At 42.5% G+C, this 60948-nt stretch overlaps 1 protein-coding gene across 2 annotated transcripts; it reads left to right on the forward strand.

Moving 5' to 3' along the window:
- Window positions 1-21382: 21382 nt before the first annotated feature.
- On the forward strand, window positions 21383-38394 carry LOC115111306 (noelin). 2 transcript variants are annotated; one of them, XM_029637223.2, is made up of 6 exons: window positions 21383-21769; window positions 26587-26736; window positions 27542-27697; window positions 28875-29094; window positions 35513-35619; window positions 36174-38394. In XM_029637223.2, exons 1-6 carry the CDS (start codon window positions 21704-21706, stop codon window positions 36849-36851), a joined length of 1377 nt encoding a protein of 458 aa, XP_029493083.1. In that variant the 5' UTR covers window positions 21383-21703; the 3' UTR covers window positions 36852-38394. The 2 variants fall into 2 exon arrangements, with proteins under 2 accessions (XP_029493083.1, XP_029493082.1); XM_029637222.2 differs by lacking the exon at window positions 21383-21769 and adding an exon at window positions 23919-24282.
- The last annotated feature ends 22554 nt before the right edge of the window (window positions 38395-60948 follow it).

A 60948-nucleotide genomic window follows, 5' to 3' on the forward strand; every position in this document is an offset into this window, starting at 1 on the left:
TCTACTTTCCGGCTTCTAACTTCAGTTAGTGCTAAATACGGCTGCTAGAATCCTGACTAGAACCAAAAAATGTGATCATATTACTCCAGTGCTAGCCTCTCTACACTGGCTTCCTGTCAAAGTAAGGGCTGATTTCAAGGTTTTACTGCTAACCTACAAAGCATTACATGGGCTTGCTCCGACCTATCTCTCTGATTTGGTCCTGCCGTACATACCTACACGTACGCTACGGTCACAAGACGCAGGCCTCCTAATTGTCCCTAGAATTTCTAAGCAAACAGCTGGAGGCAGGACTTTCTCCTATAGAGCTCCATTTTTATGGAACGGTCTGCCTACCCATGTCAGAGACACAAACTCGGTCTCAACCTTTAAGTCTTTACTGAAGACTCATCTCTTCAGTGGGTCATATGATTGAGTGTAGTCTGGCCCAGGAGTGGGAAGGTGAACGGAAAGGCTCTGGAGCAACGAACCGCCCTTGCTGTCTCTGCCTGGCCGGTTCCCCTCTTTCCACTGGGATTCTCTGCCTCTAACCCTATTACAGGGGCTGAGTCACTGGCTTACTGGGGCTCTCTCATGCCGTCCCTGGAGGGGGTGCGTCACCTGAGTGGGTTGATTCACTGTTGTGGTCATCCTGTCTGGGTTGGCACCCCCCCCCCCCCTTGGGTTGTGCCGTGGCGGAGATCTTTGTGGGCTATACTCAGCCTTGTCTCAGGATGGTAAGTTGGTGGTTGAAGATATCCCTCTAGTGGTGTGGGGGCTGTGCTTTGGCAAAGTGGGTGGGGTTATATCCTTCCTGTTTGGCCCTGTCCGGGGGTGTCCTCGGATGGGGCCACAGTGTCTCCTGACCCCTCCTGTCTCAGCCTCCAGTATTTATGCTGCAGTAGTTTATGTGTCGGGGGCTAGGGTCAGTTTGTTATATCTGGAGTACTTCTCCTGTCCTATTCGGTGTCCTGTGTGAATCTAAGTGTGCGTTCTCTAATTCTCTCCTTCTCTCTTTCTTTCTCTCTCTCGGAGGACCTGAGCCCTAGGACCATGCCCCAGGACTACCTGACATGATGACTCCTTGCTGTCCCCAGTCCACCTGGCCATGCTGCTGCTCCAGTTTCAATTGACCTGAGCCCTAGGACCATGTCCCAGGCCTACCTGACATGATGACTCCTTGCTGTCCCCAGTCCACCTGGCCATGCTGCTGCTCCAGTTTCAACTGTTCTGCCTTACTATTATTCGACCATGCTGGTCATTTATGAACATTTGAACATCTTGGCCATGTTCTGTTATAATCTCCACCCGGCACAGCCAGAAGAGGACTGGCCACCCCACATAGCCTGGTTCCTCTCTAGGTTTCTTCCTAGTGTGTAGACATTGCCATTGCTTTTCCTTTCTAGGGAGTTTTTCCTAGCCACCGTAAATTTGATTTGATTTGATTTGTTATTGAAAAGCAAACAGAGGACTAGATTGTGATGGAAGGGATCATTCTCTTGTTTTTCGTTTAATCAGCCTCAGTTCCAGATGCAAAGCTGTTTCTTTTCGTTCTGCTGTTCTAGTAGAAGGGAAGGGACTGAAGCAAAGTAGATGGAAATTGCTGTATATTAGAACAATCAGATTTGTTCTGAAGGAGTAGATTAGACTCTAAAGAATACTATGTATCTCTTGAGTGTAGACATTGCCATTGCTTTTTAGTTTGGTGTAGTTATCACTAATAATCTTGCTACTTCAAAGTAAAAGTAATTGTGTTGTTAGGGACCACCTCTACAGACGTTTGATTGAGGTCCTGCTCTTGCCTAAGGGATGTCAATGAATTCTCAAGCCTTTCTGTCTATACTCTGATAACAATCTTATCTCTCTCTCTCAATAATTATTCACACCATTAAAGATTAGAGCAGAGCAGTACATCCCATATAGTGCTTGACCTTTGAAAGGAAAAACATCCTCTGCTGCCAAGGTCCATGTAAAAAGGAATCAATGGCAGTTTAGAGAAGTCCATCTCTCCTGCCGTTTTGGCACACTGCCGCAGTGGATCCGAGCCAATTAAATCCTCATCCCTTTCAGGCCTAAAAGAGGGGGTCGGTAAGAAAATCCAACGACAGGTGCGACCAAGGCCGCTGTGGAACGGGTAAGGGGTGTAGCCTCCCTCTGGGCAGGTGCCTAGGAGCCTTACACTGAGCGCACACCGAGCAGGAGGAAACATAAACCCTCATGTCCTTGGCCAAGGTAAGCCACCAGGACTTCCCAACCAAACAGCACACCGACCGACTGATCCCAGGATGACCAGAGGAGGGTGACGTGTGGGCCCAATAGATCAACCGGTCACAGACAGCAGACGGAACGTACAGACACCCAGCAGGACACTGGAGGGGAGCGGGCTCTGCATGTAACGCCTGCTCAATGTCCACATCCAGCTCCCACACTACCGGCCGCCACCAGGCAGGAGGCCGGGAGTATGGGAGTGGGATCCATGGGCCGCTCCTCTGTGTCATACAGTCGGGACAGTGCGTCTGCCTTCACGTTTTAGGAACCTGGTCTGTAGGAAAAGGAAAAAACTAAACGAGTTAAAAACATGGCCCACCTTGTCTGGCGACAGTTCAGTCTCCTCGCTGCCCGGATGTACTCCAGATTGCGGTGGTCAGTCCAGATGAGAGAAGGATGTTTAGCCCCCTCAAGCCAATATCTTCACGCCTTCAGAGCCTTGACGACAGCCAACAGCTCCCGGTCCCCCACGTCATAGTTTCGCTCTGCAGGGCTGAGCCTCTTCGAGAAGAAGGCACAGGGGCGGAGCTTCGGTGGCGTACCCGAGCGCTGAGAGAGCACGGCTCCTATCCCAGCCTCAGACGTGTCCACCTCCACTATGAACGCCAAAGAGGGATCCGGATGGGCCAGCACGGGAGCCGAGGTAAACAGAGCCCTCAGGTGACCAAAAGCCCTGTCTGCCTCAGCCGACCACTGCAAACATACCGGGCCCCCCTTCAGCAGTGAGGTAATGGGAGCCGCTACCTGACAAAAACCCCGGATAAACCTCCTGTAGTAATTGGCAAACCCTCCTTTACCGTGGTGGGAGTCGGCCAATTACGCACGGCTGAAATTCGGTCACTCTCCATCTCCACCCCCCAGGTGGAAATGCTGTACCCTAGGAAGGAGACGGACTGCTGGAAGAACAGGCATTTCTTAGCCTTGACGTACAGGTCATGCTCCAACAGGCGACCAAGCACCCTGCGTACCAGGGACACATGCTTGGCGCGTGTAGTGGAGTATATCAGAATGTCATCAATATACACCACTACACCCTGCCCGTGCAGGTCCCTGAAAATGTTGTCTACAAAGGCTTGGAAAACTGCATTCATCAACCCGTACGGCATGACGAGGTACTCATAATGCCCTGAGGTCGTACTGAACGCAGTCTTCCACTCGTCTCCCTCCCGGATATGCACCAGGTTGTAAGCACTTCTGAGATCTAGTTTGGTGAAGAAGTGTGGCCCATGCATTGACTCGATCGCCGTGTCGATTAGAGGTAGCGGGTAACTGTATCTCACCATGATCTGATTTAGGCCTCGGTAGTCAATACATGGGCGCAGGCCTCCCTCCATCTTCTTCACAAAAAATAAACTCGAGGAGGCAGGTGAAGTGGAGGACCGAATGTACCCTGACGCAGGAATTCAGAGACATATGTTTCCATAGCCGCCTTCTCCGCCTGTGAGAGGGGATACACGTGACTTGGGGGAGGGCAGCGTCTACCAGGAGATTTGTCGCACAATCGCCCCGTCGATGGGGTGGTCGCCTTCTTTTTGGAGAAGGCGAGAGCCAAATCGGCATATTCAGGGGGAATGCGCACGGTGGAGACCTGGTCTGGACTTTCCACCATAGTAGCACCAACGGAAACCCCTAAACACCTCCCTCGATCCCCAGAGGAACCAACCCGGCACCGACCGGCAGTGTGACCGGCCACAGATGGTGCACGAACTGAATTCTCTTCCAATATCCCTATGCACAGCACCTCCCAGCTCCATGGGCACCGTTCATGGAGCGGCGGTGCTGGGGGGTGGAACCGACAGAACCCGATCTGGACTTCCGCGGGTACTTTCTGTACTTTACTATTTATATTGTTGGCAACATTTAATTTTACTTCACTACATTACCTGAAGAAAAGAACGTACCTTTTACATTTTCCATGACACCCAAAAGTACTTGTTACATTTTGACAGGAAAATGGTCCAATTCACACACTTATCAAGAGAACATCCCTGGTCATCCCTACTCCCTCTGATCTGGCGGACTCACTAAACACAAATGCTTTGTTTGTAAATTATGTCTAAGTGTTGGAGTGTGACCCTGGCTATCCATCAATAAAAACAAACTAGAAAATGGTGTTGCCTGGTTTGCTTCATAAAGGAACTTGATATGATTTATACTTTTGATACTTAAGTATATTTACTTTTACTTGAGTGTGACAATTGAATACTTTTTCCACCACTGGTGGAGATTCAGCACTTCCAGACACATTAAACAAGTGGATGTGGGCTCTGGTTAAATGTAATTCTCTACATAGGGGATAGGGTGCCTTTTCAGATGCAAAACCAATTGTTTCCCATTCAGTCTCCACAATGTGTTTGTACACTACCGTTCAAAAGTTTGAAGTCACTTAGAAAGTTCCTTGTTTTTGAAAGAAAAGCACATATTTTTGCCCATAAAAATAACATCAAATTGATCAGAAATACAGTGTAGACATTGTTAATTTAGCCTGTTTACAGGAAACCTTATAAAGGCCAAGTGCAGTCTAAAACCGGATTTTCCTGTGTTTTTATAAACAGTTGAAGTTGAAAGTTTACATACACCTTAGCCAAATACATTTAAACTCAGTTTTTCACAATTCCTGACATTGAACAATAGTAACAATTTCCTGTCTTAGGCCAATTAGAATCACCACTTTATTTTAAGAATGTGAAATGTTTGAATAATAGCAGAGTGAATGATTTATTTCAGCTTTTATTTATTTCATCACATTCCCAGTGGGTCAGAAGTTTAATACACTCAATTAGTATTTGGTAGCATTGCCTTTAAAATGTTTAACTTGGGTCAAACGTTTCGGGTAGCCTTCCACAAGCGTCCCACAATAAGTTGGGTGAATTCTGACCCATTCCTCCTGACAGAGCTGGTGTAACTGAGTCACGTTTGTCGGCCTCGCTTTTTCAGTTCTACCCACAAATTTCCTATAGGATTGAGGTCAGGGCTTTGTGATGGCCACTCTTGACTTTGTTGTCCTTAAGCCATTTTGCCACAACTTTGGAAGTATGCTTGGGGTAATTGTCCATTTGGAAAACACATTTGCAACCAAGCTTTAACTTCCTGACCGATGTCTTGAGATGTTGCTTCAATATATCTACATCATTTTCGATCCTCATAATGCCATGTATTTTGTGAAGTGCACCAGTGTTCTTTGGCTTGCAAGCCTCCCCCTTTTTCCTCCAAACATAACGATGGTCATTATGGCCAAACAGTTCTATTTTTGTTTCTGTTTCATCAGACCAGAGGACATTTCTCCATAAAGTGTGATCTTTGTCCCCATATGCAGTTGCAAAGCGTAGTCAGGCTTTTTATGGCGGTTTTGGAGCAGTGGCTTCTTTCTTGCTGAGCGGCTTTTCAGGTTATGTCGATATAGGACTCGTTTTACTGTGGTTATAGATACTTTGTACCTGTTTCCTCCAGCATCTTCACATGGCCCTTTGCTGTTGTTCTGGGATTGATTTGCACTTTTCGCACCAAAGTACGTTCATCTCTAGGAGACAGGACGCGTCTCCTTCCTGAGCGGTATGATGGCTGCGTGGTCCCATGGTGTTTATACTTACGTATTATTGTTTGTACAGATGAAAGTGGTACCTTCAGGATGAACCAGACTTGTGGAGGTCTACAATTTTCTGAGGTCTTGGCTGATTTCTTTTGATTTTCCCATGATGTCAAGCAAAGAGGCACTGAGTTTGAAGGTAGGCCTTGAAATACATCCACAGGTACACCTCCAATTGACTCAAATTATGTCAATTAGCATATCAGAAGCTTCTAAAGCCATGGTATAATTTTCTGGAATTTTCCAAGCTGTTTAAAGGCACAGTCAACTTAGTGTATGTAAACTTCTGACCCACTGGAATTGTGATAATGTGAATTATAAGTGAAATAATCTGTCTGTAAACAATTGTTGGAAAAATGACTTGTGTCATACACAAAGTAGATGTCCTAACCGACTTGCTAAAACTATAGTTTGTTAACAAGAAATTTGTGGAGTGGTTGAAAAACTAGTTTTAATGACTCCAACCTAAGTGTATGTAAACTTCCGACTTCAACTGTATATTTCCACACTAGGAGGTTGGAATCATTTGAAGAGGCATGCGAGGAGGATGGTCCATGTGATCTGCATAACATACCAATACCAATTGGCATACCTTTGTACCTTGGCATAGGTTTGGAACATTGTGTTAGCTAATCCAAATGTTTAATTTTAAAAGGCTAATTGATCATTAAAAAAACATTTTGCAATTGTGTTAGCACAGCTGAAAACTGTTGTGCTCATTAAATAAGCAAATAAATTGGCATTCTTTAGACTAGTTGAGTATCTGAAGCATCAGCATTTGCTGGTTCGATTATAGGCTCAAAATGGCCAGAAACAAAGAACTTTCTTCTGAAACTCATCAGTCTATTCTTGTTCTGAGTATTTAAGGCTATTCCATGCAAGAAATTGCCAAGAAACTGAAGATCTTGTACAACGCTGTGTACTCTTTTCACAGAACAGTGCAAACAGGCTCTAACCAGAATAGAAAGAGGAGTGAGAAGTGCCCATCAAGCCAATCCAACTTGTGAGAAGTGCTTCAGGAAGCATGGGGTGAAGTCTCCTCAGATTACCTCAACAAATTGACAACTAGAAGGCAAAGGTCTGCAAGGCTGTAATTGCTGCAAATGGAGGATTCTTTGACGAAAGCAACGTTTTTTAAGAACACAATTATTATTTCAATCAATAATCATTATTTAATACCTTGTCAACGTCTTAACTATATTTCCTATTCATTTTGCAATCATTTCATGTATGTTTTCATGGAAAACAAGGACATTTCTAAGTGACCCCCAAACTTTGGAACGGTAGTGTATGTCAAGGGGATGTTGTCACCACCCGGGTCTTGTCTGCATCCTGCTTTTGGTCTCAACCAAAATCTTAGATTTGTTAGGCTTTTAAAAAATGTGACCTTTATTTAACTAGGCATGTTGGTTAAGAACAAATTCTTATTTACAATGATGGCCTAGGAACAGTGGGTTAACTGCCTTGTTCAGGGTTTTACATTGTCAGCTCGAGGATTCGATCCACCAACCTTTCCATTTCTGGCCCAACGCTCTAAGCACTAGGCTACCTGCCGGCTTGATCCAACTGTCATTAGTCTGTTAATACTGATACTTTGTAAAGATATTATGTGTTGAAAGTAACATATTATGTTTTGAGAAATTAGTGTGCGGTCAGTGCGCAAACTAAACTCATAAGATGTTAGAGCACCAATGACGGACGTTGCGAAACAATAGTTCCGAGGTAAAAAAAATATCCTTTATTATATTACTACCCCCAAGCCATATCACGGTGAGCAAATTTATTCAGGAAAAGTCAGCAGAGGCCCTTGAATAAATGATACGTTTTCCTGATTTAGTACCTGTGTGTAGTTCTGCGCTATCACCAAGGAAATGGGTTAATTTAACACCTCAGGTTCAAAGAGCAGGCTTGCCAAGCCGAAGGCCAGACTAGAATGAATAGTGTCATGCTTTGTTGATTTCAGTATAATAATTTAACTGTAAAGCATCTTGGTTCCCTCTGCTTCCCATTTTCAATGGACAATGCCGTTTGATTCATTATGCAGCTCACCACTTCTGGGCGGAGATATTGACAAGGCTCGACAAAAGCAAATGGTATCTTTTTCAGAAAGAGGAAATTGGTGCATTCATCCAAGTGCTCATTGCAATTGTGGCCAGTACATTATTAGAACATGATTCGGTCTTTTGAAATGGGGACACAGCTACAGTGACCCCATTTAGTTCAGAATACTGTTCAGAATGTCTTCGGGAATCCAGTCTCTCGGTTGGATAATGTACGGGCGATTACTTTAAGTGAAACTGCAAATCGTCTTCAAACGAGTGGTGAGCTCTGCCGGAGGAAGCATAGTTGATTTAAATGGCCATCTCTTCCACTGAAACACATGTCATAGAGACCTATAGTGCAAATAATTCAAGTAATATTTAATCCTATGAAGTCCAGGAAAGTCTTTGTTTAACAAAGGTAGGCTGATAAATATTTCGCTCAACAACCTCTAAGTTTTTAACCAATCGATTTCTTTCATTTTGGGGGATTTTCTCAAAATACATTTTGAAAACTTCTTATTGAACAATCTAATCTGTAAAGTATTACCATAACGCTAAAAATAGCAGTACTGTAGCAGAGCTCAAATTACCATTACTCTAATCAGTGTTTTCTCTGCTATCAGGCAGGATATGGAGCTTGATAAAAACAACTCCAAGGCCAGAAATGTCCAAATAAACCACGGATGGAGAAATTGCTCGACACGTTCACTGAGTCCGTCTGAACGTATTCCATTGTGTTTCTGCCAATCATACTCAGTATGGGTCAGAACACAGCCTACTCAGCTCATCTGGAAACATCAACACTACTGAGCAGATCCACATCAAATGAAATCATTCCACTTCGCTTCAAAACTCAAAGACATTTGAGCATTGGACATATCAAACATTTACACATTGCATTTGAAACCATTTCAAGCCAAAGGCTTTGAAGAGCACTCCTGGTCAAATATGCTGTGTTGCACATTTAGTTGAAGATTACAATAAAACACAAAATATGCATGCTTTTCCTGGAGAACATTCTGTTGAAGCGTAATTTGAACGGAAAGCTTAATGTTATACAGTACAAACTTCATGTTGTACAGTACAAGCTATACAGAGTACTATCCTTTCTGTTAGAACCACAGTTACCGGAGATAAATACCCTTGTAAATGAATTTGTAGCATGCAAAATACATCTTCTCCATTGACTGATTGGCTTTATCCTGTCATATGACACAGGATGTCGAGGCCACCAGGAAATAATAGCGAAGATTGATTGGATGACAGGCAGCCGGTCAAAAAGATCTGCGGTGGGCCAAATGAGGCTATAACAGCTGGGAAGCAACACCATGGCAGAATGATCACCCAGATGTGAAAACTGCCGAGCTGGTTTAAAATGACTCAGCAAAAAATAAAAGCCAATTTCAGCTTTGATACCCAAAAGTGCTGTATAATTTATTGATTTTAAGATGTGTTTGGCCTCTCAGTCACCTTTTCCACCTGCAATTAAATGGGGGAAATGTATGTGTGAGAATTGACTGGCATGAGGATCCTCATAGCAGCACAATCCCCATTAATTGACATCTAAAATGGCACAGCTGAGGTTTTAATAGATGTTTCTCATCGGAGATGACCTGCTACACATTTTGGTGGGAAAATGAAAAGTAAGCTGTTACTTGGAAGTAACTTCTCACAACAACACGCATTGGCCGAAGGAGAGGGAAAGCTATTTCAGATGTGCCCCAAAATACAGTGTGCATGCTTAGAATATAAATAAGATACAGTTTGAACTATACATAGGTGTTCTCTTATGATGCTGGTACACTGGCAATCTCTACTGTGGCTACCATTATCTGAAAGCTGAGCTAAGTCAGTGTAGAAAAGAAAGAGACAACGAACATAAAGAGAGGGAGAAAAAATGTGAATGTGTAGAAGTGAACCATGGAGACAAATGGAATTCAAAAAGGCATGTACACAAATCACAACCATCAAAATGGTGTTTAAAGCAGGGTATTGGGGAGGGTGAGTGAAATAGGAGGTGCAAGCACAGAGGGGTATTGTATTTGATGTTCCTATGGTAGGCTGTTTTAAGCAGGCTCATACTTCAAAGACAACGCTGCACACCTCACTGTTCTGACTCTAGTCAAGCTGTCCTAAATTCACCCAGCGGAAACGCACAAGAGAACAAATGTATGGCTCGGCACCAGCTACCACCACTTAACAATTCTGTTAATTACCACCTGTGTTTAAACAGCAACACAGCTTTCAGTTTTTCTGACACTCACAAGGCAAAGGCAAAATTATGGTGAACAAGATAAATTATGTAATAGTCATTTATAGCTATGTATATTACAGGAATACAAGAAAAGGACGTATGAATTCAGTTGCGAGAGAGAGAGAGATAGAGAGAATATCTCATCCTGGAATATACAAGACCTGAGGTCATCTGTCTTTGGCCTAAAGAGAAGGAACCAAGACTTCATCAAAGAAATTGGAAATACAGACATTGTCATCCTACAAGAAACATGGTATAGAGGAGACGGACCCACTGGTTTCCCTCTAGGTTACAGAGAGCTGGTAGCACCATCCACCAAACTACCAGGTGTGAAACAGGGAAGAGACTCAGGGGGTATGCTAATTTGGTATAGAGCAGACCTAACCCACTCTATTAAATTAGTCAAAACAGGAACATTTTACATGTCGCTAGAAATTAAAAGGAAAATGATCTCAACAGTGAAAAATGTCCTCATGTGTGCTACCTATATCCCCCCAATAGAATCCCCATAGTTTAACTATGACAGCTTCTCCATCCTAGAGGGAGAGATTACCATTTCCAGGCACAGGGACATGTACTAGTGGATGGTGACCTAAATGCCAGAACTGGACAAGAACCTGACACTCTCAGCACACAGAGGGACAAACACATACCTGGAGGTGACAGTATTCCCTCCCAAATATGACTCCTTAGACACAACTATGACAAAATAACTAACAAAAATGGGTCACAATTCCTGCAGCTCTGTCGCACTGTGGGTCTGTACATAACCAATGGTAGGCTTCGAGAAGACTCCTATGGTAGGTAAACCTACAGCTCATCCCTTGGCAGTAGTACTTTATCCCTGACCTCAACCCAGAGCCTCTCAGAGCCCACTAACACCCTTATCAGATAACAGCAAAATAACAGTCTAACTAAACAGAGGAATACTCAATCGTGACGCATCAAAGCCAAAGGAACTGCACAATTTTAAGAAATGCTATAGATGGAATGAAAGTATTGTAGAAACCTACCAAAAAACAATTAGGCAACAACAAATTCAATCCCTTTTAGACAAAAAATTTCATTGTAATAGTGAAGGTGTAAACTTGGCAGTAGAATGCCTAAACAGTATATTTGACCTTTCAGCTTCCCTATCAAATCAACAAAAATTCAAGCAGACAACCTAAGAAAATGAATAACAATGACAAATGGTTTGATGAAGAATGCCAAAACCTAACAAAGAAATTGAGAAACCTATTCAAACAAAAACATAGAGACCCAGAAACAAAGATGTGCAGATAAACCACTTCTCCACTCTTTTTGGCTCCATTACAAAGAAAAAACAGCAAAAACATATACATGATCAATTACAAATCTTAGAATCAGCTATTAAAGTCTACCAGAACCCACTGGATTCTCCAATTACATTGAATGAACTACAGGACAAAATACAAACCCCCCAACCCAAAAAGGCCTGTGGTGCTGATGGTATCCTACATGAAATGATAAAATATACAGACCACAAATTCCAGTTGGCTATTCTTAAACTCTTTAACATCATCCTCAGCTCTGGCATCTTCCCCAATATTTGGAACCAAAGACTGATAACCCCAATCCACAAAAATGGAGACAAATTTGACCCCAATAACTACTGTGGGATATGCGTCAACAGCAACCTTGAGAAAATCCTCTGCTTTATCATTAACAGCACAGCTGTATATTTCCTCAGTGAAAACAATGTACTGAGCAAATGTCAAATTTGCTTTTTACTAAATTATCATAAGACAGACCACATATTCACCCTGCACACCCTAATTGACAAATAAACAAAACAAAACAAATGCAAAGTCTTGGCATGCTTTGTTGACTTCAAGATAGCTTTTGACTCAATTTGGCAATGGAAAGTGGTGTTGGGGGTAAAACATATGACGTTATAAAATCCATGTACACAAACAACAAGTGTGCGGTTAAAATTGGCAAAAAACACACACATTTCTTTCCACAGGGCCATGGGAATGACAGGGATGCAGCTTAAGCCCCACCCTCTTCAACATGTATTTTAACAAATTGGCAAGGGCAATAGAACAGTCTGCAGCACCCGACTTACCCTAATAGAATCTGAAGTCAAATTTCTACTGTTTGCTGATGGTCTGGTGCTGATGATCTCGTGCTTCTGTCCCCAACCAAGGAGGGCCTACAGCAGCACCTAGATCTTCTGCACAGATTCTGTCAGACCTGGGCCCTGACAGTAAATCTTGCCAGGACCACAAACAAATTCCATCTAGACACCGTTGCCCTAGAGCACACAAAAAGCTATACATACCTCAGCCTAAACATCAGCGCAACAGGTAACTTCCACAAAGCTGTGAATGATCTGAGAGACAAGGCAAGAAGGGCCTCCTATGCCATCCAAAGGAACATAAAAGTTGACAGAGCAATTAGGATCTGGCTAAAAATACTTGAATCGGTTATAGAACCCATTGCCCTTTATTGTTGTGAGGTCTGGGGTCCGCTCACCAAACAAGAATTCACAAAATGGCAAAAACACCATTTTGAGACTCTGCATGCAGAAACCTGCAAAATATATATATTATGTGTACAACGTAAAACACCAAATAATGCATGCAGAGCCGATTACCGCTAATTATCAAAATCCAGAAAAGAGACGTTCAATTCTACAACCACCTAAAAGGAAGCAAATCCCAAACCTTCCATAACAAAGCCATCACCTACAGAGAGATGAACCTGGAGAAGAGTCCCCTAAGCAATCTGATCCTGGGGCTCTGTTCACAAACACAAACAGACCCCACAGAGCCCGAGGACAGCAAAACAATTAGACCCAACCAAATCATGAGAAAACAAAAAGATAATTACATGACATATTAGAAAGTTTTAACAAATAAACAGAGCAGACTAGAATGTTATTTAGCCCTAAACAGAGAGTACACAGTGGCAGAATACCTGACCACTGTGACTGACCCAAAATGAAGGAAAGCTTTGACTATGAACAGACTCAGTGAGCCCATGAAATTTACAAAAATGAATGGCTACTTATTGGCATTGGGCGAACCATATGCACAATCGCAAATACCACTCAAATGGACGGCAGTTCATCAAAAACATATTGCAAGCGGAACATTGCAAATGCCAAGTGTCATAAACCAAAAATCCCGTAGGGGCGAACACGCTCCACCGTAGGATTTCATATGGGAAATGGTCACAATGTCAGGTCTCCAGGGTGACATTTTAAAACCTCATACAAAGTGCTATTTGGATGTTTTCTAAATGTTTGTCAATTACACATCTGTAGTAACCATATGGACATACATTTGTGTTATTTTATTGAGTTTGTCCATAAGGCCTATGTTTGGCCATTTGCCATATATGATCATAGGAAGTCGGCTTCTGAACCCTAAAGTCAGTGAACCATTTCCAAATGGCATAAGAAATGTCCAAATGGCATATATCAGTATTGAAGGTACCAAATAAGGATGTTATGTCCATTTGCCATATATGATCATAGGAAGTCGGCTTCCAAACCCAAAAGTCATTGAACCATGTCCAAATGGTATACGAAATGTCCCAATGGCATATATAAGTATTGAAAGTACCAAATCAGGATGTTACGTAAACATCTATATAACGTCCCACAGTTGAGAATGGATATCAGAGCAAAAACCAAGCCATGAGGTCGAAGGAATTGTCCGTAGAGCTCAGAGACAGGATTGTATTGAGGCACAGATCTGGGGAAGGGTATGAAATCAATTCTGCAGTATTGAAGGTCTCCAATAACATAGTAGCCTTCATCATTCTTAAATGGAATAAGTTTGTAACCCCCAAGACTCTTCCTAGAGTTGCCCACCTTGCCAAACTGAGCAATCTGGGGAGAAGGGGCCTTGGTCAGGGAGGTGACCATGAACCCGATGGTCACTCTGACAGAGCTCCAGAGTTCCTCTGTGGAGTTGGGAGAACCTTCCAGAAAGACAACCATCTCTGCAGCACTCCACTAATCAGGCCTTTATGGTAGAGTGGCCAGACGGAAGCCACTCCTGCTTGGAGTTTGCCAAAGGCACCTAAAGGACTCTTAGGCCATGAGAAACAAGATTATCTGGTCTGATGAAACCAAGATCGAACTCTTTGGCCTGAATGCCAGGCGTCAAGTCAAGAGGAAAACTGGCACAATCCCTACGGTGAAGCATGGTGGTGGCAGCATCATGCTGTGGGGATGTTTTTCAGCAGCCGGGACTGGAAGACTAGTCAGGATTGAGGGAAAGATGAACGGAGTACAGAGAGATCCTTGAAGAAAAACTGCTCCAGAGCGCTCAGAACCTCAGACTGGGGGCGAAGGTTCACCTTCCAAAAGGACAACGACCCTAAGCACACAGCCAAGACAACGCAGGAGTGGCTTCGGGACAAGTCTCTGAATGTCCTTGAGTGGACCAGCCAGAGCCAGGACTTGAACCCGATCGAATATCTCTGGAGAGACCTGAAAATAGCTGTGAGGCGATGCTCCCCATCCAACCTGATAGAGTTAGAGTGGTTCTGAGCTTATATCAACATTACACAGGTAAGCTAACAGTTACAGAAATGAGGGATGCAAACCGGCTCTATCTATCTGAACTACTGTGTCCAACACACTACCACCTGTTATGTTGGGCGCCTACTGCCCAATGATATGTATTGTTAAAATAAAGGTTTAAGGAATTACAGGCATGCACCACATTACTACAAGACAAATCAGCTCACATAATCAAGCCTGATGGTCTTGTAAGTATAAAAGCAAAGCTTGCTTTCATTTAATGGGGTACTATCTTATTGTGGTGTGTGAAGAATCCAATAATTTACCTTGTATGTGGTACAAATAACATTATTATGGGCGCACGTCCTCTCAGACTATGAACCTGCAAAAATAAATATGACAACCTATCACGTTTCAGGTAAGACCCAGATGCAGACAACGTCAAAGTAACAACAGTTTATTAATCCAACAAGGGCAGACAAAAGACAGGTCAAGGCAGGCAGGGATCAGTCATCCAGATAGGTGGGGCAAAGGTACAGGATGGCAGGCAGGCTCAGGGTCGGGGTAGGCAGTCAGTCATCCAGATAGGTGGGGCAAAGGTACAGGATGGCAGGCAGGCTCAGGGTCGGGGTAGGCAGTCAGTCATCCAGATAGGTGGGGCAAAGGTACAGGATGGCAGGCAGGCTCAGGGTCGGGGTAGGCAGTCAGTCATCCAGATAGGTGGGGCAAAGGTACAGGATGGCAGGCAGGCTCAGGGTCGGGGTAAGCAGTCAGTCATCCAGATAGGTGGGGCAAAGGTACAGGATGGCAGGCAGGCTCAGGGTCGGGGTAGGCAGTCAGTCATCCAGATAGGTGGGGCAAAGGTACAGGACGGCAGGCAGGCTCAGGGTAAGGCCAGGCAGAAAAGGTCAATACCGGGAAAACTAGAAAACAGGAACAATCGAGAGAAAGAACAGAGGGGAAAACACTGGTAGGTTTGACGAAACAAAACAAACTGGCAACAGACAAACAGAAAACACAGGTATAAATACACAGGGGATAATGAGGAAGATGGGCGACACCGGGGGGGTGGAGACAATCACAAAGACAGGTGGAACAGATCAGGGTGTGACACAACCGAATTCAAAAATAGCAGTTGCTGAAAACATCTGGTCCAACTAGAAACATGTGGGAGGATTTGACAGCTTTAGCGGAGGTGGGGACAGGAAAAATTTATGTTCATCACTCACCATGTTAGGTCATCAGATGCTCCCCAAAAAATATATCCCTGCAAAAACAATCAACGCTAACTAGCTATGGTTTTTCCTCTTGGACCTGCGTTTACAATGTATCAAATTTCAGTTTGTGTGTAGTTGTTGGTTTAGCTTTCTGTACCTTTGTAGAAAGTACGGTCTGCATGTGTAGATGCTTATTGCGTCATGATTGCAAGGTGTCACAATATATTTTCCAACTGTTCCAACTGTTGTTCCAACTGCCTACCACCTGTCCCGTTATCAATCAAGTCAATCAAATGTATTTATAACGCCCTTCTTACATCAGGTGATGTCACAAATTGCTGTACAGAAACCCAGCCTAAAAACCCAAACAGCAAGCAATGCAGGTGTAGAAGCACGGTGGCTAGGAAAAACTCCCTAGAAAGGCCATAACCTAGGAAGAAACCTAGACAGGAACCAGGCTATGAGGTGTGGCCATTCCTCTTCTAGCTATAACAGAACATGGCCAAGATGTTCAAATGTTCATAGATGGCCAGCAGGTTCAGATAATAATAATCACAGTGGTTGTAGAGGGTACAACAGGTCAGCACCTCAGGAGTAAATGTCAGTTGGCTTTTCATTCAGAGTATCTCTACCACATCTCTCTGTCATGTGGTCCTGAGGCATGGTCCTAAGGCTTAGGTCCTCAGAGAGAGAGAGAGAGAGAGAGAGAGAGAGAGAGAGAGAGAATTAGAGAGAGCATACTTAAATTCACACAGGACACCGGATAAGACAGGATAAATACTCCAGATATAACAGACTGACCCTAGCCCCCCAACACATAAACTATTGCAGCATAAATACTGGAGGCTGAGACAGGAGGGGTCGGGAGACACTGTGGCCCCGTCCGACGATACCGGACAGGGCCAAACAAGCAGGATATAACCCCACCCACTTTGCCAAAGCACAGCCCCCACCCCACTAGAGGGTTATCTTCAACTACCAACTTACTATCTTGCGACAAGGCCGAGTATAGCCCAAGAAGATCTCACCCACGGCACGAATCTGGGGGGAGGGTTGCCAACCTGGACAGGAAGACCACATCAGTAACTCAACCCAATCAAATGACGCACCCCTCCTAAGGACGGCATGGAAGAGCACCAGTAAGCCAGTGACACAGCCCCCGTAATAGGGTTTGGGGCAGAGAATCCCAGTGGAGAGAGGGGAACTGGCCAGGCAGAGACAGCAAAGACAGTTTGTTGTTCCAGTGCCTTTTTGCTCACCTTCACACTCCTGGGCCAGACTACACTCGATCATAGGACCTACTGAAGAGATGAGTCTTCAATAAAGACTTAAAGGTTCAGACCGAGTCTGCGACTCTCGCATGGATAGGCAGACCATTCCATAAAAATTAAGCTCTATCAGAGAAAGCCCTGCCTCCAGCTGTTTGCTTAGAAATTCTAGGGACAATTAGGAGGCCTGCGTCTTGTGACCATAGCGTACGTGTAGGTATGTACGGCAGGACCAAATCGGAAAGGTAGGTAGGAGCAAGCCGGTGTAGTGCTTTGTAGGTTAGCAGTAAAACCTTGAACTCAGCCCTATCCTTAACAGGAAGCCAGTGTAGAGAGGCTAGAGTAATGTGATCTAATTTTGGGGTGCCATCCACTTCCTTATGTCTGAGACACAGGCTTCCAGGGAGGGCAATTTTGGGGCTTCACCATGTTTCATCGAAATGTACAGCTGTGTGTCATTCGCATAGCAGTGAAAGTTGACATTGTGTTTCCGAGAGGTAAAATATATAGTGAAAACAATAGTGGTCCTTAAACAGAGCCTTGAAGAAAACTGAATTATATAGTTGATTTGTCAGAAGATAAACCATCTACAGAGACAAACTGATATATTTCTGACAGATAAGATCTAAACCAGGCCAGAACTTGTTCTTGTAGACCAATTTGAGTTTCCAATCTCTCTAAAAGTATGTGGTGATCGGTGGTATCAAAAGCAGCACTAAGGTCTAGGAGCACGAGGACAGATGTAGAGCCTCGTCTGACGCCATTAAAAGGTCATTTACCACATTCACAAGTGCAGTCTCAGTGCTATGATGGGGTCTAAAACCAGACTGAAGCGTTTAGTATACATTGTTTGTCTTCAGGAAGGCAGTGAGTTGCTGCACAACAACTTTTTTATATTTTTATATCTTCCTTTTTTAATATTTTCTGGGTCAAGGTTTGGTTTTTTCAAGAGAGGCTTTATTACTGCCACTTTTAGTGAGTTTGGTACACATCCGGTGGATAGGGAGCCGTTTATTATGTTCAACATAGGAGGGCCAAGCACAGGAAGTAGCGCTTCCAGTAGTTGAGTTGGAATAGGGTCCAGTATGCAGCTTGAAGGTTTAGAGGCCATGACTATTTTCATCAATGTGTCAAGAGATATAGTACTAAAACACTTGAGTGTCTCCCTTGATCCTAGGTCCTGGCAGTGTTGTGCAGACTCGGGACAACTTAGCTTTGGAGAAATACTCAGATTTAAAGAGTCCGTAATTTGCTTTCTATGATCATGGTCTTTTCGTCAAGGAAGTTCATGAATTTATCACTGTTGAAGTTAAAGCCATCTTCTTTTGGGGAATTCTGCTTTTTAGTTAGCTTTGCAACAGTATCAAAAGTAAATTTTGGATTGTTCTTATTTCCCTCAATTAAGTTGGAAAAATAGGATGATCGAGCAGCAGTGAGGGCTCTTCGATACTGCACGGTACTGTCTTTCCAAGCTAGTCGGAAGACTTCCAGTTTGATGTAGCGCCATTTCCATTCCAATTTTCTGGAAGTTTGCTTCAGGGCTCTGATATTTTCTGTATACCAGGGAGCTAGTTTCTTATGACAAATGTTTTTTGTTTTGGGTGCGACTGCATCATATTACGCAATGTTAAATTGAATTCCTCAGTTAGGTGGTTAACTGATTTTTGTACTCTGACGTCCTTGGGTAGGTGGAGGCAGTCTGGAAGGGCATCTAAGAATCTTTGGGTTGTCTGAGAATTTATAGCACGGCTTTTGATGATCCTTGGTTGGGGTCTGAGCAGATTAGTTGTTGCGATTGCAAACGTAATGAAATGGTGGTGGTCCAATAGTCCAGGATTATGAGGAAAAACATTAAGATCCACAACATTTATTCAATGGGACAAAACTAGGTCCAGAGTATGACTGTGGCAATGAGTAGGTCAGGAGACATGTTGGACAAAACCCACTGAGTTGATGGCTCCGAAAGCCTTTTGGAGTAGTCTGTGTTATTTTCCATGTGAATATTAAAGTCACCAAAATGTTTAATATTATCTGGTTTTAATGTCCATTCTAGAATGCCCTTCTTGCCAATCAGAAACGAGTATTCAACAATGCCGTGGTATAACATAATAAAAGAAGTTAGCGGCAGGTGGACGTGCTAAATCCACCGTCATAGTTTGGATGAAGCCTGAGCTGGAATGTGAAGCTAACTGAAGCTGATTAGCTTTATAAAAGCCTGAGTAGATCTAGCTTGCATTGTAGTATACCACTCTGAGCTTTTTAAAGTGGTAATCATTAGTTGAAACAATAACAAAGCATTCTACTGTTTCCCTACTTGTTTCACTAAAAAGCTGAGGGGTGGGGCTAGGGAAATGTAACCACTCTCAAATTCAATTGTAACCACTCTCAAATTCATAGATAGAGCTATGGATGCAATAACTGACCATCCATGATATCACAATTATAGTTTTAACCATGCTTTGAGGCTATACAGTGTTTGTTTACATGTCATTTGTTTACAAACATTGTAGTAAAACAAGCTTATATTTTGGGTTGTGATGGGGTACGACAGTTGAACTAAGCTCACGAGGCATTTATAAGTTATATTAGTCAAGAAACATCATTAGTTTACAAGTGCAAATATGGATGTAGCTACTACAGATTGCCACTTTAAATGATCAAATATGATCAATGCCTCAAGGGTCTTTAATAGCCTGGGTTACAGTCTGAAATACTATATGAACACAAACAGTGGTGTCCCCATACTTCTAGGACTATTGGGAGAACAGAAAGAAGTGTCAGAAAGTGGGCCACCTCATCCCTAGGCTATTCTCTTTTGTCTTTGAGGCTCCTTCTTGGATTAGGGAAAAGGCACTGCTTGTTCAGTACAATTTCTGGGTAGGCACAGCACCGTGCTTGCTTTAAAACACAGCAGTGCAACAGATGTGGAAGCATGCAGTACCGTGCGCATGTGTGTGTATCAATTAGGCATGATATGCAGGCTGCTCTGAAAGTGTGATTGAATTATATATCTCATGCCCCTTGGAATTGATCCCCAACCCTGTAGGAGGCTGATGTAGGAAGGAAAACACCAAAGAACAAAATGTCTGTGCTTTATTAATTCAGCTTTGATAGTTTGCCGGAAGGATTTGAAACACTGGAAATATTCCAGAGACTTAAACAAAACCCCAATCTCCATATCCTAGTTTCATTATAGAAAGACTCCCATCTAGTAACAGAAACAAAACACTGTTTCCTTATAGCAAGACTCCCATCTAGTAACAGAAATACAACTGTTTCCTTATAGCAAGAATCGCATCTAGTAACATAAATAACATTGTTTCCTTAGAGCAAGACTCCCATCTAGAAACATAAATACAACTGTTTACTTATAGCGAGACTCCCTTATAGTAACAGAAATATCACTATGTTTCATTATAGCAAGACTCCTATCTACTAACACAAATACTACTGTTTTCTTATAGCAAGACTCCCATCTAGTAACACAAATACCACTGTGTTTCAGGTTGACATGGTTAGATAGAGGAGCTATTTACAATAGCCTACAGTTCATAGGATAAATAAAATCCCAGCAGGGCTACTATTCACTTTCTGAACTGGGTGCAAAAAGACAAACTGCTTTCCTTGACTTGTGTCTTCTTTGTGACATTGGCTGGTTATACCACACATTCTTCTGCACCTCACTTTCCATTACATCCCCTCCTTTTCTTGTTTCCCCTCTACCCTTTTAGAAAAGATCAAGGAAGGTAAAGAGGACGGAGGGAGATTAGGAAATGCCATCTAAAGACCTAGACAGGGGAAAAAGGACTCTAGAGACAGGAATCTAGTAATCTATTATCACAGGGTTGAACTACAAAGAGTTAATATGGGATAGGCATGTAAGACATGACTTTGAGAATTCACAGCATGAACATAGTAACCAAGATGAAGGGTGCAGCCTAAGCTTTAGATGGATGCCATGATTTCATGCAAAATTATTTTGAGAGGTATGTTTAAGCCAACAGAAATATGAGAATGCTACTATGCTGTAGCCTACAACTATTAATTATGGCCTGACTTCACATCTCAGCAGATCCCAGGCCCCATTTTTGCATTGAATCATAGTCATTATGTAGGATTCTGCATGTTATTAACCCCATTCTTTCGATAAAAACCTGTTATAGAACCTCTTTTCTCATATGAGCCCCCTCCAACCCCGCCCAATCATTCTTGAATTCCACACGCCCGTTCCTGTCACATCCGGTTTCAGCACCACAGCCAGCTCCCTCCCGCATTGTCACACACACCCCTGTCCTTGTTTTGCGGAGCCAACTTTTGCGAATGTTTTTTCTTTCCATGCTTCTCATGCGAGGTGGCTGACAGAAGGAAGACAGAAGGAAAGGGATCTTCTGCACAACGCACTGAGAAGCATTGAACATCATGCAGTGACTGCTCCTCACACTAGATTTGTTCTTTACCTTTATTTGTGTGCTTTAGCGCTGCAACGAAGATTGCAAGACGACGTGTATAAAAGAAGAAGAAGACATTACAGTGGAAAAAGACAATCTGCATGTGAAATCACTGGATCTAGTGCTATCGGAGGCAAGCGATGCAGCCTACTAACAAGCTCCTGAGTCTCACCCTCCTTGTCTTGATGGGCACCGAACTCACCCAAGTAGGTTTATAAACGCCATTTTATTCCCCATTTAAAATATCCAAACCATGCTTAGCAATTATCCTACAAATTACCTATTTAACAACGTTGTCGGTCTCGAGATTAAGAGGTTAAAATAGATTATGCTGAACGATAAAGGGATTCCGTCATTCTCGTAAAATTGATAAGGGCTAATGTGCGTTCAGAGGCATTTCTGTAGCCAAACTATCTATTGTATCTATAACAAAATTTGACAAAATCAAAATCATCAATGTATTTAATCAGTGAGGTAGGGTAGGCTATACTGAAATGTTTCAATTGGCGTTTCACATTCAATGCATCGAACTAATTCCAAATTCACTCCAATTAAGCTATGTGAGCGATAGGATAATGTACTTTATAATGTCTACACTGAAATACGCGAGAAATGTCACAGTGACATCCTTGCATCTAGTTAATTGCAATTTGATTTGATAGTCCGAATATAACAAATATGTCAGATAAAAGGCTTAATTAGAAATCTTATTAAAGCAATGCATTAACACCAGATTGTAGCCTAACATGAATAGACTCTTCTGGTTATACTAACACTGCAGACAGAAATATGAAAACAAAACTATTTCAACACAATAATAATAGACTGCTATTATTGCTCTAAAATTCTAAACAATTCCAAAACATTTGACTTTTTCTATGATTAATAACTCGTATTAATTTGGAATGGTCTCCATGAACATGTTCTTCTTATCTCCATCTTTCTAAGGAATTGTTTCTCAATTCAGAGATGCATTGCACTCACAGTGCCACAGCGCCTCTTCCTGGCTGCCACAATACAACCTGTCAAACTTTCCTGGACACCAACAAGAGGTTCAAGCGTTTGTTCTAGACTAGCACTAAGACACTTGATCACATACTTAATCAACTAATCATCAAGCTCGTGATTAGTTGAATGAATCATACATTTGGTGCCATTTGAAAGCACCAAAGTTCTGATTCATTCAACTAATCATTGTCATCGTATTCATGATGCTGGTATGGCAGGCTATGGCAATACTAGGAAGATGATTGACTTTTGAATTCCTTATAATCATTTGTAATCTGTTTGTATTATGAACAGTGAATGTGATGTAATGTATTGTATGTTAATTCCTTATTTTTGATCCCAAACAACTAGTGCAATATAACCAACAACATCCAAACAAAGAAAATAAATATATATAGCTTATTAAATGTGGAAGAAATATATTATATATTTTTTAAACAAAAAGACAAAAAGAAGCAACCAAACAAGAGATGATAAAAACAAATGTCTGTAACTCATGAAAGAGAAAATAAACAGAAATATATAGTTTTTAAAGCTTATCTTGTTTTTTTTTAACACAATACTGGGCTACAGTACCTGACAAACGGACGTGCAATACCATTCGTAACGACAAGGTGGCGGAATGTCCCTCGATATCCCTGGACCTGGTTGGTTAAAACAGGTCAAGAACAGTGCATTAACTGCATTTCAGTACAGATGCTGAATATCTCATTATTGCGCCACGGACCTTGTACAAGCTTTATGTTGAATCTGATGCTGATTCAAATGTCTACGATTAATCAGATTTACTGTCAAACACTTACGTAGATTATGAATTGTCTACATGTTTTTTCTGTGAATGACAATCAAAATCCGGCACTTCTTTATTGGATTAAATGGGACTCGTAGGCTACCTTGCTTTCTATGGCGCCATTCAAAAAAATTGAGGCTGGTGGTTTCAATGTGATTGGATTATTACAGTTCTTGTCCCCATAGTCATCAAGCCACCGTTATTAAAGTAGCCAACCTACACAATTACGCTATCCAGTCTGAAACATGTCGTCTAGGTTCGTTTTGTCTCCATTGCGTTTGCAGGGTTTCATACTTAAATTGAATCTATCACACAATTGACTTCAATGTCTGAAGTTATGCTATTTAGATATTGTTTTCCTGTCATGGCATTTTCTTGAATTTGGTGGCAAGGTACATAGTCCTGTTTCGCTGTGGCAAGCGCCAACGCGTGGCGCCATGAATTTCATTTCAACGGAAAGTTGTTCTATGCCGGCGCGGTGGGCGGGGGTATTCAGCGAATGGGAGAGGCGACTGAATCCCTGTCATCTTCTAAACTCGAAAGCGATTGCGGGAGAACCACTTCACATTTTCCAACAACTACATTGAGCCATCATCAAAGTGGCTTTTGAAGAGAGCAGAAACCACCTGTCAGCCAAAGATGTTCAAACCTAAACTCACCGCTGTTGCAGCCCTGCCGTTGCATCCAATGATTGGCAATATGAATTGTCTAGTTAGTTCTTCACTGGAATGTGTACAAGGACAATTTTGGTAATAGGACAAGAGCGCAGTTATGTCGGTGCCTTTACTGAAGATTGGAGTGGTGTTGAGCACGATGGCTATGATTACTAACTGGATGTCGCAGACGTTACCGTCCTTGGTGGGACTTAACACCAACAAGCTCTCGGTATTATCAGGAGGGACAGCGGACCGGAGCACCGGCGTGAGTGACAGCAGATCCAGGAACCATTAGAATCTGCAGAGGATAGATTGCAATAGTTATTTAGTAGGCCTATACCTATAATTGATACCTAATGTTGGTTGGAAATTGAAAGAAAAAAACAGGTGTTGCTTGTGCATGAAAATAAATCAAAATGGACTGTAATGACGAGTAGGCCTATCCATAAACATATAGTTGAATAAACGGCAAATCATTATCTTACTATTCTTGTTAGCCATAGTGTAGGTTTCAACAACTTTCACACATTTGCAAAATGGTTTAACTGATATATGTTGGAGAAGAAGTGTGGCAATGATGGACAATTATAACAGTTCTGAGATTGTCTGTGACTAATGTAATTGAATATAAAGAGCAGAATAATGCTACATTATATAAGAACACTAACAGATAATGTAGACACATTGTAGACAATGGATTTGAGCACAATACACTGCATGTCACCACTTGCCAGGGTTAATGTAGAGCCATATTTCTGTCCATATGTCTATTTATGGCTCTGGGTTCAACCATGTAGTTGTAAAACTGTGACCAATCCACATTTAGAGCAGACTCTGTATCTCATTTTTACTCTGAAGGCTTAGTGATAAATAGGCTTGGTCCTCTGTTGTTCATTTTGCAGAGCATAGCGCTTGCACCACCAGGATAGTGTGTTCGATTCCCCCTACCACCAGTACATAAAATGTATGCACGCATGACTATAAATCGCTTTGGATAAAAATGCGAAATGGCATGTGTGTATATATATATATTGACTGACTTTACGCCATGACTTTATTGGAGAGTTGAAAATGTAAGGTTTCATTGACATAAATGGCACAGATTAAATTCCTGTGGGCTACATTAAGTGTTTAGATATACTAGATTATGATTTAATATCATCACAATCCAGCAAAGCTATTTGAGTAGATTTACAAAGTTGTTTCCCTCAATTTGATGTCAACTCCTTTTGTCAGCCCCATTGCCTTTAGAATGTGGATAGTCATTTTGATGGTCGGAGATTAGGTGGGAACATACGGCAAGGTTCAACACTACAGATGGCATTTTATGTAATCGTATGTCATCATTTTAGAAAAAGGTTATGTAAATCCCTGTGGTGAAAATATTCTGCATCAAACTGGCACACATTTCTTGGCAGAGATCATGCTTTTCGTCCAAACCTCCAAAAATGTGATGACATCATTTTAGAGTAAACTAATATGTTTTAGATAAGAGTAGTAATGTAGTCTATCTTAAATCCTACACACTACTGAGCCAATGTGAGCCGTGCCCTGCCGAGCCCAAGCAAGCTGAACTGTACTGGCTTGGTTACGCACCCTCCATGGCTGCTGGAACCGTGCTGGAGAGGACAATGTGAAAGAGAAATGTCTGAACCAGCGCAGTATGGTGTAAACATGTTAATACTGTCACATCACATCTCTATATGAATAACCTGTTTTCATTCATCTTTCTCTCCCTATCCGTCTTTCCCTCTCTCTCACTGTCTGTCTATCTCGCTCACTGTCTGTCTGTCTGTCTGTCTGTCTGTCTGTCTGTCTGTCTGTCTCTCTCTCCCTATCTGTCTTTCCCTCTCTGTCATTCCCTCTCTCTCACTGTCTATCTCCCTGTCTGGCTGTCTGTCTCTCTCTCCCTATCTGTCACTGTCTTTCCCCCTGTCTCACTGTCTATCTCCCTGCCTGGCTGTCTGTCTCTCTCTCCCTATCTGTCTTTCCCTATCTGTCTTTCCCTCTCTCTCTCACTGTCTATCTCGCTCACTGTCTGTCTGTCTGTCTCTCTCTCCCTATCTGTCTTTCCCTCTCTCTCACTGTCTACCTCCCTGTCTGGCTGTCTGTCTCTCTCTCCCTATCTGTCTTTCCCTCTCTCTCTCACTGTCTGTCTATCTCTCTCACTGTCTGTCTGTCTGTCTGTCTGTCTGTCTGTCTGTCTGTCTGTCTGTCCGTCCGTCCGTCTGTCTGTCTCTCCATATCTGTCTGTCTCTCTCTCCCTATCTGTCTTTCCCTCTCTCTCACTGTCTTTCCCTCTCTCTCACTGTCTTTCCCTCTCTCACTGTCTGTTTATCTCTCCTTATTTGTCTTTCCCTCTCTCTCACTGTCTGTCTGTCTATCTCTCTCACTGTCTGTCTGTCTGTCTGTCTGTCTCTGTCTGTCTGTTTTCTGTCTGTTTTCTGTCTTTCCCTCTCTCTCCCTGTCTGTCTATCTCCCTGTCTCTCTCTCTCTCCCTGTCTGTCTCTCTCCCGGTCTGTCTGTCTTTCCCTCTCTCTCCTTCTCTCACCCTGTCTGTCCATCCTAGGTGCTCCCAGCCAACCCTGAGGAGTCATGGCAGGTTTACAGCTCAGCCCAGGACACGGAGGGCCGCTGTGTCTGCACTGTGGTGGCGCCTCAACAGTCCATGTGCTCGCGGGACGCCAGGACCAAACAGCTCCGACAGCTGCTAGAAAAAGTAACCCCCCCCCATGTAGCATGATATACTACAGTACCCATAACCACCCACTACCAGACTGCCACTAGAACAAGCGCCATTCACCAGTTGCATCATGACAACCATATCTCCCACACTCATTTCTCTCCAACATCTTCTCAGCAGCAGCAGCCTCTGGCCAGAGGACTACATTTACATTTAAGTCATTTAGCAGACGCTCTTATCCAGAGCGACTTACAAGAGTTACTAGAGTTACTTGTATGGCTCCTTGACAATAGCAGTTCAGTTCACCCTGTATTGCCAATATTGATTTGCTGTCATCATCATTTGATATGATCTGACATTCAGTCTTATGCAGTAGTTTTGTTTGGAGGCCAGATGTTGTGCAACTTTGGCACCTTGATGTGGAACAACCAGCAGTCCATGTATAGCATACTCTCAATCTCTATCACTGCTGTGGGTCATTTGGGGTCAGAAATTGATGTCTTTCTGATTCGGCTTGATCCTTAAGTACACATAACACTTTGTTTCTCTTGAGCACCTGAAATGATGTATTCTCTGCCTACACACGTCAGAGGTTATACAGTGTCAGATTTTGTAGTCAGTTATCCACAAGAAATTGTGTCATGCACCAACATTGTTGAAGAAACATTGATGGCTAAAATCTATATCTTTGTGTTTATTGGGTGTATAATTTGTTTATTTTGATTCCAAAAATGGAATTAAATAATAAGCCTGGGAAGACCTGAATACACAAGTGTTTGGGCTGTATTTAGGTACATTTAGGGCTTTAAGAGACACGTTTTTCTATTTTCCCCTGTGTTAGGTCCAGAACATGACCCAGTCTATCCAGGTGCTAGACCAACGGACCCAGAGAGACCTGCAGTACGTGGAGAGGATGGAGGTTCAGCTGAAAGGTCTGGAGACCAAGTTTAAACAGGTGGAGGAGAACCACAAGCAGAACATTGCCAGGCAATACAAGGTATGTCAACATTTCTCTTAGGGTTGCTAAATTCCGTGAACTTTCAATACATTTCCTGTTTTTCCTGAAATCCTGGTTGGAGGATTCCGGATTTGCTGCTTTTTCCCTCCTGATTCCGGGAAAACCAGGGAATTTATTTAATGTTCCTAGAATTTTGCAACCCTACTCTTACATAGACAACATTGTACAAAGAGATGTGCTGTAAGTGGAGTTCTGGGTCCATATTTATCAAGCCTCTCAGAGTAGGAGTGCTGAGCTAGGATCAGGTCCTTATTGTCCATATAATAGTATTCATTCACATCCGAGATCAGCACTACTACTCTGAGAAGCATGATACATACAGCCCCTGCTGTGAATGAAACCCATACACCTAAATGCTTGTCTCTGGAATTAAAATGTAACATCATCAACTATTCTGATGACGTTTATGTTTGTTAGTGTGTGTATGTTTGTGTGTGTTCCCCACCTATCCTCACCAATGCTATGTTTATGTTATGTGTCTGTCATGAGCAACCCTGGGAGTGATGACCCTTGCACGTTTTGTGTGTGTATATTAGGCTAGTGAGTTAGATTATTCAACACTCAACAGTATCTCATTTTCTTGCTTGCAGGGCTAACTTTAGGAAATTATATCAAAGCTGCAGAGACTGAAGAGGCAGTTCTATTCCAGTGTTCTATCCCTGAACTTGACCACTGACTATTTGCACCATGCAGTTTATTTGAAAACTAGCACCCTTTTCACCCTCAGACCTGCACTGCTCTTTGCATTTCTGCATGTTAGTGTCGATGCATTCCATCAATAGATTTAGTTCAGTTTTTTTAAATTAATATTACTTTTGTTTTATTCAATTCCATATCCTGTTTAGTTTTGTCAATGCATAACTGGTTACCACAAAAAATAAGGAAACATTGTTGAATGTGACACAAAAGCATGTAACCCTAAGATGTTGCATTTTAAAAGGTGAAAATAAAATATTTTCCCAATTGTTTTTGGTGTACCGAGGACTTGTTTCATGCTGCTTATGTTTGTGATGATGTCACATCCACTCATGATACTGTTGAATGTGTTAGGTCCACTCTGAACTCACCATAGGGAGACAGCCAGAGTAGGGTAAGACAGGTGTGGAACACCCATTTGCTCGCATAACACTGAACCAAGCCTATTTTAACCTTTCAGGCAATAAAAGCGAAAATGGAGGAACTTAGGCCATTGATACCAGTGTTGGAGGAGTACAAAGCCGATGCAAAATTGGTATTGCGGTTTAAAGAGGAGCTCCAGAATCTGACGTCTGTGCTAAACGAACTCCAGGAGGAGATCGGCGCCTATGACTACGAGGAGCTACAAAACAGAGTGTCAAATCTTGAAGAGAGGCTTCGTGCATGCATGCAAAAATTAGGTAGGCTCAGAGAACACCGAAACACCCTCTTTGATTCCTTGTGCAACGGGCCAATCAGATCTACAGTAGTCATTCTTCTCACACCAATAGATCTCTATCTATACACTATGGTACATGCTCTACCACTACATTATCGCTTGAACATACTCAGTCATTCTCTGATGGTAGGCAATCACGTGCCTTGACTACACATCAATGCATAATAATATTGCTGATGAAAAAAGAAACAGTTCTCATATGTCAGGTTAGAAGCTATTTAAACATGTTAGGATTTAGAGTTGTTAGATGGTGATTTGGATTAAGTTGCTAATGTAATCCTATTAAACCGAAACTACATCCCTAGCATGTCATGTTATGTGTGCCAGAAATGAGCTGTGAGCTTATGTCCACTTCTTGGCCAAAAGCTTCACACCATTGTAGCGACAGTCATCTAAAAATAGTACCAGGATATAACAACTGACAGATTATTTCTCTCGGTAATCTCTTTGTTGCATGGGTTGTTCACAGGATTGTATACAAGGCTAAATAGATGGCATGATGTGTGTCTAAACCAAGGGCTCTCGCAGCATATACAGTATCCTATCTGTCACCATAGTTGTTCGGTTGATGTCGTGACAGGCTAACAGTAAGTGAAAGGCTGAACAAATCAATGAATGGTGCAAAATACATGATTTAAAATAAAATAGGAGGAAATAGGTAGAAGAAATCCAATTGTAAGGAATGAGGCATTGAAGTCATTTTCCTTTGTGCCACTGTGCTTACTGTTAGGATGCTGACTGTAGCTCTATGGATGACCCTGTAGGCAGGGAGTAGAGCCAATGTGCTAGCAAATTCTTAGAGATTAAAGAAGGGCTCACTTCAATTTCAGAGGATTATCCATTTTTGTTTCAAGTGCTCAGCTATAACTCTCCAAGTACTATAGCTATGGTAGACAGCATACACTATCCAGCTAGCACATTTGGTTCCTTCGAAGTTGTGGGAACAACTGTTTTTGGTTTCACATTGGTTGTGGGAATGAATGACTGTTTCCTAGTAAAATGTAATGTTTTTTTTAAATGTTCTGAGAACAGAAGTAGAAATGTACTCTTGTTTCCTGAAACTTTTATTAACACTCTGAGAACAGTAATAATAGGTTATTTGGAGGTTTTTGAATTACTTCCTTAACTTTCACTGAATGTATCAATAAGACTTTTAATAACACTGCCAACTTATTTTGGGCTAAAAAAATTTTACTCCAAGCACAGATAGAACACATGGAAATGCATTTCCTTAGGCATTAATCATGCAAACATCTTTGTTTTTTATTGTGACACAGCATCAGTGAGATTTGAACATATAATCTTCTGTTGTGAATCCATGGAATTAGTCCACTGCATCACCATGATGGATTGAGGATGTTTTTTTTTAACGAATACTAAGCTGTTAATTTGAGTCTATTCAAACAGACCCCATTTCAAAGAAAACAAGCACTCATTAAGGTCAGGTGAGGCCAATTAGTGGTCGCGGCCAACACACCTGAACATGCATAACATGATAGAGTTTTGTTGATGCTGAGAACGGAATGTATGTTTTTAAATAATGTTCTTAGAACCTTCTCTGAACATCACTAATCTTTTCTTGTAGTTTTTATGGAAAGTTTGCTTAACGTTCTCAGAACAATTCATTTGAGAACACGAGGAAACGTTAGCAAACAAGGCTTCTGTTTGTGGTGAACAATTTCAGTTGAACGATTTGAATAAATATTCAAAAATGTTACCGTGAAACATCAAACACCTACTTTTGTAAGGATTACTGTGACTTTTTAGCGACAATATTCAACCTGAAAATAAGTTAGCTATTTCTAGAAAATATACAGTTGAAATCGGAAGTTTACATTCCGAGCCGGTCACTGGTGCACCTCAGCCACGCTCAAGGTACTAAACGATATCATAACCGCCATCGACAAAAGACAGTACTGTGCAGCCGTCTTAATCGACCTAGCCAAGGCTTTCGACTCTGTCAATCACCGTATTCTTATTGGCAGACTCAATAGCCTTGGTTTTTCTGACGACTGCCTCGCCTGGTTCACCAACTACTTTGCAGACAGAGTTCAGTGTGTCAAATCGGAGGGCATGTTGTCCGGACCTCTGGCAGTCTCTATGGGGGTACCACAGGGTTCAATTCTCAGGCCGACTCTTTTCTCTGTATATATCAATGATGTCGCTCTTGCTGCGGGCGATTCCCTGATCCACCTCTACGCAGACGACACCATTCTGTATACTTCTGGCCCACTTGGACACTGTGCTCACTAACCCCCAAACAAGCTTCAATGCCATACAACACTCCTTCCGTGGCCTCCAACTGCTCTTAAGCGCTAGTAGAACCAAATGCATGCTTTTCAACCGTTACGCTGCCCGCACCCGCCCGCCCGACTAGCATCACCACCCTGGACGGTTCCGACCTAGAATATGTGGACTACTATAAATACCTAGGTGTCTGGCTAGAATGTAAACTCTCCTTCCAGACTCATATTAAACATATCCAATCCAAAATCAAATCTAGAATTGGCTTTCTATTTCGCAACAAAGCCTCCTTCCCTCACGCCGCCAAACTTACCCTAGTAAAACGGACTATCCTACCGATCCTCGACTTTGGCGATGTCATCTACAAAATAGCTTCCAACACTCAGACTGCATCCAGTTTGCTGAGTAATCACAGTGCCATCCGTTTTGTTACCAAATCACCTTATACCACCCACCACTGCGACCTGTATGCTCTAGTCGGCTGGCCCTCGCTACATATTCGTCGCCAGACCCACTGGCTCCAGGTCATCTATAAGTCTATGCTAGGTAAAGCTCCGCCTTATCTCAGTTCACTGGTCACGATAACAACACCCATCCGTAGCACACGGTCCAGCAGGTATATCTCACTGATCATCCTCAAAGCCAACACCTCATTTGGCCGCCTTTCCTTCCAGTTCTCTGCTGCCAGTGACTGGAACTAATTGCAAAAATCGCTGAAGTTGGAGACTTTTATTTCCCTCACCAACTTTAAACATCAACTATCTGAGCAGCTAACCGATCACTGTAGCTGTACATAGTCCATCTATAAATAGCCCACCCAATCTACCTACCTCATCCCCATACTGTTTTTATTTGATTTACTTTTCTGCTCTTTTGCACACCAGTATCTCTACTTGCACATCATCATCTGCTCATTTATCACTCCAGTGTTAATCTTCTAAATTGTAATTATTCGCTCCTATGGCCTATTTATTGCCTACCTCCTCATGCCTTTTGCACACACTGTATATAGACTTTATTTTCTCTACTGTGTCATTGACTTGTTTGTGTTATTGGCTTGTTTATTGTTTACTCCATGTGTAACTCTGTGTTGTTGTCTGTGTCACACTGCTTTGCTTTATCTTGGCCAGGTCGCAGTTACAAATGAGAACTTGTTCTCAACTAGCCTACCTGGTTAAATAAAGGTGAAATAATAAATAATTAAACATTTAAAAAACATACTCCTTAGCCAAATTTAAACTCAGTTTTTCACAATTCCTGACAAAAATGCCCTGTCTTAGGTCAATTAGGATCACCACTTTATTTTAAGAATGTGAAATGTCAGAATAATAGAGAATGACTTATTTCAGCTTTTATTTCTTTAATCACATTCCCAGTGGGTTAGATGTTTACATACACTCAATTAGTATTTGGTAGCATTGACTTTAAATTGTTTAACTTGTGTCAAATGTTTGGGTAGCCTCCCACAAGCTTCCCACAATATGTTGTGTTAATTTTGGCCCATTCCTCCTGACAGAGCTGGTGTAACTGAGTCAGGTTTGTAGGCCTCACGCTTTTTCAGTGCTACCCACAAATTTTCTATAGGATTGAGGTTAGGGCTTTGTGATGGCCACTCCAATACCTTGACTTTGTTGTCCTTAAGCCATTTTGCCACAACTTTGGAAGTATGCTTGGGGTCATTGTCCATTTGGAAGACCCAAACTTTAACTTCCTGACTGATGTCTTGAGATGTTGCTTCAATATATCCACATTATTTTCGAGCCTCATGAGGTCATCTATTCTGTGAAGTGCAACAGTCCCTCCTGCAGCAAAGCACCCCCACAACATGAGGCTGCCACCCCCGTGCTTCACGGTTGGGATGGTGTTCTTCAGCTTGCGACTCCCCCTTTTTCCTGCAAATGTAACGATGGTCATTATGGCCAAAAAGTAATATTTTTGTTTCATCAGACCAGAGGACATTTCTCCAAAAAGTAAGATCTTTGTCCCCATGTGCAGTTGCAAGCTGTAGTCTGGCTTTTTTATGGCGTTTTTGGAGCAGTGGCTTCTTCTTTGTTCATCTGCCTTTCAGGTTATGTCAGTATAGGACTCGTTTTACTGTGGATATAGATACTTTTGTACCTGTTTCCTCCAGCATCTTCACAAGGTCCTTTGCTGTTGTTCTGGGATTGATTTGCACTTTTTGCACCAAAGTACATTCGTCACTAGGAGACAGAACGCTCCTTCCTGAGCGGTATGACGGCTGCGTGGTCCCATGGTGTTTATAATTGCGAACTATTGTTTGTACAGATGAACGTGGTACCTTCAGGCATTTGGGAATGGCTCCTATGGATGAACCAAACTTGTGGAGGTCTATAATTTCTTTTCTGAGGTTTTGGCTGATTTCTTTTGATTTTCCCATGATGTCAAGCAAAGAGGCAATGAGTTTGAAAGTAGGCCTTAAAATACATCCACAGGTACACCTCCAATTCACTCACATTATGTCAATTAGCATATCAGAAGCTTCTGAAGCCATGGCATAATTTTCTGGAATGTTCCAAGCTGTTTAAAGGCACAGTCAACTTAGTGTATGTAAACTTCTGACCCACTGGAATTGTGATACAGTGAATTATAAGTGAAATAATCTGGCTGTAAACAATTGTTGGAAAAATGACTTGTGTCATGCACAAAGTAGATGTCCTAACCGACTTGCCAAAACTATAGTTTGTTAACAAGAAATTTGTGAAGTGGTTGAAAAATGAGTTTTAATGACTCCATCCTAAGTGCATGTAAACTTCCGACTTCAACTGTAGTAGAAAGTCTACATGGCTACTTGATTATTTTTAGTGGCAGTTTAGACCCGAAACAGACATGTAAGTTCACCGCACTCTACCTTCTCGGACTGTTATCTTACGTTCGCGAACAGTCGTGGCTAATACAAAATAAGTTGAATATGTTAGCTAACGTTCGCCACCATTCACAAACTTTTTACCTTGTTGAATGCAACTCTGTAGGAAACGTAATGCTGCACTACAGACATTTCCACAGAAGAACGTTATTTCTTAACGTTCTCTGAACTATTTGAGAATATTCCCAATGTCAAACCAGTTAGAGAAAGTTCCCAGAACATAACCAACATTTTTTGAAATGTAACCATATTTTAACTTTTAGGAAACGATCTGTTAAAGTAATGAAATACCAAGAAAATGTTTTTTTTTTTCCTTAAATGAGAATATGAGAATATACCAAAGCCAAGCAACTATCCTGAACCATTACCTGAAAATTGTGGGAAGGTTGTATGCAAAATAACCATAGGACAACCACGTTCTCACCAAGCTCTAAGACACATATGGCTCTCAGAACGTTATATGCTAGTTTGTTATCTCGGGAAAATGGGGGCAGATATTTGTGTAACCCCCAACATTGTTTTCTGGACTTGAAGTTAGGGGGAGGAATTGTGTGAATTGACTCAAACTTTAATATTGCACTTACTGTTCCTGTTCTTAATATAGCATTTGAAGAGGGGAGCAATTGAGTGTGTGGTTTATGTAAAAACAGAAAAGTCAGTTTTCATTATTCATAAGTAAAGTTATCATGTATCTATGACATTGAAAGGATGTACAAAGAGACTACAAGCCACAAGGTTTGGCATCACTCTGTTACTTTGGAATTGCCTGTTTCTCATCGTTGGCTCACACCTTGTGGTTGTGTGGTCTCTGTACAACAGTATCCTTTCAATGTCATAGATAAATGATAACATTACTTATGAATAATAAAAACTGACTTTTCTGTCCGAATACATCATTCCGAGGCAGAGAAATGGATGGCTAAAGCAGGAGATCTAGATTCTAGTACATACATTTATACAATATCTACACAGTTCTTTCTAGAAAACCTCCAGCTAAAACAGTATTGTCAAAACCTGAATAAATCACCAAACTGATCTATAGATTGTAATACTAAAGCTGGATAAACAAGTCAAATTGATATTATCATTTTCAACAAAAAGTATTGTATAGTAGGTCACTGACCTACACACACACACACACACACACACACACACACACACACACACACACACTATGTTTTCCAACCTATAAACACCATTGATAGTCCAGAGATGAATGCAGTATCTTGCATTGTGTTTTTGGCTCTTGCAGCATGTGGGAAGCTGACAGGGATCAGTGATCCAATTACCATTAAGACGTCTGGATCAAGGTTTGGATCCTGGATGACTGACCCCCTGGCTCCTGAAGATGACACTAGGGTAGGTCTGGTCCTGCAATGCCTATGCTATTCATTATACAGTTAACACAGACTCACAAAAAACGTTCTTATCAATTATGCAAATGGGAGGACACTCAGTACAGATGTGCGGTGTTGTAAAATATAATCTGTAAGATGTTAGCTTGTATGTTTGTATTAACAGGTTTGTATAAACCAGTGATTATTATCACAACTAATGTGTTCCCATGCCTCACTGTCTGGGATTTGCTCACTGGCCTGAAAAGAGACCTTAGTACCACAACACATTCTGATGCTAATCTGGAAGGTAGCTACATCTCCTGGTTGTCTTGCAATAAACTATGTCCTTCTAGGGATTGAAAGACATGAATCACAGGATGGGATAAAAGTTGGATAAAAGCACATACTAAGATATCACTGGTTGTCCTGCAGAACTTGTGTTGATTCATTGAGGAATACCTCTGACATTGGGGTGTACACATACTCTACCCATGTACTACCTGTTCTCTTGCTAAATTCAATATCATACTATACCAGAGATGTACGACTTTCTGATGCTCTTGTATTCCTTTCTAGGTGTGGTACATGGATGGCTACCACAACAACCGATTTGTGCGGGAGTACAAGTCCATCTACGACTTCATGAATTCCGACAACTTTACATCTCACCGCCTCCCCCACCCGTGGTCAGGCACTGGCCAGGTGGTCTACAACGGCTCCATCTACTTCAACAAGTTCCAGAGCCACACCATCATCAAGTTTGACTTCAAGACCTCCGTCATCAGCAAGTCACGCCAGCTGGACTACGCCGGCTACAACAACATGTACCACTACTCCTGGGGCGGCCACTCAGACATCGACCTCATGGTAGATGAGGGCGGGCTCTGGGCCGTTTACGCCACCAATCAGAACGCAGGGAACATTGTCATCAGTAAACTGAACCCCAACACCCTGCAGATCATCAAGAGCTGGACTACCAACCACCCCAAGAGGAGCGCAGGAGAGGCCTTCATGATATGTGGCACGCTGTATGTCACCAATGGCTACTCCGGTGGGACCAAGGTCTATTACGCCTTCAGCACCAACTCGTCCACCTACGAGTACATTGACATACCGTTCCAGAATAAGTACTCTCACATCTCCATGCTGGACTATAACCCTAAAGACAGAGCACTGTACGCATGGAATAACGGTCACCAGGTGCTTTACAATGTCACCTTGTTCCACGTCATTCGGTCAGAGCAGGAGCAGTAGATAGCTAGCCATGCTGTTACCTTCTCAGTCACCGATAGACCTGGGTTCAAATACTATTGGATAACTTTCAAATACTTTTAACATTTGCAGCAGCCTGCCTGGAGTGCCAGATGGGCAGGGTTTGCAGTTTTGCAACAATTGTATTAATTCCATTATACCAGGCAAGCCTAATCAAGCCCGGCTAAATCAAGCAAATTTGAACCCAGGTCTGGTCCACGGATGCTTCAAAGTAAAGAAGATACTATATGTAACTGTGGAAGGAGAGAAGTATCCTATATTTTAATCAGTAACAAGAAATACAGTACCTAATGATATATAATGTATAGAAACAAAGAGTAGAACAGGAACCGAAAAGGTCATGCCTTTCTTGTTTTGGATGACTTCAAATGTCTTATAATGATTGTGTTTTTATTCAATTACTCACTCTTGACTTGTTTTTTATTTGATCACAGATAGTGCAGCCTATTGTATCATAGTTTTGAATTGAATTACATTTGGAATTGAAGAGAGATTATATCCTGGGCCTTGTTCATCAACCTGTATAAAGCCAAACTGTAGGACACAAACACACAATCATGACCATTTTCCCCAGGTGAGTGATCCTCATTAATTAATTAATTATATTACATGATCAGATGGTAAAGTTGTTCAAATGTAGCAGCAATTTTCCATGTAACTCGATTCCTGCTTCTGTAAAGGTGGAGACTAGTGATCGTCCGAACACAGAGTCATGTGCAGAATAGAAAGCCAATTCTATCCCCATGTGTTGGTAGCAAAATATCTCATTGGAAAATGTGTAATGGCACCTCAAAACATGTACTCAGTCTTTCCTGCGCAATACAACCTCTCAGGAACCAATATAACACAACCTGTCGTTTGCATGGAGTCATCTACACGGACATTATAGGATCTGATCATGATTGATAAAGGAGGCCCAATGGAGCACAGTTTCAAGAATCCAGTCAAACCACGAGTCAATGACAAAATACTGTATATCTGGGAACACCGACTACAGACTGTTGGAAACACCCTGATTCATTTCTGTGTCTTTGTGATGGTACAACATATTTTCCCTTTTTCTATCTTATTTTTGCATGGGCATTTTTACCGACCAAAATGGTTTTCTTCTCCGGATGTATTTTGCAATATTTGATGCTGTAGTGCAGGAGACTAGTTTAGCACTGTTAGGAGACAGGCTTTTTACTGTCTTATTGTCATTGGGGTTGATATATGTTCTTATTGTTGGAATTGATATTTACTGTGATAGCCTGTCTTTGTAGATTGGATTGTAATTGACATAATTTGTCTAGCTCATATAGTTCTGTCTGGTAAAAAAAAGAACTAGAACAATCACAAGAGAATGTACCAAACAATGTATCTATGAGCCAGTGACATACACTGGCTGTTTTATTCCATTTGACTTCACAAGTCTACTGTCTGTTTCTTAGAGAGATCAATTGTGACATGTTATTCTGTTGAGCTTGCATATGTGTCGTATCTGCAATAAAATTCATATAAATGAACAAGATCTTTGTTCTACCATTGACTCTCTCAATCTCTGAAAATAAACTTGTGAATAAGATGAATTGCCTCAATCGAAACCCTTTTTGCAATGCAGCTTTTAAAATGCACAGGTTTTCAGTTTAAAGAAGTGTGGGAAAGGGCATCAACCAGAGCACCTATTCACCTTTGAATGAGCAGGTTACTTGTCAAAACAATGATTATCTGAGCTATTGTCTCCTATTTGCAATTTGTTAATTTCACATATATTTAGATAAGTGCTACAAATCTCAATGTCCAAATGACATGTTCAACTGTTTGGTCAATGAGGCATAGGACAATCTAACACAAAAACACAGTACAAGCAGATGATTAAAAACGAGGACAGAAAGTACATTAAAGGCGTGTCCAACGGGGAACATCACGTCATTTCAAAGTGTATAATTGGGTAATATTTGGTTGAGACATTGATCAATGAGATTACAATTTATTTTCACACACAACTATTTAAAAGCACAACCAAATGAAATCAACTATACCAAAAATCAGACATTGTTTTATCTAAATGTGTAATTACAGATATCTCATCATGATATAGGAATGATAGAGTATGGTCACAGTTCATTTGCTCTGTTAAACCTACACTTTGGAATGACTTTGATAGCAACAGTGAATCTATTTCATTTTTAAGTAGAGCTCCTCTCACCAATCACGCCCCTGATCACACATTGGTAATAGTCAATGACAAACCTCATAGCTAAGCAGGGCTTGGTTAAAAACCTGAATGGAAGACCACATGGTAGCTGTACTGTAGATAGATAAATTCTCTAGTATGATGTGCTGCCCAGCCATTGTTTTTTCCCATAGTGGATATAACGTTTTAAATGTGACGTTGTTTTAAAGGTACAAATGGAACATATTTTGTTGAAATTTGGTTAGCATGATGACATAATCCTGTGGTAGAATCTTTACCCTCAAAACAACAGTTGATTACAAATCCAATGTATTTTCCATGTAGATTCCATATCACAATATATTGACAAATTGAGTTGACAAAATGCATTGAAAAAAACATTGATTCAACCAGTTTGTGCCCAGTGGAGTTTATCATTTTGCTATTGTAGCTCATCTGGACCCACTATTACCTCTCCATGGCAACGGAGATAGACTGTAATAACATCTTTCCGTCTGGCAGAGGGGAACAGCTGGTCTGGACACAGTGCCGTACATCGCTGACTGAACTTCTGCCACAAAACACAACACGCTTTATTAGCTGTCCCCACTTCTCCCAACACTGAGAAAATGATTTGTTTCAGTTTGTGAATAATGATGATGAACAACACAGAAGCAACGATGCCTATGAATGAAGACATCACACATCAGCATCTCTACCTCCAGGTTGTTGCACACCATTCACTGCAACTGTTTTGTGGGAATGTTGAATCTTATGTAATATCTTGAATATGGTTATTTGGTTAATACATGATCATTCCTGATGCTCTATGAATTCAGTGCAACCATCTCTTTCTCTAGAAATAATACTGTGATACTGTAATCCTTCGGAATGCAATCGTTGTAGTCCTTCTTTATCTAATGCATGCTGAGTGAACTCTAGCAGGCCATTATAAATGTACTGACCACGTCTTCATATTCTGCTGTCTGCCCGTTACATAACCTATCCTGTGGTAGCGGTCTTGTTTTAATAACACAATCCGGACGCTTATAAGAAATCCTGCTATGCCCTCAGATGAACCATCAAACAAGCAAATACATGATTAAGATTGAATCCTACTGCACTGTCTCTGACGCTCGTAAGATATGGCAGGGCTCGAAAACTATTACGGACTACGAGCTGCCCAGTGACGCGAGCCTACCAGATGAGCTAAATGCCTTTTATGCTCGCTTCGAGCAAGGCAACACTGAAGTATGCATGAGAGCACCAGTTGTTCTGGTTGACTGTGTGATAACGCTCTCGGTAGCCGATGTGAACAAAACCTTTAAACAGATCAACATTCACAAAGCCGCTGGGCCAGACGGATTACCAGAATGTGTACTCAAAGCATGCGCGGACAAACTGGCAAGTGTCTTCACTGACATTTTCAACCTCTCCCTGACCAAGTCTGTAATACCTCATGTTTCAAGCATACCACCATAGTCTCTATGCCCAAGGAAACGAAGGTAACCTGACTAAATTATTACCGCCCCGTGGCATTCACGTCGGTAGCCATGAAGTGCTTTGAAAGGTTGGTCATGGCTCACATCAAAAGCATCCTCCCAGACACCCTAGACCCACTTCAATTCGCATACCGCCCCAACAGATCCACAGATCCGCAATCTCAATTGCACTCCACACTGCCCTTTATCACCTGGACTAAAGGAACACCTATGTGAGAATGCTGTTCATTGACGACAGCTCAGTGTTCAACACCATAGTGCCCACGAAGCTTGTCACTAAGCTAAGGACTCTGGGGCTAAACACCTCCCTCTACAACTGTATCCTGGGTGTGTACTTAGTCCCTTCCTGTATTCCCTGTTCACCCACGACTGTGTGGCCAAACACGACTCCAACACCATCATTAAGTTTGCTGATGACACAACAGTGGTAGGCCTGATCACCGGTAACGATGAGACGGCCTATAGGGAGGAGGTCAGAGAACTGGCAGTGTGGTGCCAGGACAACAACCTCTCCCTCAATGTGATCAAGACAAACGAGCTGATCGTGGACTACAGGAAAAGGCGGGCCGAACAGGCCCCCATTAACATTGACAGCGCTGTAGTGGAGTGGGTTGAGAGTTTCATGTTTCTTGGTATCCACATACCAAGACAGTAGTGAAGAGGGCATGACAAAACCTTTTCCCCCTCAGGAGACTGAAAAGATTTGTCATGAGTCCCCAGATCCTCAAAAGGTTCTACAGTTGCACCATCAAGAGCATCCTGACCGGTTGCATCACCGCCTGGTATGGCAACTGCTCGGCATCTGACCATAAGGAGCTACAGAGGGTAGGGCGAAAGGCCCAGTACATCACTGGGGCCAAGCTTTCTGCCAACCAGGACCTATATACTAGGCGGTGTCAGTGGAAAGCCAATAAAATTGTCAGAGACTCCAGTCACCCAAGTTATAGACTGTTTTCTCTGCTACCACATGGCAAGCGGTACCGGAGCGCCAAGTCTAGGACCAAAAGGCTCATCAACAGCTTCTACCCCCAAGTCATTAGACTGCTGAACAATTCATAAAAATCGCCACCGGACAATTTACATTGACACCCCCCTCCCCCTCTTGTACACTGCTGCTACTCGCTGTTTGTTTGTTACCTATGCATTGTCACTTCGCCCCCACCTACCTGTACAGATTACCTCAACTAGCCTGCACCCCTGCACACTGACTTGGTACCGGTGCCCCCTGTATATAGCCTCGTTATTCTTATTGTGTTACTTTTTATTATAACTTTTTTCTGCCTACTTGGTAAATATCTTCTTCTTCTTGAACTGCACTGTTGGTTAAGGGCTTGTAAGTAAGCATTTCACAGTAAAGTCTACACTTGTTGTATTCGGCTCATGTGGCAAATAAAGTTTGATTTGATTGATTTGACCAGAGTGTAGTGGGTAATCAATCAAATGTATTCCTAAAGCCCTTCTTACATCCGCTGATGTCACAAAGTGCTGTACAGAAACCCAGCCTAAACCCCAAACAGCAAGCAATGCAGGTGTAGAAGCACGGTGGCTAGGAAAAACTCCATAGAAAGGTCAGAACCTAGGAAGAAAACCAGAGAGGAACTAGGCTATGAGGGGTGGCCAGTCCTCTTCTGGTTGTGCCGGGTGGAGATTATAACAGAACATGGCCAAGATGTTCAAATGTTCATAAATGACCAGCATGGTCAAATAATAATAAGGCAGAACAGTTGAAACTGGAGCAGCAGCACGGCCAGGTGGACTGGGGACAGCAAGGAGTCATCATGTCAGGTAGTCCTGGGGCATGGTCCTAGGGCTCAGGTCCTCCGAGAGAGAGAAAGAAAGAAAGAGAGAAGGAGAGAATTAGAGAACGCACACTTAGATTCACACAGGACACCGAATAGGACAGGAGAAGTACTCCAGATATAACAAACTGACCCTAGCCCCCCGACACATAAACTACTGCAGCATAAATACTGGACACTGTGGCCCCATCCGAGGACACCCCCGGACAGGGCCAAAACAGGAAGGATATAACCCCACCCACTTTGCCAAAGCACAGCCCCCACACCACTAGAGGGATATCTTCAACCACCAACTTACCATCCTGAGACAAGGCTGAGTATAGCCCACAAAGATCTCCGCCACGGCACAACCCAAGGGGGGGCGCCAACCCAGACAGGATCTGGAATCTGTACAGTTGTTTATGAAAAAAGACGACATCCAATATAAATACGGTATCAATGCCTAATGTATATCCCCTTCAAGTCTTAGTTGTCTGGAAATGATATATTTTATTATTAGAGGCTATGCTACAATATGTTACGTTAGAATGAGTTACAGTGCTTAGAAAAGGAGGTCAGCACTAACACATAAATCTCCAAAATACAGAGTGAATCTCTTCCCTGTGGAAATGCCTTAAATGTGCACTTTATATTTTCCAATCCTCATAACATCAACTGTACTGAGTTTACATGCTCTTCATCCTCATCCTTATGATCTGGGATGACAATCACTCATTCATTCTGGATTTTCTACCATTTCAAAGTATCATCTCTAAATGTTCAATCCATAACAGTTTACGTAATTTATAAATGGATATGTACTGTACGTGGAATATAAAACATTACATTTTAAGTAATGCACACTAGTTCAGGCAAATGTTTTTCCTGCTTTTTCACCCATATTCAGCCTTACTAATTTCTCTAACACTTCTGTCATCATCCAGCTATCACCTTGCGCTTTGTCAGTGTGGTAAAGTGTTAAAAGGACATCTCTGTGCCAGTCTCCAGAGCCACACCTCAGACTACTGATAATGGCTTGGGGTAAAAAAAAAAAAATGTATTTGCTCTGTCTGTTATTACCTCTTTCACACATCTCCCTGTGATGGTTTTGACTGGGGGAGGGGGGGGTTGGAGAGGAGCACAGAACCTTCAAGACATGCAAAGAAGCTAAAGGAGACACGCAAGGAAAAATAAGTAAGTTATCTTGCCACTAATAAAGAAGCTCCATGCAAATTTTCCCTGAGATTATGGTCAATGTCATGGCTTCCCTGAAAGATCACTGCGTATTACAGGAGGGGGTTTGTGATGCAAAACAGTAGTGTGTGTGATGCAAAACAGTAGGGTGTGTGTGATGCGAAACAGGAGGGTGGTGTGTGATGCAAAATAGTAGGGTGTGTGTGTGATGCAAAACAGTAGTGTGTGTGTGTGATGCAAAACAGTAGTGTGTGTGATGCAAAACAGTAGGGTGTGTGTGATGCGAAACAGGAGGGTGGTGTGTGATGCAAAATAGTAGGGTGTGTGTGTGATGCAAAACAGTAGTGTGTGTGTGTGATGCAAAACAGGAGGGTGTGTGTGATGCAAAACAGTAGTGTGTGTGTGTGATACAAAACAGGAGGGTGTTAGTGATGCAAAACAGTACGGTGTGTGTGATGCAACACAGGAGGGGGGTGTGATGCAAAACAGGAGGGTGTGTGTGATGCAAAACAGGAGGGTGTGATGCAACACAGGAGGGGGGTGTGATGCAACACAGGAGGGGGGTGTGATGCAACACAGGAGGGGGGTGTGATGCAAAACAGGAGGGTGTTTGTGATGCAAAACAGTACGGTGTGTGTGATGCAACACAGGAGGGTGTGATGCAAAACAGGAGGGTGTGATGCAACACAGGAGGGTGTGATGCAAAACAGGAGGGTGTGATGCAAAACAGGAGGGTGTGTGTGATGCAAAACAGGAGGGTGTGATGCAAAACAGGAGGGTGTGATGCAAAACAGGAGGGTGTGATGCAAAACAGGAGGGTGTGATGCAAAACAGGAGGGTGTGATGCAAAACAGGAGGGTGTGATGCAAAACAGGAGGGTGTGTGTGATGCAGATTTTTTTTGTGTCACGTTGATGTTAAAATATTATTTCCCAGAAGGTGTGAGAAATGAAACTTCTATCCAATTCTCTGTTCAGCCTTATACATGTGAAAGGTCTGTACTTGTATGATATCTCTAAGGACTTGAGTGAAAATCTCAAATCTAAAGGAATTTCAGATGATGATGTACAGTACAGAGCTGTGATGTTGATGTCTTGGGAGAGTCAAAGCACAGACTACAAAGGCATACCGACAGTCAGGATGCTAAAGATTCTCACAGAAGGAGAAGTACTGTAGGAGCTGCTGCTCTTAATCCTCTTGGAAACGTGTCAGAGAACTGGGCCATGTCTACTTAATAGCTGTGAAAGCTTCTGCAACAACATGTAAACTATTTAATAAGTGACAATAGTGAACATACACCTCTGTGTCAGCCACCACATCTCTTGTGATTCTAAACATGGGGTTGGCATATTAAGTTTGTTTCCCTGTTATGCAGTATGTCACATGGGGACTTCAGACATTGAAGTAACAAATCCTTATGAAATGCAAATGTTGGTATTTCGCTGCACTAAATGTTGGTATGAATCAGTAATTAGCAGTAACATACAAATAATTCATTTCCAAAACTAAGACAACCTAGTATACTGTATGAAATACTTTCTCCCATTCCTCAAGTCCACACTAAGAGAAAAAACAATGCCATGATTGCAGCCTCATTCACTGCCATCCATCAATACTACCTGCTTTTGGTCATGCAGGTAAACCACAAAAGCGTGATAAAAGTCAAACATGTACGACAGTGGCCTTTACAGTGACATTGGGAAGCTCAATACAAGTGTTTATTTTATCAACATTTATTTTGACAGGGAAGAGATGTAGGTCTCTTTTCCAAATGTGCCCTAAATAATACAACATAAAAATGCACATACTGTACACATTAATAAAAAACAGGCATGGGAAGCACAAATAAAACATCACAAATCACCCAAAACAGTTACATTCCTCCACAAGTAAGTCCCCAATCAATACTTTAAATTGCTCGAACGGCACCAGAACATCAAGATGAAATGTATTTATGTCAGGGTTTTCCTGTGGTGAAGTAGAGGCGGACCAAAACGCAGCGTGTCACGTTCTGACCTTTATTTCCTTTGTTTTGTCATTATTTAGTATGGTCAGGGCGTGAATTGGGTGGGCAGTCTATGTTTGTTTTTCTATGTTTTGGGGGTATTTCTATGTTTCGGCCTAGTATGGTTCTCAATCAGAGGCAGGTGTCATTAGTTGTCTCTGATTGAGAATCATACTTAGGTAGCCTGGGTTTCACTGTGTGTTTGTGGGTGATTGTTCCTGTCTCTGTGTTTTGCACCAGATAGGGCTGTTTTTGGTTTTCCACGTTTATTGTTTTGTAGTGTTCATGTTTATCTGTTTTTATTAAACATGAATCAATATAACCACGCTGCGTTTTGGTCCTCCTCTACTTCACCACAGGAAAACCCTTACAGAATCACCCACCACAACAGGACCAAGCGGCATGGTAACGGGCAACCGCAAAAGCAGCAGCAGGAGAAGCAACAGAGGCAGCAGCAGCAGGAGCAGCAGCAGCAGCAGTGGGAGAGGCTGCACTATTTGGAGGAATGGACATGGGAGGAAGAATTGGAAGGTAAAGGACCCTGGGCACAGCCTGGAGAATATCGCCGTCCCAAAGAAGAGCTGGAGGCGGGGAAGGCGGAGAGGCGCTGGTATGAGGAGGCAGCACGGCGGCGTGGATGGAAGCCCGAGAGTCAGCCCCAAAAATGTATTGGGTGGGGGCACACAGGAAGTGTGGTGAAGCCAGGTAGGAGACCTGCGCCAACTTCCTGTGCTTACCGGGGGGCTGGCGAGACCGGGCAGGCACCGTGTTATGCTGTGAAGCGCACGGTGTCCCCAGTGTGGGTGCATAGCCCGGTGCGGTACATTCCAGCTCCGCGTATCGGCCGGGCTAGAGTGGGCATCGAGCCAAGTGCCATGAAGCCGGCTCTACGCATCTGGTCTCCAGTGCGTCTCCTTGGGCCGGCTTACATGGCACCAGCCTTGCGCACGGTGTCCCCGGTTCGCCTGCATAGCCCAGTGCGGGCTATTCCACCTCGCCGCACTGGCAGGGCGACGTAAGGTTGGGCAGGCTCGGTGCTCAAGAGCTCCAGTGCGCCTGCACGTTCCGGTCTATCCGTCACCACCTCCACGCACCAGCCCTCCAGTGGCAGCCCCCCGCACCAGGCTGTCTCTCCGGCTCATCCTTACAGAGGCTCCCACCTCTCCAGCGCTGTCGGAGCCTTCCTCCTCTCCAGCGCAGCCGGAGTCTCCCGCTGTTCGGCGCTACCAGAGCTCCCGCCCCTCAGTCCAGAGGCGCCAGAGCTACTCAGTCCAGCGCTGTCAGGGCCTTCCTCTCCAGCGTTGCCGGAGCTTCCCGTCTGCCCAGCGTTGCCGGAGCTTCCTGTCTGCCCAGCGTTGCCGGAGTCTCCCGCCTGTCCGGCGCTGCTGCCGGAGTCTCCCGCCTGTCCGGCGCTGCTGCCGGAGTCTGAGGCGCCAGAGCCCCTGCCCCTCTGTCCCGAACTGCCCCTCTGTCCAGAGCTTCTGCCCCTGTGTCCAGAGCTTCTGCCCCTCTGTCCAGAGCCTTTGCCGCTCTGTCCAGTGGGGTCATTGAGAAGGGTGGCCATGGTTAGAAAGCCACGGAGGCGGACAATAAAGCGGACTAAGACAATGGTGAAGTGGGGTCCGCGTCCCGCGCCAGAGCCGCCACCGCGGACAGACGCCCACCCAGACCCTCCCCTATAGGTTAAGGCTTTGCGGCCGGAGTCCGCACCTTTAGGGGGGGGTACTGTCACGTTCTGACCTTTATTTCCTTTGTTTTGTCATTATTTAGTATGGTCAGGGCGTGAATTGGGTGGGCAGTCTGTTTGTTTTTCTATGTTTTGGGGTATTTCTATGTTTCGGCCTAGTATGGTTCTCAATCAGAGGCAGGTGTCATTAGTTGTCTCTGATTGAGAATCATACTTAGGTAGCCTGGGTTTCACTGTGTGTTTGTGGGTGATTGTTCCTGTCTCTGTGTTTTGCACCAGATAGGGCTGTTTTTGGTTTTCCACGTTTATTGTTTTGTAGTGTTCATGTTTATCTGTTTTTATTAAACATGAATCAATATAACCACGCTGCGTTTTGGTCCTCCTCTACTTCACCACAGGAAAACCCTTACAGCGTGGTTATATTGATTCATGTTTAATAAAAACAGATAAACATGAACACTACAAAACAATAAACGTGGAAAACCAAAAACAGCCCTATCTGGTGCAAAACACAGAGACAGAATCACCCACCACAACAGGACCAAGCGGCGTGGTAACGGGCAACAGCAACAGCGGCGCAAAGAGGAATGGACATGGGACGACGTATTGGACGGCAAGGGTTGCTACACCTGGGAGGAGATCCTGGCTGGACGGGATCGCCTTCCATGGGAACAGGTGGAGGCAGCTAGGAGAGCAGAGGCAGCCGGAGAGAGGAGCCGGCGATATGAGGGAACACGGCTGGCAAGGAAGCCCGAGAAGCAGCCCCAAAAATGTCTTGGGTGGGGGCACACAGGAAGTGTGGCGAAGCCAGGTAGGAGACCTGCGCCAACTTCCTGTGCTTACCGGGGGGCGAGAGAGACCGGGCAGGCACCGTGTTATGCGGTGGAGCGCACGGTGTCCCCAGTGCGGGTGCATAGCCCAGTGCGGTACATTCCAGCTCCGCGTATCGGCCGGGCTAGAGTGGGCATCGAGCCAAGTGCCATGAAGCCGGCTCTACGCATCTGGTCTCCAGTGCGTCTCCTTGGGCCGGCTTACATGGCACCAGCCTTGCTTCGCCTGCATAGCCCAGTGCGGGCTATTCCACCTGGTGAAGGGGGGTCCGCGTCCCGCGCCAGAGCTGCCGCCGCGGACAGACGCCCACCCAGACCTTCCCCTATAGGTCAAGGTTTTGCGGCCGGAGTCCGCACCTTTGGGGGGGGGGGGGGGGGTGTACTGTCACGTTCTGACCTTTATTTCCTTTGTTTTTGTATTCGTGTCATTTGGTGTAGCACTTGTGTTTTATTCTCCGGTCTATTTTGATCCTGTGTTGGATTATTCACCCTGTGTGTTGGGTTGACCATGTTTTTTTTTGTGCACCGGAGAATAAACTGTTCGAATCACTGAAACCTGCTCTCTGCGCCTGATTCCACCCACCTTGATAATACGTGCCAATTTATAAGTTTGTTCCAGCAATACGATGCATTAAAACTAAAAGCAGATTTACCTAGCTCGGTGGAGACCCTAGGTACCTCAAGAGTTAACCAATCCTGTGAACGGGTTAGGCAATTCAGGTGTCTATAGGTCAACAGCCAAATTTGATAAGAAGGAAGTTTATGAAGTAGGGCCTTGTAAACAAAACGGAAGTAATGTAGAGATCTATGGGTCTTTAGCGAAGTCCAGCCAACCTTTTGATACAGTGATGAGTATCATAACTGTCGCCTGTAACAAAACGAAGAGCACTATGGTAGATGGCATCCAAAGATTGAAGAGTAGTAGCAGCTGCACCTAATAAATAATATCACTATAATCAAGAGCAGATAAAAAGGTTGACTGAATAATCTACTTCCTACTGCTTAGAGAAAGGCACGATCTGTTTGTAGAAATAGACAACTATAAACCTTAGCTTCTTAACCAGCTAATCTATATGTTTTTTAAAAGTCAAATCCATATCAAGTATTTATTGCGGGAACACATTAAATTGGAGAACCATCTAATGAGTGAACATTTAATTAATCTGAAACATTCTTACGAGAGTTAAAAAAACAATGTGAATTTCGTTTTTCCCGTATTAAGCACAAGTTTTAAATCAGCAAGGGATTCCTGCATAGCTATACAATCTGACTGTAGTTTTGACACAGCCAGATCAAGTCGGGGCAATAGCATACATAACAGTATCATCCGCATATAGATTATTTTTCATTTTTTACAGATTGACCAATGGTGTTTATATAAATAGTGAAGAGAACAGGTCCCAAAATCAACCCCTGTGGTACACCTTTATGGACTTCAAGAAATTCAGACTTAAACCCATCAATCACAATGGCCTGAGTTCTGTCACTAAGATAATCATAAAACCATGAACAGGCGTTAAAGCTCAGGCCTATCGAGGACAACTTATTCAATAAAATAGCCTGATCAACAGTATCAAAAGCTTATGACAGGTCCATAAACAAAGCAGCACATTTCATTTTAGCGTCTAAAGCATGGACAATAAATAGTGCTATGTAATAGTAATAGTGTTATTGTCACGTGTGCTCCCTCTCAGGCAGCTCGTTATGGCACACACCTGTCACCATCGTTACACGCACCTGCGCGTCATCACTCACCTGGACTCCTTGATTACCAGCCCTAAATACAGTATGTTACTCCCTTTGGATACTTCCCCAGGTGTCATTGTTTCTTGTCTGTGTGCTGTTCAAGTTTCTTGTTTTGGATTTAGTTGCGTTTATTTATTAAAACACTCAATCCCTGAACTTGCTCCCCGACTCTCAGTACACTCATTACAGCTATGCCCAGGTCTAAACCTACAAAGGTGTACATTTACCAAGAATTTGAGAATCTTAGCTAGACAAGGAAGCCTTGAAATGGAGCGACAATAATTAAGATCACTACTATCCCCACCATTATGGAGTGGCAGCATCAGAGCTGATTTCCATATTTTTTGAATATTTCCTAATGGCAATGTTAAATAAAAAAATGTGGGTTATTGAGCCAAAAATGCACACTTAATGTCACGTTTGTGTGGAGAGACGAACCGAGGCGCAGCGGATGTTGAGTTCCACATAATTTATTAATAAAGTGAAACTTTATTTTTTTTAAACAATAAATGAATAAATTAACAATGAAATGTGACTACGTGGTGCACATGCACAAAACACAAAATAATATCCCACAAAACAGGTGAGAACAGGGAACCCTTAAGTATGATCCCCAATTAGAGACAACGATAATCAGCTGCTTCTAATTGGGAACCATACTCAATCTCAAAACATAGAAACAAAATGACTACAACACCCCCCTAGTCATGCTCTGACCTAAACACCCCACCCCCCCTCCCCCCAAAGGTGCGGACTACGGCCGCAAAACCTGAAAACAAATGGGGAGGGTAGCGGGGGTGCCTAGTGTCGGTGGCGGCTCCGGTGCGGGTCGTAGCCCCTGCCCAGACCCCGGATCCGGCCATGGCACCGGGCTGAACGCTGTGTCTGGACTGGGCATTGGCGCAGAGGAAGGCTCCGGCCTTGGAGGCACAGGACGTACCGGACTGGGGAGGTGCTCTGGAAGCCTGGTGCGTGGAGCCGGCACAGGTGGCACCTGCCTGGTGACACGTACTACAGGGCGAGTGCGAGGAGGAGACACAGGACGCACCAAACTGGGGAGGCGCTCTGGAGGCCAGAAGCGTGGAGCCGGCCCAAGTTGCACCAGACTCTCTGGTCGGATAACCGGATCCTCTGGTCGGATGTTGAGCAGAACACACTTGCACAACATCTCTCTCATCTCTCTCTCTCCCAACTTCCCCATTGCCTCCCTGACACTCTCTGGCTCTTCAGGGCGAGTGCAGGGAGCAGACACAGGACGTACCGGGCTGGGGAGGCGCACTGGTGGGCTGGTGCATGGAGCTGTCACAGATGGTACCAGGCTGAGAAGGTGCTCTTCAGCGCACTTGCGCTGCAGCATACTCCTTGCCAGAACCTCTCTCCGGTATCTCTCATTAAATTCCTCTATCGACTCCCACACAGGCTCTGGCACTCTCCGCTGCTCAACCTCGAGCTCCGCCGACCACCCCTCGTGCCCTCCCCCCAAAAATATCCTGGGGTTGTCCTTGGGCTTTCTGTGGGTGCGAACCTTGGCGTCGTAGCTGTCCTCCATTTTTCCCTTCCGTCTGCCGCCAAGGAAGGGTTTCACATCCTCTCTTGTCCTCCCAAGTCCAAAACTTCCTCACCTCATGTTCACACTTCTTGGTCCTTTATTGGTGGGATATTCTGTCACGTTCATGTGGAGAGACGGACCAAGGCGCAGCGGATGTTGAGTTCCACATAATTTATGAATAACGTGAAACTTGGCAAAAAACAATAAATCAATAAACTGACAACGAAACGTGACTACGTGGTGCACATGTACAAAACACAAAATAATATCCCACAAAACAGGTGAGAACAGGGAACCCTTAAGTATGATCCCCAATTAGAGACAATGATAATCAGCTGCCTCTAATTGGGAACCATACTCAATCCCAAAACATAGAAACAAAATGACTACAACACCCCCCTAGACACGCTCTGACCTAAACATCATAGAGAACCAAGGGCTCTCTATGGTTAGGGCGTAAGCAGACCAGGATCCAATTGGTCTGCTCCTGTGGATTTCTTGTTGTCGATTGCTAGCAAAGCATCCAGGACTTATTTTTCTGTAAATAGCCGAAAATAAATGCTTTGACTATAATTTCTCTGATCATTCAGCAAGTTTTCCTTATCAGCATCCACCCCAATATCATTGTGTATAGGCTTAGAAGTTATTTCAGAGATAGTCCTCTGAAATAAAATGGTGATTAAATGCATCAATTATGGAATTCTTTCCGTAATGAGGCCAGTGCCTGAATTAATTTGTTGTGGCAAAGAGGAGGAAGTAGAACCCTTCAGGGATTTGACAGTTTTCCAGAATTTTGCCCGGTTCTCATTACAATCTGAAAGAGCGGTTACATAATAATCAGATTTAGCCTTTCACATTTTTTTTACACAATGATTAATGATTAATCAGTGGACCTTAACCCAAGCATAATATATTTCATGAATGACTTCTGATAATTCCGGAGTATACCAGGCATTCGATCTACCTTTAACCCTTAATTTTTGGAAGGGAGAATGTTATCCACAATAGTACTGAAGACATCTGCAAAAAGGCTCAAAACTAAATCAGGTTCAGGGACAGCTGAAATACAATCAAGGTCACAGAAATAAAGGTTGTGTAAAAAAAGCCTGTTCACTGAAGTTTTTTAAGTTCCTCTTTGTGAATGCCCCCAGAGATCCAAGTTTCAGTCAGTACCAGAATGTCCGGATTTGTCTGCATAGCCCAGATCTTAATGTAATCCAGTTTAGGAAGTAAGCTCCTAATGTCCAGATTCATCAAGTCCTTAACAATTTTTGAAGTCACATGCAAGCAAGCTACGTTTAATAGGCAGTTGCGGGCCCTGTCTCATGGTTGATATTGATATACTGTAGTTGGTATGGCTATAAGATTGCATAGAACTACACCATTTGGTCAATCCCTATTATTATTAGAGGAAGGACAAGACATTTGAATGACTTTTCTAAAGTTAGCACCAAAGGGCCTGTCAATATGAGGATCTCTCAGAGTAACCAATGATAGAATGTTATATTTGGTTGCTATCGTGCAACAGCCCACACCCTCTACGTGATTTGAAAACCGAGGCGGCATTCAAGTTTTTGGAATTCACATTTGAACTAAAAGCACTGGGTAAGCAGACCCCAGTTGATCTAAGAGTGTGGTTCAAAGAAATGGGTACAAGATTACTGCTGACAACACCCCTGGCAGTATAGATAACAGTACGACGATAACGCTTAGAGAGGATAGTTGCCTGAGCGGGCTTTGGTCTGTCTCTGAAGTGACTGAAGTTTTCTAACAGAGGTGTACATTCTCTTTGATCTTTAGCATTACAGACCATATCAACAGGGCATTGTGCATAATGCCTTACTATGCCAGGCCACATCTGCTTAGTGACAGCAAACAACACAGCAGTAACTCATTAGACCTCTCAAGTGATTAGGATATTTAGAAACCCCCAAGAGCGACAGAGAACAAATTATATGATAACATGAATGGAAATGAACTGACTGAACTACTGTCTTTATCAATGCTTTGTAAAAACTCACATAGGGGTGTTCTTTTCAGATAAATAGCCAGCTTAGCCTATGGCTCAAGGGCAATAATTGTCCTGCACCTTCTAAACATTATATTGTGAAACAAATGGAGGAGAATGAACAGTATTCAGTGAAAGCAATGAGCTTCTCTTGCTCTAAGGGGGACGGGGGGGTTGAATGCATCACAGACAAAATCTAAGGGGTAATATGGAGATATACTTGGGGGAAATTAGAATGCTCAGATAATGTGAGGATGGTTACACGGAAGAGGATGGAATATAGGAAACTAGAAATGAGCTGTTTAACTCAGGGGCTCAACTCATCATCCACAATTATAGCCTGGACTGACAGTTGGACCTCATGCAAAATGTGATCCCTTCCAATATATAAAAACATGATGAATACAAATTATTATAAATAAATGATACATGTAGTATTTCTGTTTTGGCCGAAGTCTGCTCATAGTTTCTCATTTGGTTGACATTCTGGATGAGCTCCAGTATTTGCCTACTCAACTGAGGAGAGGAGCAGGGCAATGTGCCATAGAAGGGCTAAGGCCCAGATGGTCTCTGAACTTCAAATGCCATATGTCAGAGGCTCAAGTCCTGTGGTATGTGCAGGTTGGCACTCTGAATTTCTGGTGAGTAATAGGATGAAAAAGGAAAAACATTAACGATATGAAGGAATTGTGGAGGAGACCAACAATGTTCTGTCAGGAATCAAACATCACCTGCCACCTATCTATCAAAGATTGATACAAAAACTGACAGCTGAGAAAACTTATTTTCACATTATTCCATTCAAGTGGGTTTTTGCATATGTTTTTAATAAGGTTTTCCATTGCACCAGGATTGACATTGAGCTAGTTAATCACAAAAATAGCAGCAATGCTTCATATTTCCAAATGTAGAAAAGGGGTAGATAGGCCTACAATATAACGGTCAAATCTAATCAGTCTTTTGGCCCTATGTTCACTCAGAATACATAACCAAAGAGAGGGCCACATTGGCAAACAATGCCTTGTGGAAGGGAACACAGTCATTAATATTTAAAAGGCTTCCAAGAGAAAGGAGACAAGTACTGGGGAGTGCTCTCTCATTTTGCTTTAGCTGAAGCCAAGAAAATGAGAGCTAAGGACACTTTAGGCACATCGAGACTACCCTGGCATGGCATCGTCGTATGTGTGTTCCACAGCTTCTATTCCTGTGTCAAGAGACTGAGTTCTCCTCAAACAACCTAGTTGACAAGCACAGCACAGTTCTCCGTGGGAGAAAAATCTACATTTGATGTTTGTAATATTCTGTACTACAGCATTTGCTGATGGGTTTTGTTCAAAGCTATGTAGCCTAAGGGTTGAGAACAAGGCATGTATTTTCTTTGGTAGCCTAGTCATTTGCAATCATATTATGCTGCCCAACATTGTAGACATACTCATCCAGCACCTGTACCACTAAACTCATGTTGTCAATACATAACTAGTGTATCCACAAAGACAACTGCAAGTGCATTTTTAAGGGTTACATGTAATGCATTCAATAGGGCTGTGCCAAAAAATCTAATCAAAGGAGCGAAAAACCTGCTTTGAAGAAACCCTCTCTCTATAAATAATAGAAAGATTAATATAAATTAATTGATGTGACTCCAATCCCATTTCCAGTTCATTAGGATCAAGACAGATTTAATTGTCTGACTGAGGAAGTGCAGATGTTGTTGTTTTTTTGTCAACGCTACAGGGAGCTATAATACAGGACTAGTAAAGGGTCAGTGCACAACTTTTGTGAGAAAATCATTTTCTTGATTAATATATATATATATATTTTTTTAAATATATATGTTTTTACATTCTGATTCTTCGGGGGGCCAAATCATTCCGCAGCCAAATCAAAGAGGTATTCCATCCACATATTGGCACAATGCAGCCTGCAGAGGGTCAGCTGTTTACACACCCGCACCTGCCCACAATTGCTAATAACCCATCTGCAAACCCCTGCTATGTGTGATAAAGTGGAAATCTGAGGCCTGCACCTGATCCTAACCCGCTAACATAGAAAATGCGCTGTAGGCTAATCAAAGCAATTTAACAATATATTGACAGGGGGTGCATGATTTTTTGTTGTTGCCTGATTTTTTTATTTACGACATTTTGGTAGGGTATTTGTTAGTCAACTTGTCTATAATTGGGTACATGCCGCTTATACTGTATGTTGCCCTAGAAGACTAAATAAACCCTTGCTCACCAGATTGTCATAAACCGATATAATGAATGCTTCAATCTACACTGAACAAAAATATAAATGCAACATGCAACAATTTCAAAGATTTTACTGAGTTACAGTTCATATAAATCAATTAATTTAAATATATTTATTTGACCCTAATCTATGGATTTCACATGACTGGGAATACAGAAATGCATCTCTTGGTCACAGATACCTTTAAAAAAAGTAGGGGCGTGAATCAGAAAACTAGACACATATCCTTGCATAGAGTTGATCAGGTGCTAGATTGTGGCTGTCCCATTCCTCTTCAATGGCTGTGCGAAGTTGCTGGATATTAGTGCGAACTGGAACATGCTGTCATACACGTAAATCCAGAGCATCCCAAACATGCTCAATGGGTGGTATTTCTGGTGAGTATGCAGGTCTTGGAAGAACTGGGACATTTTCAGCTTCCAGGAATGGTGTACAGATCCTCTTGTTACGGTATCTTTGTGCATTCAAATTACCATCAATAAAATGCAATTGTGTTTATTGTCCGTAGTTTACACCTGCCCATACCATAATCCCACCACACCATGGGGCACGCTGTTCACAACATTGAAATCAGCAAACCGCTCACCCACACGACGCCATAAACGCCATGTCTGCCATCTGCCCGGTACAGTTGAAACTAGGATTCATCCGTCAAAAGCACACTTCTCCAGGGTGCCAGTGGCCATCGAAGGTGAGCATTTGCCCACTGAAGTCATGATTCTAAACTGCAGTCAAGTCAACATCCTGGTGAGGACAAAGAGCATGCAGATGAGCTTCCCTGAGACGGTTTCTGACATTTGGACGTACTGCCAAATTTTCTAAAATAACATTGGAGGTAGCTTATAGTAGAGAAATGAACATAAAATTCTCTGGCAACAGCTCTGGTGGATATTCCTGCAGTCAGCAGGTATTTTAGAGTGGCATTTTATTGTCCCCAGCACAAGGTGTACCTGTGTAATGATCAATCTGTTTAATCAGCTTCTTGATATGCCACACCTGTCAGGTGGATGGATTATTTTGGCAAAGGAGAAATGCTCACTAACAGGAATGTGAAAACATTTGTGCACTACATTTTAGAGAAATAAGCTTTTTGTGCATATCTGGACGGTTCTGACTTAGAATACGTGGACAACTACAAATACCTAGGTGTCTGGTTAGACTGTAAACTCTCCTTCCAGACTCACATTAAGCATCTCCAATCCAAAATTAAATCTAGAATGGGCTTCCTATTTTGCAACAAAGCATCCTTCACTCATGCTGCCAAACATACCCTCGTAAAACTGACCATCCTACCAATCCTAGACTTCGGCGATGTCATTTAGAAAATAGCCTCCAACACTCTACTCAACAAACTGGATGCAATCTATCACAGTGCCATCAGTTTTGTCACCAAAGCCCCATATACTACACACCACTGTGACCTGTATGCTCTCGTTGGCTGGCCCTCGCTTCATACTCGTCGCCAAACCCACTGGCTCCAGGTCATCTACAAGTCTCTGCTAGGTAAAGCCCCGCCTTATCTCAGCTCACTGGTTACCATATCAGCACCCACCCGTAGCACGCGCTCCAGCAGGTATATCTCACTAGTCACCCCCAAAGCCAATTCCTTGTTTGGCCGCCTTTCCTTCCAGTTCTCTGCTGCCAATGGCTGGAACGAACTGCAAAAATCACTGAAGCTGGAGACTCGTATCTCCCTCACTAGCTTTAAGAAACAGCTGTCAGAGCAGCTCACAGATCACTGCACATAGCCCATCTGTAAATAGCCCACCCAACTACCTCATCCCCATACTGTATTTATTTATTTATCTTGCTCCTTTGCACCCCAGTATCTCTACTTGCACATTCATCTTCTGCACATCAATCACTCCAGTGTTTAATTGGTATATTGTAATTACTTCGCCACCATGGCCTATTTATTGCCTTACCTCCCTTATCTCACCTCATTTGCACACACTGTATATAGACCTTTTCTACTGTATTATTGACTGTATGTTTGTTTATTCCATGTGTAACTCTGTGTTGTTGTATGTGTCGAACTGCTTTGCTTTATTCTTGGCCAGGTCGCAGTTGTAAGAACTTGTTCTCAATAAAGGTGAACAAAAATCATGTTTACTTAAAAAATATGGGACTTTTCTGGGATATTTTATTTCAGCTCATGAAACATGGAATCAACACTTTACATTGCGTTTATATTTTTGTTCAGTATAGTTGACATATAATTCTCTTTCATCTTCTTTCATAGAGCAAAGATACTTAGGGACCTTGGAGAAAATGCCGTAACAAAAACAATATGGAAAGATTTTCTTTGCAAAATGTCCAGATGACTTTAGTTTGACCGGTTGTATTGAAATAGAAAACTGTGAAAATGACCCAACATGTTCTGATAAGATTTCAGTATGGCTTGGATGCATATTTTATGTGGTTGAAATACTATCATGAGTTTGCCTACATTTGGTATCTCATTTCACTGCAGGAAATGCTTCATTTGCAGTATTAATATTAAGGCTATGTGAGAGGTTATAGACCTTACAGTCAGCGTCCAGATTTTAGTTTCCACTAACGCATCTGAACAGTAGAATACAGTTCCATTAAATTTTATAATTTGAAGTCCCATCTTTTGACTGTCACGATCATCACACATAGGCTTAACATAGCTAGCACTGCTATCATCCTCTTTTACCACTTCACCAAACATGACTTTTCTGGCCCTCCCTTCTCTTTATTTTCAACTCTCCATTTCACAGCTTTTCTCTTACTGAATTAAACCCTAACATTGTCCTTTTTGCCTCCATGGATTGACAACCTTTTCTGCCCGTTCTGAAAAGCATTTGGCGATTTGCATGTAGGCTACTTGGCACACATACAGTTTGGCCCTAAAGCTTAGGCTTATGCACTAATGCCAGATAGCCTCAATGTAGCCTATAAACAGAAATTGCACTAGAATGATTTTTTAAGGTATTGTTTTCTCTTTACTCAAACCGCCCACCATCCACCAGTCCTTCATCCACACAATATTTAATGACCCTAAACCTGTCTGTTGTGCTATGCGGGCTATGAGTCAAACAGTGCATCACTACAGTCTAACACAAAGGTGGCCATTTTGAAAGATACATAAATCCCCTTTGTCTACTTTCTGTAATACCTGATTATGGCACTCTCCCAGATATGTTGGTTATAACAATGGGGCGGCAGCGTAGCCTAGTGGTTAGAGCGTTGGACTAGAAACCGAAAGGTTGCAAAATCAAATCCCCGAGCTGACAAGGTACAAATCTGTCATTCTGCCCCTGAACAAGGCAGTTAACCGGCTGTCATTGAAAATAAGAATTTGTTCTTAACTGACTTGACAAGTTAAATAAACAACAAAATGTGTATTTTTTAAGAAAACTTCCACTGTCCTACCAAGAGTTACAATATCTTTCATCTTCAGTTTGCTCCATTGTTCTTGCATCTGCAGGCAAGCACTTTCTAACCATCCATAATGCTAGCCCACTGGGCACACCACATCATTTCAGCATGGACATTTGGGTAATATTTAGTGGAGGTATTGATCAATGAGATTTCAACCTTTATTCACCCACTCAAAAAGACAGCCAGAATTTTGTTAAATCCTCACTAGGCTTTTAACCACTTAAAAGCACAACCAAATTCCAATGGAAAACCAATGTCAGATATTTGGCTTAGTTGTCATCTAAATGTGTAATTACTGTGCTTTCAACCATTTAAAAGCACAACAAAGTTTGAATGGAAATACAATGTCAGATATTTTGTATTTACAGTATACAACAACTTAATGTGTTATCACTGTTCTTCATCTAATGATCTGGATTGCATTTGAGATGACATTAAAAATGAAATATTACTGCAAGTGATCAATGCTGTTCAAGATTCTGTGCAGATTTTTTAAGCAATTGTGAAGATTTCCACAGACCAGTGACCTGCATGCTATCTTGAACACGTTTGCTTTCTATGATTACATAAGAAGACAATTATAGTTACAGTAGGCTAATTTCAAAATGTACCCATGGATGTGTTACTCATTTTAAGGTTGAATAAATACTGTTACATTAGTTTATAAGCCTTAACTTTAGGCTTTTTAATGTATTACAAAAACATATAATTGAATTTTGTTTAGTTGGCAACTTTAAAGGATATCTAATGCTTGGATAGTTTCATTTTAGCCACTGGCGTAATCCTATTCTTAATCCTATCCTAACTGTTTCGTTTAGTTGGAGATGTGAATCCAACATATCATTTATTAACTTGTTCATTTGTTACTGTACTGCAAAAGTGATATTGAATTGTGTTTTGTTGTCAACAAATTCCACTTGGTCTACAAATGTATGATTTATATATTGGATTCACATCTCCATCTCAACCAAGAATCAAAATTGAAGAATAAAACTAAATTAAATCAAACTTGATTTAAAGTGCATTTAAAGTTTGAAATTATTTGATTTAGTCCTATTCTTTAATCCAACATATAAATTATTAATTTGTGCAAACTGGAATTGAAGTCAGACTAAGTCAGTGGTACAGATGGCACTGTCCAAGCGAAGATACATCTCCTTCAAATGTTGATATTTGGTTGTGTTAACAACTAAACACAATTCAATACCCAGTTTGTCTGCAAATTAATGATTGATATGTTGGATTCATGTCTCCATCTCAACCAAAATTCCAAGTTAAAGAATAGCACTAAATCAAATCACTTTAAATGCACTTCAAATAAAGTTTGATTTGATTTGGTGTTTTTTATTTTATATTTGGTTAAGATGGAGACGTGAATCCAACATATTAATGATACACTTGCAGATTAAATTTGAAATCAACCAAAGCTTGAAACACTAGGCCTATATGTATTGTCTATTTTTATTTGAACCCTGGGTTGAATTGAAACTGTCACACCCTGATCTGTTTCACCTGTCTTTGTAATCGACCATTTTCCCTATTATCCCCTGTGTATTTATACCTGTGTTCTCTGTTTGTCTGTTGCCAGTTCGTCTTGTTTGTCAAGCCAGACAGCATTTTTGTGTCAGCTCCTGCTTTTCCCCAGTCTCTCTTTTCTTGTCCTCCTGGCTTTTGACCCTTGCCTGTCCTGACCCAGTACCCACCCGCCTGACCACTCTGCCTGCCCCTGACTCTGAGGCTGCCTGCTGTCCTGTACCTTTGCTCCACCTCTGGATTACCGACTTCTGCCTGACCTGACCCTGAGCCTGCCTGCCATCGTGTTCCTTTGCTCCTGTTGCTGTAATAAACATTGTTACTTCGACACGGTCTGTATCTGGGTCATACCTTGATTCCTGATAGAAACAATAGCGGTTGATGACTTTGCAAATGCTATATCAATCTAAGCAGTTTCATTGATGATATATG

Source organism: Oncorhynchus nerka, linkage group LG27 (assembly GCF_034236695.1).
Source record: "Oncorhynchus nerka isolate Pitt River linkage group LG27, Oner_Uvic_2.0, whole genome shotgun sequence".
NCBI lineage: Eukaryota > Metazoa > Chordata > Actinopteri > Salmoniformes > Salmonidae > Oncorhynchus > Oncorhynchus nerka.

Excerpts from the sequence above, each read along its gene's own strand:
- LOC115111306 (XM_029637222.2), top strand. The coding sequence starts at position 24,133 with ATGTCGGTGCCTTTACTGAAGATTGGAGTGGTGTTGAGCACGATGGCT. Across the intron at positions 29,095-35,512 it reads TGCATGCATGCAAAAATTAG|CATGTGGGAAGCTGACAGGG; the intron begins GTAGGCTCAGAG and ends TGGCTCTTGCAG. Across the intron at positions 35,620-36,173 it reads CTCCTGAAGATGACACTAGG|GTGTGGTACATGGATGGCTA; the intron begins GTAGGTCTGGTC and ends ATTCCTTTCTAG.